The following is a 72089-nucleotide window of genomic DNA, read 5'->3' as shown; positions in this document are numbered from 1 at the left end:
TGTAACCAAAAGGGACATAACACGAAAGAATGCAAAGAAAAGAGAAAGTGCAATTTGTGTGGGAGTGCTAACCATTTGTTCTATAAGTGTCCACACAGGGCCAAAAGCTATGCTGGGGCTGCTGGTGTAGGGAGCAGTGAGGAGGGAGCAGTGATGAGGAGGACAGCAGTGATGGAGTGGTCAGCATGACAGCAATCCCTGAGATTAACTACAAAACCACTCGAGTCAGTATGACAGCAATCCCTGAGATTAACTACAACACCACTCGAGTCAGCATGACAGCAATCCATGAGATTAACTACAAAACCACTCGAGTCAGTATGACAGCAATCCCTGAGATTAACTACAAAACCACTCGAGTCAGTCAGCATGTGTGTGTGTGTGTTTGTGTGTTGGGGAATGTTAAAGCCAAAATAACTCATTTCTGTACAAAGTTCAAGGCTGCAGACAGTGAAATTAGCCTAACAGTTGGAATTGTTTTTTTCCCTTGTACTATATATATACAGTACTGTGCAAAAGTTTTAAGCAGGTGTGAAAAAAATGCTGTAAAGTAAGAATGCTTTCAAAAATAGACATGTTAATAGATTATATTTATCAATTAACTAAATGCAAAGTGAGTGAACAGAAGAAAAATCTAAATCAAATCCATATTTGGTATGACCACCCTTTCCCTTCAAAACAGCATCAATTATTCTAGGTACACTTGCACAAAGTCAGGGATTTTGTAGGCATATAGTCTATGATCAAGTGTATGATTAAACAATTATACCAAACAGGAGCTAATGATCATCAATTCAATATGTAGGTTGAAACACAATCATTAACTGAAACAGAAACAGCTGTGTAGGAGGAATAAAACTGGGTGAGGAACAGCCAAACTCAGCTAACAAGGTGAGGTTGCTGAAGACAGTTTACTGTCAAAAGTCATACACCATGGCAAGACTGAGCACACAGCAACAAGACACAAGGTAGTTATACTGCATCAGCAAGGTCTCTCCCAGGCAGAAATTTCAAGGCAGACAGGTGTTTCCAGATGTGCTGTCCAAGCTCTTTTGAAGAAGCACAAAGAAACGGGCAACGCTGAAGACCGTAGACGCAGTGGTCGGCCAAGGAAACTTACTGCAGCAGATGAAAGACACATCATGCTTACTTCCCTTCGCAATCGGAAGAGGTCCATCAGTGCCATCAGCTCAGAATTGGCAGAAAACAGTGGGACCCTGGTACACCCATCTACTGTCCGGAGAAGTCTGGTCAGAAGTGGCCTTCATGGAAGACTTGCGGCCAAAATGCCATACCTCCAACGTGGAAACAAGGCCAAGCGACTCAACTATGCACGAAAACACAGGAACTGGGGTGCAGAAAAATGGCAGCAGGTGCTCTGGACTGATGAGTCAAAATTTGAAATATTTGGCTGTAGCAGAAGGCAGTTTGTTCGCCGAAGGGCTGGAGAGCGGTACACGAATGAGTGTCTGCAGGCAACAGTGAAGCATGGTGGAGGTTCCTTGCAAGTTTGGGCCTGCATTTCTGCAAATGGAGTTGGGGATTTGGTCAGAATTAATGGTCTCCTCAATGCTGAGAAGTGCAGGCAGATACTTATCCATCATGCAATATCATCAGGGAGGCAACTGATTGGCCCCAAATTTATTCTGCAGCATGACAACGACCCCAAACATACAGCGAAAGTCATTAAGAACTATCTTCAGCGTAAAGAAGAACAAGGAGTCCTGGAAGTGATGGTATGGCCCCCACAGAGCCCTGATCTCAACATCATCGAGTCTGTCTGGGATTACATGAAGACAGAGAAGCAACTGAGACTGCCTAAATCCACAGAAGAACTGTGGTTAGTTCTCCAAGATGTTTGGGCCAACCTACCTGCCGAGTTCCTTCAAAAACTGTGTGCAAGTGTACCTAGAAGAATTGATGCTGTGTTGAAGGCAAAGGGTGGTCACACCAAATATTGATTTGATGTAGATTTTTCTTCTGTTCACTCACTTTGCATTTTGTTAATTGATAAATATAAACTATTAACATGTCTATTTTTGAAAGCATTCTTACTTTAAAGCATTTTTTCACACCTGCCTAAAACTTTTGCACAGTACTGTATATTGAAGTGATTGATGTCTATGGGCAGACCTACTCTGTCAATTTGCTTGAATTGTACTTCTCCTGAGATCTCAGAATAAACACAGCTTGATTGAAATCTCCACTTCTGACCTCGTCTTTAATCCCTACAGGTGCTATATTCAATAAAGATGCAATATTATTAAAGATATAAGGATGCAAACAGAGGTGATGTCACAATCCATGGAACACAATTACATCAATAGGAATTTGCCTTAGATCTACTTTAAACAAAAACAAATGGTTGTCATGCCATCAAAAACCTAAACCTACAGTAAGCCTCATGGTGATATCTTTATGACATCATTGTGACATCATATGAGACAACATTCTATGCATCCTAGCTACAACATTGTAATGTTAATCATCCACAACAGTTTCGTTTCACTTGAAGGTCACTTTTATATTTATTTTGTAACATCTCATATTATTATTACTATTATTTATACTAAGAATTATTATTTTAAACGTATTTTATTGATAGAAAACGCATTGTTGTGAGAGAAATCTCGTCCCTGGACTGTTGAGTTTTTCTATTTTCTCAATGGATTCCAAAGGAGACAGCTCTCCACACTATGTGGCAAAGGGACCGTTATCTGCCCTCCATTCAGTGCTGGTCAGGACAGTAATTGAGGTATGTTCAGTGCTGGTTAGGACAGTAATTGAGGTATGTTCAGTGCTGGTTAGGACAGTAATTGAGGTATGTTCAGTGCTGGTTAGGACAGTAATTGAGGTATGTTCAGTGCTGGGTAGGACAGTAATTGAGGTATGTTCAGTGCTGGTTAGGACAGTAATTGAGGTATGTTCAGTGCTGGTTAGGACAGTAATTGAGGTATGTTCAATGCTGGTCAGGACAGTAATTGAGGTATGTTCAGTGCTGGTTAGGATAGTAATTGAGGTATGTTCAGTGCTGGTTAGGACAGTAATTGAGGTATGTTCTGTGCTGGTTAGGACAGTAATTGAGGTATGTTCAGTGCTGGTTAGGATAGTAATTGAGGTATGTTCAGTGCTGGTTAGGACAGTAATTGAGGAATGTTCAGTACTGGTTAGGACAGTAACTGAGGTATGTTCAGTGCTGGTTAGGACAGTAATTGAGGTATGTTCAGTGCTGGTTAGGACAGTAATTGAGGTATGTTCAGTGCTGGTTAGGACAGTAATTGAGGTATGTTCAGTGCTGGTTAGGATAATAATTGAGGTATGTTCAGTGCTGGTTAGGGCAGTAATTGAGGTATGTTCAGTGCTGGTTAGGACAGTAATTGAGGTATGTTCAGTGCTGGTTAGGACAGTAATTGAGGTATGTTCAGTGCTGGTTAGGACAGTAATTGAGGTATGTTCAGTGGTGTAGTACTTCTTTAGTTAAGGGGGGGGGGGATTGAAGTATGGACAGAGGTAGTAGGAGGGTTTGGAAAGCTATAGAAAGTTGTACTGATGTACTAATACTGATGGATTTTATAATTGTTTGCTTAATTCTATTATAATTCATTATATTACATTGCCATTGTTTTATTGTTACTGCAATCATTGTTTTTATATGGTAATTGATTTTACCGTCATTTGTTTTTGAACTCAACTGTAATAATTAATAATCATTTATTAAAATGATAGAGCGCTTTTCAACGAATCACAAAGTTGTACAATAGCAAACAGCACTTAAAAGTCGTGTTTTAAGTCAGAATAAAAACAAAAGCACAACAAAACAAACACAAGCATTAAAAACAACAGACAATAAGAAACATTTAAAAAGCCAGAAGGGATGTTAAAGTATTAATAGAAGGAGCCTTGTAAATTGTTGCATTAAGTGCTTTGAAACACTATACTATCAAATGATCTATAAAAGTAAACCTTATTGGCTGGTTTCCCAGACCCCAATTAGCACTAATCCGGGACTACTCAATGTTAGTTTAGGTTGGGAAGTCCAAGATTAGTGATAGTCGGGGTTTGTGAAACCAGCCCTATGTTTCATAGCCATTTTTCAGTAAATGTTTTCCATTACCAGTACCTGATTGCCTGATTAGTTACCTATTCAAATGTAAAAGTAACCTGAAATATCCAACATTGTACTAGCCAAAACCAACTAGGCTAAGGTTGTCTCTAGGATTCCATTGAAGGATAAGCTTCGCTCTTGAGCTGGAGTTAGAAAGGGTTGGAACTGATCCACTGTTGACATATGGTAATATCTGTTATAACGTCATACTTTCTGTTGCTCATCCTAACAAAGTCTCTTGTAGTGCAGCGAAAATGATTGTACTTCCTGGGCCAATTGTATTTCAGCGTAAAAAGGCCTAACGTAAGACCTCTAAATAAGTCCGCTGCACAAAGCAAAACCTTGCAGGTCTCACGTAAGACTGGGCTTAAGCTGCTGTTGCTAAGTAACGAAGACCAGTCTTGGTTTTTTGAGGTTGAATTGAAAAATAAACATGGCTGCTGGTGTAACTCGTATTGGAAATTACTTAAAATTAAGGGAAAAAAGGAAAACACTGCTGGCTAAATTGATATATTTTTGGGGGGAAATGTCTTGTTTGCAATGCAATTGTGGCAAGTGAAGAAATTGAATAGAGGATGCACGTTATTAGCAACAGGTACATTAAAAATGAGTCACTATACTGTAGTCTATTCTTTGGCAACCACATGTTGAAACAGATGCTGTATGACAGACTCAGATAGCAGTTCAGCTTGTTCCCTCCATTTAAGCCTGCTGAGGAGGAGGTTTACATAATTACTTCAATTTAAGTCCAGGTTGAAAATAAGACTTTTTGTGCAACAGGTCTTATTTATTTTGGTCTTAAATATTTATTAAGTTGAAGCCCAGAAAGTGGTCTTAAAATATTTTAATAGCTTTTGTGCAACCGGGCCCCTTCTCCTAATCTTACAAAGCTAAGTGATGGTTCGATTCTGCGTGAGACACGCAGAGTCTCTGTGACCTGGAACACTCCTTATGTTACTGGTTTGTAAAACTGCTGTCTATAAGAGCAAGATTTATCAAGAGTTTTATTCCTACTTCTATTAACCTAAATAAATAATATAAAGAGAGAGAGAGAGAGAGAGAGAGAGAGAGAGAGAGAGAGATTTTTTGATTGCTTTGTATTCTTAATGTTATTTATGTATTCTTTTTAATGAGCTGTGAGGAAAAGCTAACTAACTTCAATGGTGATTTTCTGATTGTGTACAACACTGATTCTCTGATTGTGTACAGCACTGATTCTCTGATTGTGTCCAGCGCTGATTCTCTGATTGTGTACAGCACTGATTCTCTGATTGTGTACAGCACTGATTCTCTGATTGTGTACAGCCCTGATTCTCTGATTGTGACCAGCGCTGATTCTCTGATTGTGTACAGCACTGATTCTCTGATTGTGTACAGCGCTGATTCTCTGATTGTGCACAGCGCTGATTCTCTGATTGTGTCCAGCGCTGATTCTCTGATTGTGTCCAGCGCTGATTCTCTGATTGTGTACAGCACAGATTCTCTGATTGTGTACAGCGCTGATTCTCTGATTGTGTACAGCACTGATTCTCTGATTGTGTACAGCGCTGATTCTCTGATTTGCACAGCGCTGATTCTCTGATTGTGTCCAGCGCTGATTCTCTGATTGTGTCCAGCCCTGATTCTCTGATTGTGTACAGCACAGATTCTCTGATTGTGTACAGCGCTGATTCTCTGATTGTGTACAGCGCTGATTCTCTGATTGTGTACAGCGCTGATTCTCTGATTGTGTACAGCGCTGATTCTGATTGTGCACAGCGCTGATTCTCTGATTGTGTACAGCGCTGATTCTCTGATTGTGTACAGCGCTGATTCTCTGATTGTGTCCAGCGCTGATTCTCTGATTGTGTACAGCACTGATTCTCTGATTGTGCACAGCGCTGATTCTCTGATTGTGTCCAGCGCTGATTCTCTGATTGTGTCCAACGCTGATTCTCTGATTGTGTCCAGCGCTGATTCTCTGATTGTGTACAGCACAGATTCTCTGATTGTGTACAGCGCTGATTCTCTGATTGTGTACAGCACTGATTTTCTGATTGTGTACAGCCCTGATTCTCTGATTGTGTACAGCCCTGATTCTCTGTGTCCAGCACTGATTCTCTGATTGTGTACAGCGCTGATTCTCTGATTGTGTACAGCGCTGATTCTGATTGTGCACAGCGCTGATTCTCTGATTGTGTACAGCGCTGATTCTCTGATTGTGTACAGCGCTGATTCTCTGATTGTGTCCAGCGCTGATTCTCTGATTGTGTACAGCACTGATTCTCTGAGTGTGTACAGCGCTGATTCTCTGATTGTGTACAGCGCTGATTCTCTAATTGTGCACAGCGCTGATTCTCTGATTGTGCACAGCGCTGATTCTCTGATTGTGTACAGCGCTGATTCTATGATTGTGTACAGCGCTGATTCTCTGATTGTGTCCAGCGCTGATTCTGATTGTGTACAGCACTGATTCTCTGATTGTGTACAGCGCTGATTCTCTAATTGTGCACAGCGCTGATTCTCTGATTGCTGCTGATCACTGCTGAAGCAACCTCAGATTTGAGAAGGTTTACAATGCTCTGTTCTCTGTTTTGTTTTAGTTTGTTGGGACCCTGCCTGCTGAATGGAGACCAGGACCTGATTTCTTTGGGTTTCCCTGGGAACCTGTGATGGTTACCTTCCTGATGGGATACATTTCCTTCCTTGTGGTGCTATGGAGGACTGTGCTCGCAGTGAGTAAAGAAACTGAATTCAGTTTGACAGAAGGGGTTCTCATGGTGATTCCTCATTTAACTAATGATACGATTCCAAAAAAAAAAAGGATTCAGACAACTACTGAAAATATCCCCAAGTGGTCTTGCTAATTTTTTTATTGGGTTAAAATCCAAGATGAGACACTGAGCAAGTTACTTTACCTCGATTGCTTCAGTAAAAGTTGAAATGATTGTATATTGTACTCTAAATTGTACTGTAATTCTTTAAATGTGCATATTTTGTAACAACTGTAAGTTGCCCTGGGTAAGGGGGAATTGTTATGTAAAATAACTCATTGTAAATTGCTTTGGTAACAAAATAGATTATTATAATTATTCAATTAACATATATGAATGTATCAGCAAAGACCGTATTTCTTACAAAAACAGTTGACAGAAAAATGAGTCATATTTTCCTTTATGTATTTATTTCAGATGAAAAGGCCAATGTACCAACGTAAGTGTTATTACAATAGTGTGAAGCAATAGGATTCAGTGTTCTTTCTTCTGTTTTTTTTTTTTTTTAAATAAACAATTGTATGTATTTATCTAATGGAAAAACAATGTACATTTTAAAATGATTTATTTAATGTCTATGTCTTGCTTGCTGTACTGAAATGGCTGTCAGCAAGTTATATTTTCTTGTTATTTCTGGTTTATTTTAGTGACAGAAATACAGCTTCACCAAAAAATTAGACAGCTGTCAGATGAAATTTGCCAAGCTGCTGGTCATTTATCAGATTTAAAACACACGGTAAGCACAGGATGGACTTTGTAAAGTGAAGGGCAGTAAGAGAAAAAGATTCACAATAATTAAACTGGTTAACCCTTTGAGGCACAGTAGCTTACATTTTTGTGATATAACTTAAAAAAATACGGCAAACTGTTGTAATTTCAGAAATGTTCAATGCTTTCCGACTCTAAACATTATTTCACAAAAGAAACAAAACTCTGAAAAAAAGCGAACCTGTAACAGATATTGGATGATTTTGCATACATGCAAGAAAACACAGATTCTGCTAAACTTAGCAACTGTGAGGTCACTTATTTTGTCTGTTTCCAATTTTGTCCACTAGAGGGCACCACCAACACATACTAAACAATGGTTACAGCAAGAAATCACACTACATTTTCAGGAAAAAAAAAATGAATCTGTAGTTTCATAATTAAACCACTGCGGCTCAAAGAGCTAAAACCTCAATTATCCGAGCAATCCGCTGGTAACCCGTCTAGCTGTCTGCAGTGCCTTTTTCTGACCAGCAAGAATGTGTGTGTGTTTAAAGGTAATGGATTTGGGTTTCTACATTTTGTTAGAAAGAGTTGGGAAAGTGCAACACTCAACTCACTGTGTCTGCTCACATATTCTAAACGGCTCACACATTTTAACAGTGGGTGCGTTAAGTAAGTGAGCCGCTCAGAAAGAACACTGATCTGATTTGAAATTGACTTAATGCTCTGCTACACGAAAGCGCTGAGCGATGTTTAAAATGGCGAATAACAATTCTTTACTCGTTTGTATTTCTGAGGTTATGGTAGATGAAATAGCCCTGAGTTTGGCGCTCTGTTTGGACTAAACCTCATATCTGGCTATCTGGTGTTTAATACCAACATTGCAGGACTGATCCAAAAACGAACAATAATCCCATAGAGAAAGAAAATATATTTTCAATATATCTGTAAATATATATGGATCATTGTAACAGGGCGAGGAGCCCTGTACATTTAAATGTGTTTTCATTTTCGTTATTGTGTATTGTCATGTTGTATTATGGTTTTGTATAGGTATTTATTTATTTAAAAAGATGGCGTGTTTGCGTGCGTGCATGTGTGTACATTCTGGCAGAGGCGAGGTTTGGCAACTCCTCTGCCTGTAATTCAAAAACTCGTGCAGAATGCAGCTATGGGATAATCAGCTGATTGGTAGCTGGTTAATCCCCCGGCTGAGTATATAAAAACCTGCAGCTCGCTGCGCTGGGGTGGGTGTTCAGAGTGAGAGCTATATTTAAAAGGAAGAACGGATAAGGATCAGTGAAGGCAGTTGCTCAGCCTGACCTTAGCGTTTGTTTGCGTTCAAGATTTATTTTTGTTGAAACCTTTTCTTTTGTGTTTTTTGTTTAAATATTTATTTTTATTATTGTTTGAATAAATGGCGCTGCAGTGTCTTTTGCCCTGCAGTACTACTGCCTCGGTTCTGTGTCCTGCATTCTGGCCTGACGTCACCACTCGCCAGCCTGTCACAATCATATATGTTTCATATATGTATATATATATATATATATATATATATATGTATTTGATATATTTAAATATGTTTCATATATGGAAAATGTAGGAACAATGTATGCATTGTAAAGCTATATATTTTAAATATATTAAATATATTTCCTTTCCGTATGGGATATTAATGGCACCAGTAATAATAATTATAAAACAGTTCTACATTTTGAAAAATGAAATAAAATGATAAAAATTTGAAAACAGCCATTTGTTCCATCTTATGTATTAACTTTATGAAGTCATACCAATTCATCATCGGTGACTTCAGTGTCAATTAGTCAACTCTTCCTATCACCTCCACTTGTTTCCTGCAGGTGTCCGTTCCATCCACTCACTCTGATCTCTGATGAGAAATGCTCAGGAGCGCCCTGAGCGGCTCAGTGACAGCAGAACTGAGCAAACCGTTAAAGTGATTATTTTACTGAGCTGCTTTGAGGAGCTCACCTACATCACACACTCACTGTTCATGTGTTGCCTGCATGACCAACACCACTCAGTGTACCCTGCCAAAGTGACCAAGTCAAAAAAAATACCCAAACAAACGTGAATGAGTCTGAATGAAAATAAACCTAAACCAAGAACTCTACTAATGAACTGTATTGTTCTGATTAGATTCAGGAACATGGCAAACATCTGAAAGGAACTGAAGAGGCAACACAGTCTTCTACACGTGAAAACAAGAACCTGCAGGTAGGACATGAAGAATAATGGACAGCTCATTAGACGCCAGTGCACACATACCTGTTATTACCATGTTATTACTGCGTAATAGTATGGTAATAACCCAAATTAATTGGATAAATGCCAGTTTCATTGGAACTACCAAGTATTATTACTATTGCTGGAATAAGTATGTAATTAAAGGGGAACGTTTTTGTGTTTGTGTTACATGTTCCCATATGTTTAAGTTGGTTGTGTGTATTGTTTTTATTCATTTCTTCTGATATCCTGACCATTATTGAATTGCAGTCTCTGGTGCTCTGTTCGGAAGAACTCTTCAGAAAAACTTTAGAACTACATTTCCCATCACCCCCCTCATCCATACATGAGCATGAGAATGAAGATCTTCTGAAGGGTACATGTGAAGTCATCTTGGAAATAGAGCAAAGTGGACTGCAATTGAATAGTGCAGAAAAGTGGTCAGGATGTCAAAAAATAAAAACAATACACACACACCTTACTTAAACAGTTGTAGCAACATGTGGGAACACGTAACACACACACACACACACACACACACACACGAAAAACCTTGAGTTCCCCCTGAAATGCTGTGGAATTGGAGCACTGTTTGAATCTTTCTGTTTTGTCCTTCACCTAAAAGGGCATGTGTGAATATCTACAGCGTGTGAACGAATCCGCAGAGGAACAGCTCAGAGCCTCACAGTCTGCCCTAGAGCAACACAAGACAAAGCGGGCCAATCAAGAACAACTGGTAAGTTTGATCAGTTAACAAGTTTACTGCCTAGCAATGTAGTTTCTATTCACTTACTCCGATATTAACATAAAGATGACACCTTGTTTCTTAGTTTCACTGTATCCTCTTTTATTTTGAATAGATTTCTGAGATTCAAACATCCATTCAGAGCTGCGAGAAGATCTTTGAATCATGGAATGCAGAACCATTGAAGGTATGACTGGTGTTATTCTGTTGCCCAGTTAAAACCCAAGGAATTGTGCACAGAAAAAAGCAAAATTATGCAAAATTATCCAAAATTAAATGTATGTTTTTTGTATTTTTTTTTCAAATTAAATTAAACGCAACTCTATGTAAGCCTTCTTTAGAAATATATGCAGACATGTTGTGTGTATATATATATATATATATATATATATATATATATATATATATATATATATATATATATATATATATATATATGCATAATAGCACATATAGTACATTGTATCACAGTATCTACTGTGGTGCTCTATCATTCCTTGGACAAAAATGAAAAAAGTGACCCAGCAGGACTGCATACAGGTGGTAGAGTACAAATAGCCGAGCGGCGCTCAAGTGTGGAGGGTTTCAGTCGACAGAGTAATCCTTGTCTAATCACTGCACACCAGAGACTCCTGTGGTGACTGGGCACCTGTGAGTCGGCTGTTTTTCAACCAGAACTGCATTTCCTTCGACCCGATAGATAAGGTTGACTTCACGGTGAAAGAAAGAGTGAAAGAAAGCGGATGGCCTGACAGCCTGAAGCACGTTTCGGTGGACGCATGTGCTTGTCTTCGCCTCTCACTTGGAGTCAATGGGAGCTGCAGTGGTTAGACATGGTCTCCATCGCTCAATGTTCCCTTAATTGAACATGAGTGACATAACACTTACTGGAAAAGCAACAAAAAACACATTAAAGGCATTAAATCTCCAACGCTACACTCATATTGCATATATCTAAGTTGGTTTGATGTTATCTATAACAAGATCATTTGGTATACTAGCTATTTAAAAGATTTGATCTAGTTTTGTATCCGTATGTAAACTATACCATTTCTTGGATATGAAACCAATTTAGGAAGCAGGAGTTTTGGAAAAGGACAGTCTTGAAGAGGCTGAATTCCGGGCTAAGCTGCAGTGGACTCTGGAAGAGAATGAAAGATTAAACCACGAGAAGGAAGAGGCAAGTAGAACTCTTGTATTCTGTACAAGAGAACACACCTGTATATGTGTAGAGCACTGGACTGCTCTGTGCTGGAACACAATGTTTAACACTGAAGGATTCTTGTTTTCTAGCTACTGAAAGAGGTGAAAGACGGGGAGAAACAACGCAGTAAGCTTACTGAGGAAATGAAAATGCTCCAAAAGATTTCCAAAGATATGGCAGATTCCATAGCCTGCAAAGACTGTGACATTGAGGTACACCACTGCTTAATATAATATATAAAAACAAAAGACTACTTCTTAAGTGACCTGCTGACAAAGCTGAAAAAGACAAACTCGTCAAATCACACTCGAGTGCTCCGCCAGTCAGCAGCCAGACTAAAAGGGGCAGTATTGCTGGAAAGAGAGAATGTTCCTGTATACGTAGTTCAGAAACAAAAAGTACATCCTCCAAATTTCACTTCTTTGAAAATCGAAATCGCCGTAAATTCAGGCCGATACTGTAACTTATTTATTAAATGTTACTAATTTATTTCACTTAAAATAGAGCATTGCCACTCCTTTCTGTTCACTAGTTATAGTATTTTTTTTTATTTTTATCTCAAATTGTTTTAATTCAATGTAAATGACTCATTTATGAAAACTGTGTACCACTTTGACTGCTTACAATCTACAGGCTTTATATGACCAGATAAGCAAGCTGGGAGGTCTGAAGGCAGATGCTCAGTGTGAGACTGTGACGATTCAGGAAGGAAATGTCAATGGTGAGACTCCAGGTGCAGTGTAATCCCCGAGCAATGCAGCAGATAACTTAATATTTAAGGGGGTGGGGGCTAGAGTAGTGGTGCTAAACTGGCCCTTAAGATCTAGTCCATCTAGTCCAGTGCAAGGATTTTACTCCATACTCTCTATTCTAATTCTAATTCACTGAACCTGTTGATTAATATTTAATCCGTATTAGTTGCTTTTAAACCACCTAAAAGTGCTAAATACGGTTTGTGTCCACACTACCGAGCGTTTAATGCCGTCCTCGAGAACCAGACTTGAGACTACCTCAGGAGGTGGTTTACAGTCCGGTTCTAAATAAGGTCGCATCAGTTAGTGCGTATTATCATATGTCTGGACGTTGTAATACCGATCTACGTATTGTGTATCCTCCAATATCCCAGAATCCTCAGTTTACGTGTGGCGCATGGCTATTGCAAATATTTACATTTCTTAAATGATTTCGCGCAAGAAGTTCACAACGTGACGTTGAAAGCAGTTTGTTTATGAAAGATGGGTAATAATTTCATAGAAGACGGTCGTGGGTCCTGCATGATACAGCAACATTTTTTTTTAACTTTTGAGGAACTGAGTTAATGTAGTGTGAGAGACAGATCATTTGAAATGTGTATAATTAAAGTATTAAGTTATAAACATATAATGATATGGAGATAGACTGGAGAAATGTTTCATTTCAGTGTAGGCTATAACTAAAAATACCTCTTTGCATTTTTTTTTTTTTTTTTGCGTTATGGAAAAAACGATGCCTCGATGGTAAAAAAATAAATAAAGTGAAATAAGTGAAATAGTCTTAAGATGTTTCATGCAAACAGGCACTGCCTTAGGGGAACTGGGTGTAAACTCCGGTGTGAGGTGGCGAGCTGTTGCTGTTAACATCAGAACATTGTAGGAAGCAGGTTTTAGGTCAAATAAACGTTAATTAACTTGTAAAATAAACGTTATTTAAATAAATTACATATAATAGGACCTACTGCCATATGTGACTGCATTTTTTCAGGAAAGTCAGAAGCACAATTTGTTCTACTAGCATAGAATCCACATTTTCTTGTTTGCAAACACTAGCTAGTGCATGGTGGGATAGTGTATTAAGTCCTATTAGCCACTGCACTGCTAGAAATGAAACCACACTATTTTAATAATGTGTGAATGCATTAATACTGACTAAAGAGAAAGAGGTATTTCACTGTGGGCACTCTGAGCTAGACTAATCAGAACGGTTTTGAGTTGGGTTCTCGAGATCGGTTTTGTAGTGTGGACCTGATTAGAATAAAGAGCAGGACTGGTATGGATGTCGAGGGCCAGAGCTGAGTACCACCAAACTGGAGTTTGAACAAACACATTTACTCTTTCAGAGAATAAAATGAAGAAGACAGGTAAACAGATCAACATCGTTTCACAGGTAAGTCTAATTCATTCAAATTCATTCTAGTCCATTTGAATTAACTGGCTTTTGTAATTAAATAGCTATCCTTTTTTAAGCATTTGAAGGTGATTATTTTTTATGCTGCTTTTATTAAATTGCTCTGCAATTTTGCACTATTAATAGTTTCTTAGCAGACGTTCTTATCCAGGGAGACTTACAATTATTACAAGATATCACATCATTTTTTACATATAATTAGGCATTTCTACAATTTTCTTTTTTAACTGGAGCAATCTGGTTAAAGTACCTTTCTCAAGGTTACAGCAGCAGTGTGTCCCCCACCTGGAATTAAACCCTCCAGTCAGATTCCACAGTCCTAACCACTACTCCACACTGCTGCCCACTATTGAGATACATTATACATGTGCTGGGCAAAAACGAAATAAACTACACTAAGCATGCATTAAATAGGGTGGTAAAGATGTGTTTTCTGAATGTGTACGATGTACTCTCCATTCATTTAAATCTAGATCCAAATCACACCAGAGGCAGAAGAACGAGACAGAAATCTGGCCAAACTAGCAGATGAAGAGAAAGGCAGACGTGAGATGGAAGGTACATGTCCTGTTCGCTTTCTTGCTTCTCTAATAATGAACTCCCTCCCAGTTATTACATTAGAATTACACTGGGGATCTGTGTTACAGAGAAAAGAAGAAACCTGGAGCACAGAAACCTCAAGACTGCCCAACACAAACTGGAGATACTGAGGGATCTGTATGAGCAAACATGGAACACTCTCCGACAGTGAGTATTCATGCTGCTGGGAGGGGCTACAGAGGAGACTCAACTGCCATTTTATGGACATCTGAAGTTGTAAAGCACTAAAGGAGACTTGTCAATGACAAATGTTTCAGCTCCAAGTCGATTTCAAGAGAGTCTTAAGAGTTGAACTTCACCTTGTTAAAGGGGAAATAAAGTTGTTTTGTGTGTGTTACTGTACATGTTCTCATATGTTGCTACAACTGTTAAAGTAAGATGTGTGTATTGTTTTTTGACATCCTGACCAATTTTTGACACTATTAAATTGTAGTCTACAGTGCTCTGTTTCCAAGATGGCTTCACATGTACCCTTCAGAAGAACTTCAGAACTACATTTCCCATCACTCCCCATCACACATACAGCAGACGATGAAGGGTACATGTGTCTTGGGAACAGGGCACTGTAGACTGCAATTTAATAGTGTCAAAAAGTGGTCAGGTTGTCAAAAAAAAAAAATACTGTGGAGTATTGGGGGTGTTACCGCATATACTCTGCAGGTCAAAGGACAGAGGGCTTAGTAAGGTTGTGAGGGCGGGGTTTCAGTTAATAATATGACGGTTTGTAATGGAGCTGGTGACACATGTGGGATGTTAATAAAGTCATAAAGAAAGAGTTCAACAAATAAATACCTCTGGCGTGAACAGTTTACAAATACACACACCTTACTTACAGAGCTGTGGGGAACTTGATTTCCACTTTAATGAATTCAACTGTTTTGAGTGGTTAATAGCTGTGGATAACAAGTCTAAAATCTTTCAGAAAACTCCTTCAGGAAGAGCACAGGCATGGAGAAAAGGAGGAGAGACTGTTTGAAGGCAATGGAAATCCAGTACAGGCAAACAAGGAACTAAAGATTTACAAGGAAAGATTGCACAAAATCCAGGAGAAATTAAAGAATACACAGTATTCCTATGCATACCAGGTAGGGCAGAATATCAGATCTGAGCAGCTGTGGACTGCTATTAACCTTCCTGCTGCCTATCCCATGATTTCAACTTGCTGCACAGGTTGGTCAAAATCTGCCGATCCCCCCTGTGCAGAATAGTGTGGAATGCTCTATGCATTTGCAAACTTTATTTAGCTTTTTAGTTTGCCTTTCTGCTGTTTTCAAAGAAATGAATGTTATAGTTTGTTTGGCAATCCGTCATGCCCTCCAACTAAATATTGGTTGTTTCAGCAGTATACGTATACCCTTTAATGGAAAAAATCTGTATACAGCACATGGGATTGCACTGCACACAGCACTGTATATACCTATATATCTTGCAATGAGAAAGCACCACGTTTGAAATTGCAATACACAAATGATGTTGTACAGTTTACGTGCAGTCATTGTTATGGAAAGTAGAATCATCTTTGTGTACAGTATTACTATACTGCATGTTAAAATATAGTACTATGTGTTAATCATTGAACCTGTAAGAAATACAGATATACTGTAAACATGTATCATGTCAACAACAGAAACTATTGTTTTGAAAACTGTCCAAAATGTTTAGCTGGGGGCTAAGAATGAAAAATCTGAATTAGAGAGAATCTTTATGTGTTACATGTCCCCATACGTTGCTACTGTTTAAGTAAAGTGTGTGTATTTTTAATTTGTTTTACATCCTGACCACCTTTTACATTATTAAATTTCAGTCTACATGCTCTGTTTCCAAGATGGCTTCACATGTACCTTACAGAAGAACGTCAGAACTACATTTCCCATCACCCCCATCATTCATACATGAGCAAGAGGATGATGGGAACTATAGTTCTGACATTCTTCTGAAGGGTACTTGTGAAGCCATCTTGGAAACGAAGCACAGTGTAGTGCAATTTAATAGTGTAAAAAAGTGGTCAGGATGTCGAAAAAATAAAAACACACAACTTACTTAAACAATTGTAGCAGAATATGGGAACAAGTAACACACACACACACACACACACACACTACTTGAGATCCCCTTTGAATTGCAAAGTTCACATCTATGTTTTCGATGCCCTGACAGAAATGAATCTTCTCTCTTATAGAATCTGTCTTGTGAGAAGGCAGTGCATGAGAAATGGGTAAGTGTTTTGTGACTCCTCCATTTCACAGAACAGTGCTGATCTCTTTAAGCAGAGTTGCTTCCTAATGCTACCCTCTATCCCTCTCTGTATTGTCACAGCTTCAGAAACGAGCTGCTGAACGGGCTCTGCAAGTGCAGAAGGATGAAAATGCAAACCTTCGACAAAAGTGCGTCCGCCCTGAATTACATTTTGTATCATTTTACATTGTCCATTAAGGTTCAGTGGCTGAAATAGTTTCCTATTTTTCAGACTAGTCGAGGCTCACATCAGGCTTGGGAATGTGCAAAGAGCTTCAGCAATTCGATTGACCCCCACCCACCGAGTGACACAGAGACTCCCCCAGCACAGCAGTGAGAGCTGGTTTTATTATTGCATTAATATGTACACATACTGCCTGTTGATTAAGAACTGTTGTATATCTTTTTCATTGCACACTACCGGTGGAAATGCCATGCATATTATGAATTGAATGGTTAAGTGGTGTGCACAATGTCTTTAATTCTATAAGTCAGGCCATGTTTTCATTCATTATTTCATACATGTATTTTATAAAGATTTGAGAATACAGTAAATGATCTCAAAATGTATCCCATCATCATGTGTCAGAGGAATGCAAAGCTAATCTGGGTGCCCCACATAATATGTAAATTTATTAGAATTCAACAGCTACAGTATATACAGAGCTTGAGGTCATCGTTCCTTTTGGTTCTTGGCAGATTATAGTTAAGGAGAATCTTTTTTTTTTCCCCCTCAGAGTGACTGCTTTTATTACTCTTTGGAATATAGAATTATTGAATGTTATCACTGCTAATCTTACAAGTTTACAAACTTCAGAAAGGTCTTTAAATCAATAAAAAGATATGTTCAGTTAAGCCTAAGGAGGTACTGAGCTGCTCTGATTGTCTGTAAGGAACTATTTTATCTGCTTAAAGAGTTAACTAGTTCACTTTTATTGCTTTAATGGATTTGAGTTCTATTCTTTGCCCAGGAGCCTGTGTCCAACCTCTGACTGCAAGTGAAACTCCATTGGATGATCCGGTAAAGTCAAGAGATTATTAGATACTTATGGGAATGACTTTGTGTGGTTACTCTTTCATTCTGTCAGTCTTTATTAACTTGTTCTTCTGATAAGGCTTTGAACAAACTGTCTATTATTCAATCTAGAAATTGCTGCACATCTTTCTGGAAATGAAGTTGCTTTGTTTGCAAGGGGATGCATGTTTTTGTGAACTGCAGTTATTGATGCTGATGAGTGCTTTGTGTTTCAGAAGAATGCAGCAGCTGGAATCCCAGCATCAAGTCCAGGCACACTGATGGCAGGATCTTCCTGTTCTGCTTCTTCTAAGAAGAGATCTGCCCCCCGACCAATAAATGCATCTGCTTTTTCATCTGTGAGTGGAACTGCTGCTCAACCAATGAAGGAAGCTGCATTTCCTCCAAATGGACCTGCCATTCAACCAATGAATAGACCTACTGGTCAACCAATGAATGAATTCCTCTCAATGAATAGACCTTTCCATCCACCAATGGATCAATCTGAAATTCAACCAATGAATAGACCTTATCCACCACTAGACAGACACACCTATCCACCAATGAATAGACCTCCTTATCCACCACTAGACAGACACACCTATCCACCAATGAATAGACCTCCTTATCCACCACTAGACAGACACACCTATCCACCAATGAATAGACCTCCTTATCCACCACTAGACAGACACACCTATCCACCAATGAATAGACCTCCTTATCCACCACTAGACAGACACACCTATCCACCAATGAATAGACCTCCTTATCCACCACTAGACAGACACACCAATCCACCAATGAATAGACCTCCTTATCCACCACTAGACAGACACACCTATCCACCAATGAATAGACCTCCTTATCCACCACTAGACAGACACACCTATCCACCAATGAATATACCTCCTTATCCACCAATAGACACACACCTATCCACCAATGAATAGACCTCCTTATCCACCACTAGACAGACACACCTATCCACCAATGAATAGACCTCCTTATCCACCACTAGACAGACACCTATCCACCAATGAATAGACCTCCTTATCCACCACTAGACAGACACCTATACACCAATGAATAGACCTCCTTATCCACCACTAGACAGACACACCTATCCACCAATGAATAGACCTCCCCCTCCAACAGTAAATAGATCCACCTAACTAACCACTCAACCAGTGACTAGAATGCCCCCCTCCTTCAATGAACAGACCCACACCTCCATCTTTCTCTAATGAAGCTCTACAAGGACAGATCTCCGCACCAAAGAGCAGCTCTTCCACAGCACCAGGCAACAGGCAGATCTACTCCCCCAATGTGTTACTGAAGACACGGCAGCAGCTCCAGTGACTGCTCCAATTCCTCCACTTACTTTCATTTCCACCCATGAATTACTCTGCAGATCTTCAGGCTCTGTATTCAACCAAGCACACTCAAGAGCTTTGCAGTAGAGTCTGACATGTTTACCAATTGTAATAATCTTGTTTAAATGAATAAATATACCATACCACTTCCTGTGTCAGACTGTGCAAACCCTTCAGCAAATATTGCCTTTCAAATTTCACAGTAATCCTAACCACATGCCTGTGTCATAAATGATGGTAGTATAGTAGTAATAAGGAGTGACAGCTGGTGTGAATGAGTGGTTATGAAGGACTTTTGATGTATAATTCTATAAATTATATTATGATTATGATGTATAATGTATAAAGTTATAGAATATAAAGAAAGACATTCCATGTTCAGAAAAAGTAACTGCGTAAACCTGTTCCCTAACTGTGTGTGTAAAGCATAAGGGCTGGCTTTTGAAAGTCAAATTTCATCACATTTGGAAGTATTTGTGTAATACATTTCTATGTTTCCTTCAAATTATTCAATAATGTTCTGTAAGTGTCAGTATTTGGTTTTTACGACTGTTATAATAATAATATTGATCATTTTAAAGAACATATGGTATATGTTATTTCCATTTGACTTTCCAAACATTATCCATCTTGTACTGATGGGAAGCTCGTCAATCACAGTTAGGAGCATAACAAGTAGAAGGGAGTCAACATCATCAGTGAGGTGAGGTACAAACCGAGCCCATTTATTTATTCGGTTTGTAGTAGGAATGAGACCATACATAGTCAGGTCACATGGCTCCTTTCTCTAACATACATATTAGAAGATTTGATTTTAGCTTTAGCAACTAAACCAGGAGGTACTGTATTAGAGTCTCCCGAAGGCACCTGGCTCTCCCTGCACGCGTCTCCCAACAGTATAAAAATGTATTAAGGAGTGACGATGTCATCAGACTACAGGATAGATGAACAGACAGTTCACAATTTAAAAAGAAGAAATATTTGTTTATTTCATACACATAACTCTAACTATTTATCGGCTAATCTGAAAAATCAATGAAAAACAATTATTTCAAAGAATTAGATAAAACAATGGTGGAGTGATTCAAAAACAAATAAACAGTACTGTACACTGGTGACTTGAAGTCCGGTATATTTAGTATTCCAAGTTATCGGTTTTCTTTTTCCAGCTCTTTACCTCCCTTTAAACATTAATTAACAGTTATTAAGTCAATAAATGGTATATTTGATAAGTGAAATGTTATTTAAATTAGCAGAAGAAAACGAACGCAATGAAATTCAGCAATGATTAGACTGAGCCCGAATGAAATGCAGGTCCGGAATCAGGCAAGATCAATGCATGTCCTTTTTAACTCAATCAAAACATAGAAGGGTAAATTGAACCAATGTCCTTTGGTAATTAAATATTGATTAAGAAAGTAAATCAGCTCAAATTATGTTTATAGGGACATCACAGGGTTATCAAAAATAAAAAAAGCAAAATGCGGAACACTAAGTATACTAGATGTGTTTTTCTATGTGTTTCTGTTTAATCCAGATCATCCTCCCCCATATTACTCTGAATAATGGAGAGTTGACTAGAATTGCTGCTTAACAATCCAAAGCAGAGACTACTAACCTGCACAGGGGCGCTGAGAGTTTGCACAGATCCTGTACTGGACACTGTCTCTGGATCCAAGTTCAAATCTGGAAGGGGATTCAAAAGAGATTTTGTGATGACAGGAACAATAGATTTGTTGTGTGTTTTAATAAAGGCCAACACATGCGGGACATCAGTAATTACTTACAATTTTAAATAGTTTTGGTTTATATTTAATTTAACAATTCCTGCTTTGAAACTTCATGTTGTATTTGATTGTTTTTGTATAATTTGTTATATTGTTATTCAAACATAAACTAAACAGAAACCAAAACTATCTAAAATAGTAATCCAGCTGTACCACCTTAAATAAGTCATGACAGTAGACAAATGTCCTGAAAGTTTCCCCGCATGTAAATCAAGTCATTGTTTCATGGGGCTTCATCACCAGGCTGGATTCAGAACTTCCACCCTGAGACTGCTGATAGTTCACACATTACCCTTGCTTGTAGAACAGCAGGCTTGATAGAGAAATAGAATAATAATAATAACATGATGATGTGAGCAGCAGGCACCTGGCTCCAGCTGGTATCCTTCGTTGTGGAAACTGCCCTCCAGCTGCACACAGGGAAGAGTCTGCAGAGCCGGGAAAAAAAATATCACAATGGATTCCAGCATCGCTGTTCATTAATGGAGTGGAAACATTCAAGTGTACCATTCGAGGCTTGTGGTTTATTGGGAAATCTGTCCTGAGTGAAATAAAAGCTGTATAGCACAACCTATTGTTCAGTATCCTCTTTATACAAATCTTTACATACAACATGTAAATATGGTACTTAAAATATTAACATAACACTACTTGTTAATTACTACCTGTCAAAATGTAACTTCTAAAAACAAAATCCATTTCATAAACAACAATCAATAATTTGACTATAAAGGTAACTAGCCTTGGGCTGCATTCTTATCCAATGTATGCTGATGTTTGAAAACGTGGCAGGAAATATTACCCCACTTCCCTGCTCACTGAGTGAACACTCCATGCCAGCCAAAGAAAGAAAGGAATGAATTATTTCATAGCAGCTAGCCTTATATGTACTGTATATATATATATATATATATATATATATATATTGTAAAATGATTGCACCTCACACGGGTTCGTTGCCCCTTTAAAAATTTGACCCAGCACACAAGAAATGGATTTTTAAGCGCTGGTGCGCTATTTTTAATAAACACCAAAACAAAATACAAAACAAACACCTAGCTCTTTACGAGCACTAACTACACAAACAGGAACCTAACTACAAACAGGACAGCTAAGCTGTTTCCCTGTACAACAAAGCAAAACAAAATAAACACAGTTTTCACACGCAACCTTTCACAGTTTCTCAGTACCGTCTTCTCTGTACGCCTGCACACCCTCGCAAGCGGGCTCTACCCACAGCAGCCCCGAACAGACTGGCTGTCTTTCATTTAAACCCTGCACCTGGCTCTAATTTACAATTAACCAGGTGCGGGTGATAATTAAACTAATAAAACAATTAAACAATGAACCGAATACAATTAACTTAAACAGATGTGCATTCCGCACATGTTTTTTTTCTTCAGGGAGGCTTTAACCCCCTCCCTGCTGTCTTACAATACATTATATATATATATATATATATATATATATATATATATACAGTACTGTGCAAAAGTTTTAGGCAGGTGTGAAAAAATGCTTTAAAGTAAGAATGCTTTCAAAAATAGATATGTTAATAGTTTATATTTATCAATTAACAAAATGCAAAGTGAGTGAACAGAAGAAAAATCTACATCAAATCAATATTTGGTGTGACCACCCTTTGCCTTCAAAACAGCATCAATTCTTCTAGGTACACTTGCACACAGTTTTTGAAGGAACTCGGCAGGTAGGTTGGCCCAAACATCTTGGAGAACTAACCACAGTTCTTCTGTGGATTTAGGCAGCCTCAGTTGCTTCTCTCTCTTCATGTAATCCCAGACAGACTCGATGATGTTGAGATCAGGGCTCTGTGGGGGCCATACCATCACTTCCAGGACTCCTTGTTCTTTTTTACGCTGAAGATAGTTCTTAATGACTTTCGCTGTATGTTTGGGGTCGTTGTCATGCTGCAGAATAAATTTGAGGCCAATCAGATGCCTCCCTGATGGTATTGCATGATGGATAATTATCTGCCTGTACTTCTCAGCATTGAGGAGACCATTAATTCTGACCAAATCCCCAACTCCATTTGCAGAAATGCAGCCCCAAACTTGCAAGGAACCTCCACCATGCTTCACTGTTGCCTGCAGACACTCATTCGTGTACCACTCTCCAGCCCTTCGGCGAACAAACTGCCTTCTGCTACAGCCAGATATTTCAAATTTTGACTCATCAGTCCAGAGCACCTGCTGCCATTTTTCTGCACCCCAGTTCCTGTGTTTTCATGCATAGTTGAGTCACTTGGCCTTGTTTCCACGTCAGAGGTATGGCTTTTTGGCCGCAAGTCTTCCATGAAGGCCACTTCTGACCAGACTTCTCCGGACAGTAGATGGGTGTACCAGGGTCCCACTGTTTTCTGCCAATTCTGAGCTGATGGCACTGCTGTACATCTTCTGATTGCGAAGGGAAGTAAGCATGATGTGTCTTTCATCTGCTGCAGTAAGTTTCCTTGGCTGACCACTGCGTCTACGGTCCTCAACGTTGCCCGTTTCTTTGTGCTTCTTCAAAAGAGCTTGGACAGCACATCTGGAAACCCCTGTCTGCCTTGAAATTTCTGCCTGGGAGAGACCTTGCTGATGCAGTATAACTACCTTGTGTCTTGTTGCTGTGCTTAGTCTTGCCATGGTATATGACTTTTGACAGTAAACTGTCTTCAGCAACCTCACCTTGTTAGCTCCTTTTGGTTAGCTGTTTCTGTTTCAGTTAATGATTGTGTTCAACCTACATATTGAATTGATGATCATTAGCACCTGTTTGGTATAATTGTTTAATCATACACCTGACTATATGCCTACAAAATCCCTGACTTTGTGCAAGTGTACCTAAAAGAATTGATGCTGTTTTGAAGGCAAAGGGTGGTCACACCAAATATGGATTTAATTTAGATTTTTCTTCTGTTCACTCACTTTGCATTTAGTTAATTGATAAATATAATCTATTAACATGTCTATTTTTGAAAGCATTCTTACTTTACAGCATTTTTTCACACCTGCCTAAAACTTTTGCACAGTACTGTATATATATATATATATATATATATATTAGTTTACATAATGTGACAGTAGGTATGTAAGTCTCTAGATGAAAAGAGCTCTGGCCTTTGGGATAGAGCATACCAAAGATACTCTATGCCAGTAGTACTGATTGTGTAGACTCCTATTGTATTAAGTGCCGTTCTACACTTGTGTGGATGGTTAGCAAAAACTTTAACTAAGAGCAAGTACAAAATACAGGACATTATTCAATTTAGGGACAGTTCAAGTAAGGGCAGATAATAATACGGCGGTACTTACATCAGGGTTAGTTATGAGTGCAGTGAAAACAGGCACCAAGTAAGGTAGATATATTTCACAGTAAAGACAAATTGAAGAGCAGGATTAAAAACAGATATAACAAGGAGCAATAGTGGGGAGCAGCAAGGTCAGGAGCAGATACGATAAAGCCAGTTAAAGCGCATTTAAGGCAGGGTGTCACATTGTCCAAAAGGTTAGAGTTGAAGTTTTACAAGTGCTGTCTGAATAGGAGTGTCTTGATGATTAGTTTCCTGGCATCAGGGACCCCTTACTGTATCCATGCATTGCCAATCTGAGTAGAGTGCTGTGTGCTCTGTGAACACACCCCGTCACTGTGAATCTACTCTTCCACTCACCGCTAGAATCTCACCCGGGACATCCTGACTGCAACACATACTATCATTGTTTATTCATTTCTAAGCAGACGCCCTTATCCAGGGTGACTTACATTTGTTACAATTATATCACATTATGTTTTACATACAATTCACCATTTATACAGCTGGGTTTTACTGGAGCGATCTAGGTAAAGTACCTTGCTCAAGGGTACAGCAGCAGTGTCTCCCAACTGGGATTGAAGAGTCCAGAGCCCTAACCACTACTCCACACTGCTGCCCAGCAAATAACAAAAATAAATTAATCCACAGAGTTCCATTCCATTCCCTTAATCCCTTACACATGCAGTCTCATTCCTGGGGATGCCTGCTGCCATGCACAAAGGGATTAGATATTTGCCAAGGTTTCTTCAATAAAAGTTGTTTAATAAACTATATAGCAGGGGTCTCCAACCCTGGTCTTGGAGAGCCCCGATCCAGCAGGTTTTATAGATAACCAATAAATCATCAATTTATAAACACCTGGAACAATTTTGTTGTGATCAATTAAGCAGGTGATTTGTGAAATGAACAATTAGAGGGTCATGTTGAGCCGCAGCCTAACCCAGCAGACACAGGGTGCAAGGCAGGACTACACCCTGGATGGGACGCCAGTCCATCACAGGGCACCACACACACACACACTCACACAGAGGTGCGATTTAGAGTGAACAGCATGTCTTTGGACTGTGGGAGGAAACCGAGGTACCTGGAGAAAACCCACGTGAACACGGGGAGAGAATATGCAAACTCCAAACAGACAGACCCCTAGGCTGGAATTGAACCCAGGACCCTGGCGCTGTGAGGCAGAAACACTAACCACCACGCCACCGTGCCGCCCCCAGTGTTTTGAAATTGGTGATTTAGGGTGACCTACAAAACATACTGGATAGGGGCTCTCCATGACCAGGATTGGAGACCACTGCTATATAGGGCAGCAGTGTGGAGTAGTGGTTAGGGCTCTGGACTCTTGACCGGAGGGTTGTGGGTTCAATCCCCAGTGGGGACACTGCTGCTGTACCCATGAGCAAGGTACTTTACCTAGATTGCTCCAGTAAAAACCCAACTGTAAAATGGGTAATTGTATGTAAAAATAATGTGATATCTTGTAACAATTGTAAGTCGCCCTGGATAAGGGCGTCTGCTAAGAAATAAATAATAATAATAATAATATAGCATAGGAGTGTCTTTGCAGGAGCTTTGGGTGGGCAACTCCAGAGGGGCCGTCACATTGGCCCTGACATCGCCCTGCAGTGACCCCTGCTGGCCAGGAACTCAAGAGCAGAGGTCAGTGAGGCGGCTCCCCGACATCCACTCTCAAGTTCCTTAGTGAATAAGGGAGCTGGTTTGGCTGGAGGAATCGGAGGACACCCACAGAAACACAACTGGGAAGAAAATTGAGGGATAAAAAAAACTAAAAATAATCAGACACTCAATATTTAAAAAATAGCACCAGCAATTCAATAGTGTAATTTATAGTTGTAGTTGTGTGAAACCAATTAGACACTCACCTTTCATGCAACTCAAATTCTACCTGCAGCTCTTCATTGGACTGTAAAACAGACAGGACATCTACATTACAGGGGCACTGGCTATTCTGTAAACATAAAGGAAGACAGGCTTATTGTATGAATGTACATTCAAGCACACTGGTATACTGACAGACTGCTAATCATTGGTCTTTCTTATTAATACAATGAATGCACCTGTTTTTGGGAGCACAGCAGTTGCTGTATCCGGAGATAGCCTTTTATTGAAGACGTGATCGTTGTTTTGTTTTTGTAATGTAAACTACTCAGCCTGGCCAGGCCGTACCTCTTCTTTGAGAGTAAAGGTGCACTTCTCAGATTGTCCTGGAGTCAACCCTCCCACGTCACACAGAACAGAGGCGTGGCAGTCATCTTTGAGGGCGTCTTCGTCACACAGGCTGAGCTCCAGCACATTCTAATGGGAGGAGAGGATGAGGATGCTTTGTTTCCTTCAGTACAAACACAGTGAAGTGTAATAAAGCACAGTGGAAGCATACTGGAAAGCATAGGTAAGCACCGGAATGAATAGCAAGGCACAGTGAGGTATATCATTGAACATGGAAAAACACAGCAAACTATAGTACATGCAGAACATAACCAAGGGAAAAGTACACATGTATATTGGTGCTACATAGAATTAAAATAAAATAGTGCAAGTATGTCATAATATAATGACAGTTATCTCATAACAACAAAAGTAAAAACTACTTGAAAGATACTTGCAGTATCTCAAAATAACAACATAATTATCTCATGAAAACGGAAGCCTTTACTTCCGTTTTTGTGAGATAACTGTGCCATTATTTCAAGAAATACATATTAAAGTCTATATTACAATTGTTTTGAAGACCTTGTCTCAGTGCTGCAACGCAAGCACATGTGTCCTCTGAAGCGAGTTCTGGCACCCGACCTCCTTTTTTCAAACGGCAAGCCAACAGTGAAGTCAACCAGAGCTATTGCGTCGGAGGAAACGCAGTTCTGCAGACAACTCAGCTAACTCGCAGGCGCCCGGCCACCACAGGAGTCGCTAGTGCGCTTTGAGGCAAGGATTACCCAGCCGACTCAAACCCTCCCTACCCGAGCCGCACTTGGATAATTGTGCACCGCCCCCAGGGAACTCCCCAGAGTTGTTTTTTTAAGCTATATTTCAGTCCTCAACCGCAAGAGGCTGAGAGCCACCTCACGAAACAATCACCCCACTGTGTTATATTAATCATCTCAATTAGGCATTCTATTACTACAAAGTATGTGCATTGACAGGTTGATTAACAGAGCGGACGTCGTATTAACAGATGTAGTTGAATAAAATGCGGTTTCCTTTTGCATTGATCTGGTTTATAGACAGTTTCTCAGAAACAGAAAGTTTTAACAGTTTGTTTATTGTGTCAACTGTGCTGTGCTCCTCTTGTGCTCGGTATATTAATTCTGCGACTATTACATGTTGATGGACTCTCTACATCTTTGAAACCACTGTAACATATTTACTAGTCCCTTGTCATGCGTCACAATACAGAGTTGAGATTTTAAAGCATATCTTTCCTATCTTCAGCCATTTCTAGAGCTCCAACCTTTAATGAGTTAAGGAGTAAGGATAGTCAACCCACAAACTATATGTGTTCCTGGTAAATTAAAGCATTTAAATACATTTATTTACACATTCTCAGAAATATTTTTAAATAAACTGTATAACTAACACAGAGATGCATGATTAAATAATTGTAAACCGCTACACGTACACCTCTCTGTTAATCAACCTGCCAATACGTGTACTTAGTGGTAACAGAATGACTAACTGAGATGGGATGATTGTTAATGATTGCACAATCAGTTGCTGAATGAGTAGGCTATATCAGCATCTTGTGGCTGGAGGACTGAAATACAGTTTAAAAAACCAAATCGCGAAAAACGCATGACTCTAGTAATAACGACACTCCCCCAATTATGCACCAATATGCTTCTGTAGAAAAGGTGAAACTGCAAAAATACCAGAATTAACTTTTATAAGGGGTGATGCAGAAAGAGACGTCTTTGAAAACTACAGACAGGCAAACTAAAAGGCAAACTAAACTTTGCAAATGCACAGAGCACTGCACGACTATTGAGACGGGATTGGCAAATTTTGCCCAACATGTGCTGCAAGTCGAAATTGCAGGATAAGCAGCTGAAAGGTTAAAAACAAACTAAGCACTAAAACAACATCCTGCTGCAACATGGACCGAAGCAGCAGACACCCCAGACCATGTCTTCCGATAGCGCCTCTGCAGCGGAGTCCGCGGCTCACCTTGACTCCGCTGCAGAGGCGCTATCGGAAGACATGGTCCCAGACAGGGTCCCTGCTGTTAGGCACAGTGTGAGTGCGCTGGGGCTGGCGGGAGGCTGTGGGGAGGTAAGCCTGCACATAGCAATCCGACTTCAACACTGTGGAGCAACAAACAGCATGCAAGACAGCTTGGAATGTCCTTGTACAATGTGTTAAGCAAACCCACTCACCAGCATTTACAACAAAAACATTGGTAAAGTAGTAGGACAGAACGTGTACAAAAAGGATTGCGCAAGCTGGGGTCCACCACAGGGCGAGGTGAAACACAGCACCGATACTGCTGTACAAAAGAGCCTTTGTTTGGAGCGTATCAGGCTTATGTCTTACGACATCTACAGCCCAGACCCCATGCACGCTACAGTACTTTAAAAGCAAAATGTCTAACTTAACACACATTTTAAATATATTACAAATCTATTACACATGTATGCAAAACACATTACTGAATACTATTGGGAAGCAATTCTTTTTTTTTTGCATGTGTTACATGTTCTCATATGTTGCTGCAGCTGTTTAAGTAAGGTGTGTGCACACTATTAAATTGCAGTCTGCAGTGCTCTGTTTGTTTCCAAGATGGCTTCAGAAGACCTTGACTGCAATTTAATAGTGTACAAAAATAAAATAAAAACAAAACACAAACCTTACTTAGACAGTTGTCACATATGGGAGCATGTACCACACACACAAAAACAACTTGAATTCCCTTTTAAACCCAATCATTGAGTCAAGTAACTTACTAAGGAGCTTGTGTAAAACAAAACCCAGAAGACCCTATAACTTCCCAGGACCAGGGTTGGCTACCCTAGAGTTAGATATTTAAATATTGGAAGTTGCTCTGTGAACGCTCATGTAAATCATCTGTAGACTGTTGTGTGCATGATCACTGTGTATCAAAGAACCAGGCTTCTGTACATGGACACAATTCAAAGCTGAGCGTGATGTACACAGCCAAGAAATAATAAACTTTTAAGTAATAAGAATGCGTTACTTGTGATGAACACTTTTTCCATCAGAACCATTTCATGAAACCTATGAAGGCAGGAATTAAATGTTAGCTTGCGTGGTTCAGGGGGTGTGGGGCTGGGGGCTTCTAATTTTCTGATATCCTGTTAATTAGTATATATTTTATATTTAAGCCCTGATCACTTGCACCTTTGCTGTCTAGTGTTTTTCTTTTTCTAGTAAACGCTCAGGCCCCGTCATTTCGTGCTCCACCGCTAATCTCTACACTTCATTGCCTCGCTCACTGCAGGTCATTTCTCTCACAGCGCTGCCAAGATATTATCAATCATTTTCCTACCTGCTCACGAGATCTTTCTTTTCACTCAGCTTCTCTTTTCGGCTTCAAGAGCTCCAACGTTACTCTTTCCTGTTCCACCCGGTCTCCACCTCAGCAACAGCGCCGTCCAAACCGCAGCTTCATTACTCAACCTGCAACTTTATCAGAAAGACTGGTCCTCCGCTAAACGTTCAAGGTCCTTCGACAAGACATCGACATTCCCTTACTTTAGCTCTATTATTAAATCCACCACGAAGCTTTGTCTGCGGAATCTCTCGTTACTCCTCCCCGCTCCCACACAGCCAGCTCAATTTACCATCAAAAGATCCTGCCCTGGACCTCCATCAGCTACGTTCAACGTTTGAAAGACGTATCCAGCCCATTACAAACTCCATTTCAACCAGTGGCGGTGTCATGGCAAAATCTGCCTCTTCCCCCCTCTCCCCCGCCCGAGTCATGTGACATATTAACGTACGAGTCACGTGGCGATTAGGTTTCGTGATGCGAAGAGAGGACAGGGTGAAACATCTCGGCGTTTTACTTACTGAACATTACGGTTGCTTTTTTATTGGCATTTATTCGTATTATATTTATTTTTTGTATTTATCAATGTTTTTTTTGTATCATAAATGGTTGTATTTTATTTGCTTGCTCTTCACGTGATTACATAAGAGCATTTGCAGTAAATATAAAATACATTAAATATTGTTTAATTATATGCTAAGAAATAAATAATAATAATAAAGTAGAACAGCTTAAATGATCACAACTGTAACGCAAACGTTATATTAAAATTGTAACTTTTCAAATAAAAAATGTTTATAACAAACAATAAGTTAGAAGTAGAGTCTAGTAATAATTTCTACACATTTGTGGGAAGTCATGTTGATGTTTATAGTCTTGCTGTACTTATGGCTCACAATCAGGGAGTTGTCATGATTACACATACAGTTGCAGACAAAATTATTGACACCCTTAACTAAAGATCATTCTAGACGCTTTTTTAATTTATTTTTTTTATTTGAATTGTCAAATGTTACCATTAAGGTCGCGTATAAGCCTTGTTTTGTGTTTAGATGACTTTGTATAGTTATTTCATACACTGTTTCTTTAAATCCTTGGCTGTTAATGGTGGATTTCTGCGAGCTGTTCGAACAATTCTTTATGCTATAGTCGTAATTTTCCTGGAACGTCCACTTCTTTCCATCCTTTCAGTTGAATTAGTCTTCAAATACTTCCTGATTATTGTGGATTTTTGTATTAAGATTTTTTCCCCCACAACGCTCTTCATCGATTCCCCTGCTGCTGTAGTAGTTACTGTAACAAGTGCTTTTCTCACATCTGGATCCAACTCCTTTGTTTTGACCATGCTGTGCTAAGTGCACAAACGACTTTGCTTCAGTTTCTGTGCATGTTTTACAACTAATGTTTATATATATATATATATATATATATATATATATATATATATATATATATATATATATATATATATAAAATATTGCTAAATTGATAAATAGTGGTTTCTAATTTCTCTTAAAATGAAGTAATACACCCTCATGGTATGTGTTGCCGCTTCCTACAGTGTTTGTCAGATCATTGGCATCATCCTGGAATGGAGCCTGTCATTTCTCAAAGCAGGTCTGCAGATTGGTTGTTGTTCCTTTGTTATCAGTAATACTGTATATGCATTTGTTAAATAACCGTGTAACAAATTATTATTATTTTTTTTTGGTTCCTGGGTAGTAAGAGTTATTTCCTAATTGCTTATGCCTCACAAGTATAGAAAATGGCTATTATTCCCCACAAACTTTGCTTTTGTGACCAGGACAGTGATATTTTGAAATTTACCTATTTTCCAGAACATTCCAGAAAGATTCAGTGCTGAGTAAACTTGGAGTAACTTCTAGAACTTTCTAGAACTTTCCAGTAATATAAATAGTAGTATAAATACAGGGGCCTTAAGCCCACCAGTTCAGTTTAGTTCCAGCTGCCTAAGTGGATACATATCTGGATACTACCCCAACCAAAAAGACCTCAACGACTTGATTAGAGATCTTGGTCTCACCAAGTCCAATGCCGAGCTTTTGACGTCTAGGCTCAAGCAGCGGAACTTGTTGGATGAAAGTGTGTACGTCGCAGATCAGAGGAAGCGTCACCAACCTTTTTCCAGCTTCTTCACCCATCAAGATGGGCTCTGCTTCTGCCACAATGTGACCAGTCTGTTCGAGGCAATCGGAATCGCCTGTAACCAGAATGAGTGGCGCCTCTTCATTGATAGCTCATCCAGCAGCCTCAAAGCCGTGCTGCTCCATAATGGTAACAAGTACCCGTCTCTTCCGCTGGCTCACTCGGTGCACCTCAAAGAGGATTACAACAGCATCAAGACCTTGCTGGACGCCTTGAAGTATGATGAGTACGGCTGGGAGGTCATACTTGGCAGACGCCCTCTGGATGCAAGCACAGTGCTGACATGTCATTTCCTAAAATTATATTAAGCAAGGTTTGGGGTAAATATAGAAAGAAAAAAGGGAGTGTATATTTGAGCACTAGTACAACAAGACCATGTACGGAATTAAAATGAATGGACTATAGAATAGTCTTTTTTTTGTAACAATTTAATTGGTTTAAAAGCAAACAAGATTATCCATAAACTAATGTTAACAGAAAATAAATATAAAAAGAGAATTTCGACAAAAGCTGCCGGGAAGCACTGTCGCTGCTGATTGCTTGTTTCTACGCGCTTTGAAAAGGGAGTTTCCTCTTCCAGAATATCACTTACAATGTGCGCCATCAAAAATAAAAATAAAGTTTCTAAAGAAAATGATTTGAGAAAGCTAAAACACCACACGAACATTTGTCATGTGACACTTTCTGTATTGGCTTGCTCGCTCGCAATGGGCTGCTGGCCCGTGGCGGTGCAGCACTGAGCGCTGGTGTAACATGTTACAGGTCTTACACACCAGCGCCAGGAGGCACTGAGCGCTTTTCACCTCCAGCGACAGCGTGTTACTGACGCTGGCACGCGTATCGGACAGTGTGTCACTGACGCTGGCATGCATATCGGACAGTGTGTCACTGACGCTGGCATGCGTATCGGACAGTGCGTCACTGACGCTGGCATGCGTATCGGACAGTGCGTCACTGACGCTGGCATGCGTATCGGACAGTGCGTCACTGACGCTGGCATGCATATCGGACAGTGCGTCACTGACGCTGGCATGCGTATCGGACAGTGCGTCACTGACGCTGGCATGCGTATCGGACAGTGCGTCACTGACGCTGGCATGCGTATCGGACAGTGCGTCACTGACGCTGGCATGCGTATCGGACAGTGCGTCACTGACTCTGGCATGCGTATCGGACAGTGTGTCACTGACGCTGGCATGCGTATCGGACAGTGTGTCACTGACGCTGGCATGCGTATCGGACAGTGTGTCACTGACGCTGGCATGCGTATCGGACAGTGTGTCACTGACGCTGGCATGCGTATCGGACAGTGCGTCACTGACGCTGGCATGCGTATCGGACAGTGTGTCACTGACGCTGGCATGCGTATCGGACAGTGTGTCACTGATGCTGGCATGCGTATCAGGTGGTTGCGCTGCATGCTGTGGCTCTAGCCTGTCTGGCGAGGTAGGCAAAGTGATGATCAAAACTCAGATATGCTTTCATTGCACACGAACATCTCGGCCGGTTTTGTCTATACAGCTGTTTATTGCACAGAATGGGAAATGAATGGTCTGTTCGGTGGTTTTTCTCAATAGTGTGATGTTTTTTCCCACTTAGGTGTATTCTGTGTATTATTTTCATATTCTGTGCAGTTTAGGAACGCCGTGCTCCGTGCGGTTTTGTCTATACAGCTGTTTATTGCACAAAATGGGCAGTTAAAGGTCGGTTCGGTGGGTTTTTTTTTCAATAGTGTTATGTTGTATTATGTGTATAATTTTCGTCGTCTTTGCACCTTCGGAACCCAGTGTTCCGGGAGCTTTTGGGTGATAAAAAGAGGGTTCTGGCCCGGAACGGGTAAATGACAGCTAGTTATTAATCGGTTTTTAAAATATTCTCCTCATATGTCTCTAAATTTTTTATGCTGTTTTTTAAAGCAATTGAATTCATTAAACTACCGTTCTGGGCCGTTCTATGTCGTTCCGGTGTTTACCCCATCACCATTATCATATCTCAGTATCCCCGGGTTCAATATTGTCTAAAGAGATTTCTATTTTTTAGCCAGTGTCATCTGTCATTTGGTAATTTTAAAAATAACTTAATAAAATAAATAACACATGCCTCGACTACAGGCATGTTTTCAATGTAGTTGGAAAGTAGTATAAGGTCGTTAATTCTGTGGATTTTATAAGCAACGTTCTGTGTTTTCGTTGATCTGCGCTGTATGCTGAGGCTCGAGCCTGACTTTTTATAAAAAGTCGACCACGAAGGGACTCGAACCCTCAATCTTCTGATTCGAAGTCAGACGCCTTATCCATTAGGCCACGCGGTCTTTCACGCTTACCATGTGATGCGGTCAATTGGTTTTTCATTACCAAGCATTGCACTGTACACTATATATGGTTTGCATGTCCATCACCCTGGTAATAAGCTTCAGATATGAATCCATTTTGATCTGTACAGCACACATCACATTTTAGTCTACAGAAACATGTGCAGTGATTTAAATTATCATATCTCAGTATCCCTGCTTGATCCGGTGTTCAATATTGTCTAAAGAGATTTTTATTTTTTAGCCAGTGTCGTCTGTCATTTGGTAATTTTAAAAATAACTTTATGAAATAAATAACACATGCTTCCACTAGAGGCATGTTTTCAATGTCGTTGGAAAGTAGTATAAGGTTGTTAATTCTGTGGATTTTATAAGCAACGTTCTGTGTTTTCGTTGATCTTTTTATAAAAAGTCGACCACGAAGGGACTCGAACCCACAATCTTCTGATTCAAAGTCAGACGCCTTATCCATTAGGCCACACGGTCTTTCACGCTTACAATGTGATAGTTAACTCTACATTTTAGCGGTCAGTTGGTTTTTCATTACCAAGCATTGCACTGTACATTATATATGTAGTGTACAGTGCAATGCTTGGTAATGCTTGTTTTATTTAACAGTTTCATCTCTCGATGTGTGTGTGTGTGTGTGTGTGTGTGTGTGTGTGTGTGTGTCTTTCACCGCTAAAATGGGTGGTTTTAAAATAATCCATTTATACTTAAAGTTGAACTGTTGAGATGGTCTGTTTTCACATACGTTGATTACACCACGTAAAAATTATTATTTTTTGGTTCCTGGGTAGTACATGTTATTTCCTAATTGCTTATGCCTAGTGAGTAGTTTTTTGAGATTTACGATTATACTGTAAATCACTTTCACGAATCAGCCCCCAAATGTAGTCTCCCATCATGTCTAAAGGGCTATAATAGGACTGGAAAACACCACATTAATATTAAGAATAAAGAGAGAAAAAGTTCAAATTTAATATTAAAAATTAACAAATGATAATAACTATTCAATTAACAAAAAACAATACTCAAGCAATAGCCCTAGCTCCAGCAGTTCTATCAATCCTAATCCTAGCTGTAGCAGTTGCACTAACCCTAACCCTAACCCTAGCTCCAGCAGTTACACCAACCCTAACCCTGACCGTCCAGCAACTGGTGTTTCCATATCTCTCAATATTCCAGCAAAATGAGAATTAACACAAGGATAATATCCAGTTCAGTATGTAGAGCAATGTAGAACTTATCAAGCCTGGACAACAAGTAGACAATGATATAACAGTAATTCAAAATGTTGTGAGAGTGGGGGAACTTGGTCAGCAGTGGCAATTCTCCCCCATTCTCACTGCAAACTTAAGCATTTACTTAAATTCTGGGTCTTGTCATGTAGCTCAAAGGTGATTCTGGTCATGTAGCACAATTCTAACTATGGTCATGTAGTTTAATTCTGGGTCTCGTCATGTAGCTCAGTTCTAACTATGGTCATGTAGCTTAATTCTGTCTCTGGTCATGCATCTCAATGCTGACTCTGGTCATGTAGCTCAATGGTGACTGGTTATATAGCACTATTGTGTCTCTGGTCATGTAACTCAATGGTGACCCAGGGAAGAGCACTTATTCTTGGATCCCTCATGCACGTCTCAATTTCCACACTCGGTTCTTCCATAATTTTCGATTTTCCATTGAAATCCTCCAGAATATTTGCAAGGAGAATGGCCAGAATATTAGGAACAGCAAACAGGGCTATACCAGGACTGACAAAAATTACAAAATTGTTAAGACTAAAGAGAGAAAAAGTACATATTTAATATTAAATATAAATAATGTAAAATATCTCTTCAATGAACAAAAATGCAACACACATGATAGTAACAAGGTTCTTAACAACACAGGAATAACAGAATTGTTTGATTTTGTTGTTTCACTAAATTTAAAGGGATTTTCTCTACAATGGTAAAAATAGCTAATTTTGTCAAAAAGTATAAAATTGGAAAGTAATAACGTAAAATGCATTAAATGATCTCCCTAAACATTATGCTAACTTCAAATTACATTGCAATAGTCAAAAGGGTCTGGAAACCAATACCAACCCATGGGTGTGCCACTGGTGGCACAGAGTCAACCATAGTGTGCCACTGGTGGCACAGAGTCATCCTCAACAGGGTCTTCTTTCCCCGCTGATTCTGCCAAGCCCGTTCCCTTGGCTGTGGTTTCGCTAGATAGTAGGTAGGGACAGTGGGAATCTCGTTCATCCATTCATGTGCATCACTAATTAGATGACGAGGCATTTGGCTATTAATTGCTCGCTTACCGGGTGGTAAGTTACCATTCTGAGTTCAGTGGCTCATCCACATGTCATACTAAAAGACTTGCATGTTGTTTTAATCATTACGAGATTCCCACGACTTTATTATTCGGGTACAGGTTTAATTGTACAACAATGACTAATTACAATTTTTCAATTACCAGTCAAACGTTTGAGTGGTAATTGAAAAATTGTATACCGCACTGTTCCCACAGAACATTGCCAATATGTCGAGCGAGTACAGGAGAGTTCTACGGCTGAGCAATTTTGCTAGAGAGATCCTTCTATTTTCAGGTATCCCCATTTCAGCCAGGACGATGTTATTAATGGACGGCCATTTCCCTCTTGCTCCCATTGGAAATCCAAAGAACTTGATCTCAGTGGAATTGGATAGATTCTGAATCTGCCTTTTGAATACTGAGTAGTACTGTACTTTCTCTTTGGCAGCATTTTCCAGGGTGTCGGCAGCACATTCAAATCTTACTGTGACATCTATGACCAGAGATCTTGTTGATTTTGTGAATGTAAGGTCTGGCTTCCTCAGTTCTCCTTCTGTATTCCTTAGGTTAGCCTCCTTATACACTTTCCATCCCAAGGCTGATGCTTCATCTGCTAGTATGTTGCAGATCTTGTTGTGGTGGGCGATCCTGGCCCCTGGACAGATGGACATTGCCCCAGGATATGCGAGCAAGATTCCAGACTAGCTGAACATTTCCTACAAAATGACTGTGCGCCCACCCGGCCTCTGTTCAAGGATTCCCTGGTAGGGTACACATTGGCTCTGAGTTGCATTGCGGCTATGAAATGTTTTTGTTGGACTCCGTGTTGATTCCGTAACCAGTTGTTGCTAATGGGGTCGTTCCAGAACAGTTGTATACCCATACCTTGCACCGGGAGTCCGCACCATGTCAGGAATTCGTCCTGTCTCCATCTAGTGGGCAAAAGATATTTGGGCTTTTGTGCGGTTGTTCCTTGCACCCCGTCACCTCCAAGGGGTTCAGCCAACCTTGTTGGGTTTCGCAGGTTCGGAGTACTTTCCACTGCCCCCCTGCTCCTGTCCACAACTTCTGCAGTTTCTCTTGGGCCTCTTCTGTCGTTGCCAAGCTGCGGATCACCCTGTCGCTGGAGTCGGCAATTCGCTGCAACCTTCTAATCTGTATCGAAGGTATTAAGCTCGCCAATCTTAAAACACCCAACCCTCCATCTTAAAACACCCAACCCTCCGTACCCGTCATCGTATCAGGTGACTTCAATTGTGCTCTAAGGGACGTAGACCTGAGCAGGCCACGCAACGACCACTCTAGTAGAGTTTTGTCCTCCGTAATATCTGATTTCTCCCTGTGTGATGCAGGTAAGGACCTGGTGCCTCCCTTTACCTGGGTGAGCTCATCTGGGACCTCCTTCTCCCGTATAGATCTCGTCCTGCATACCAGCTCCCTTACGAAGACGGCAGTAGACACCCAGGCCGTCTTCTTCTCTGACCATAGGCTCCTGCAGGTAACATTGCAGGTCCCTCAGACCTCCCAGATGGGGTCAGGGGTCAGGAAATTAAACACCTCCTTACTCGACGACCCCTCCATAGCTGCAGCCTATAAGAGCAGGCTTGTTGAGTGGACCACTTTGCGTGACCTATTCAACTCCCCTATAGAGTGGTGGGAGATGGTCAAAATGAGAACTAAGGGTTATTTCATAGCAGCAGGCAAGAGGAAAGCAAAAGAAAGGAGGGCCAAATATAAACACCTGAATGCTGCCCTCCAGCGTCTGAGCCTGCTTCAGCTTCGGGGGTTCCCTGTAAGCGACGAGATAGCCCAGACCAAGCTAGATCTTTCAGTGCTTTGTAGGGAGGAACAACAAAAGGTCATGCACAATGCAAAAGTTCAAAAAATGGAGGAAGACGAAAAGTGTACCCGCTTCTTCTTCCAGAAAACGAGGGAGAAGCGGCACTTGATGTCCTCCATGCTCGACAGCAGTGGGAGGATAGTAGAGGATAGTGAGGGAGTGAAAAAAGTGGTAGAGAACTTCTATAGGGACCTATATAACATCAAAGCTACAGATGACACCCTGATAGAGTGGTTCCTGAGCCAGTTGGAGCCTGACTCAGTGCGGGACGAGGAGGAGGAGGAGGAGAAGGACCCAGAACTCACGCTGGAGGAGCTCACCCAGGTGGTTAAGACCATGAACACCGGTAAGACGCCAGGTCCAGATGGCATCCCGGGTGAGTATTACCATCTTTTTTGGGACACGCTAAAAGTCCATTTAGCGGAGGTCTACAGAGCGGTCTACAGGGAGAAGCGGTTGGGCCCTTCTACGCGGGAGAGTGTAATTACTCTCCTTTATAAGAAAGGGGAAGTTAAAGATCTACGGAATTGGCGCCCAATCAGCCTCCTTTGCGTGGATTACAAGATCCTAGCCAAAGCTCTGATGCTCCGGCTACAAGTACACCTCCCTTTGGTCATTGGCCCAGACCAGGCTTGTGGTGTCCCAGGGAGGTCCATCACCGATATTTTAATGTTAACAAGGGACATTCTGGCTTATTCTAGAGAACGGAACCATCCCCTCTGCCTGTTCAACCTTGACCAGGAGAAGGCGTTCGATAGGGTAAGCCATGCATATATGTACAAAGTGATGGACCAGATGAAATTCGCTCCTGGACTTAGGGAGTGGGTTAAAACTATCTATACAAACATTAGTACCCGAGTCTTGGTGAACAGACACCTGACTGGTAAAATATCTATCCAGTCAGGGGTCAGACAGGGTTGTCCACTATCCCCACTGCTATATGTTGTGTGCATTGAACCCCTCCTGCAGGCAATTCGTAGGGATACCAATATAACTGGTTTCCAGCTGCCTGGATCCAACGGGGTCCAGGTCAAAACAACAGCATATATGGACGATGTGTCACTATTTTGCACCAACACATCGTCGGTACCTCGGATTAGTAATATCCTTGAGAAGTACTGCACGGCGACTGGGGCAGTGATTAATAAGTCCAAGAGCAAAGTCTACGTGTCTAAAAATTGGCAGGTAGATAGGGAACTGTCATACATGTACCCTGTCAAAAAGGACAAAATCAAGATTCTGGGCCTCATTTTCGAGAACAATAGCTCGGGGGCCCAGAGGTGGACGGCGGCCATTAACCAGGTCCGTAAAAAGATTGGCGGATGGAGCACAAGATCCTTAACAATGACGGGTAGAGTATTAATAACCAAGTCTATACTGTTCCCCATCCTCTCTGTAGGAAAAATCTTTACCCTAGACAGGACCACCAAAAATGTGGTGGACCACATTATCCACAGCTTTATCTGGGGCAGCAAGATGGAGAGGGTAAAGCGAGCCACCTTGAGTAAAGCCGACAAGAAGGGAGGTAAGGGGGTCCCGCACGTTGTGCAGCTCACCCGAGTGCAGGGGCTCACGCAAACTATCAAGAACATCCAGGCCCTGGACAGGAAGGTATGTTACATGAATCATTTCTATTTTGCCACCTGTCTCAGGGCCTTGGGCCTCTGCACTATTGATAACACCGTGCCGTACTCCTGGGACCCCCCATTGTATTATAGAAACCTAAGGGACACTATATATAAATTGGGCTTAGATAAAGCAAAATTGGCCTCCTGGGAATACAAGGCTGTAACTAAATATCTTGCCGGTTCCCAGGAAATTGAAAAAGTAGCTACTTTCTCCCTCGCCCAAAGCCAAAAAATCTGGGAGAATGTGTCTCACAGCTGCCTCAGTAATGTCCAGAAGGATATAGCATGGAACACCGTCCACAGTGCACTCCCCACTCGAGCGTTCATGTTCAGGAGGGGACTAGCCCAAGTAGAAACATGCCCCTATGCAAAGTGCCGCAAGAGAGAAACACCAGCCCATATCTTCTGGGAGTGTGATGTGGCTGGCAGTGTCTGTCTCTCTGTCTCTGTCTTCCTAAACAGGTTTGCTGACACAGCCAAGATGACCGCTGAGACTGTGCTCTATGGTCCTGCGGGAGGAATCGCTACCCGCACAGCTAAGTGCGTTTGGCGTGTCATCAATGTTGTCAAGCAGATCCTGTGGGAGGGCCGTAAAGTCTGTGTCTATCACAAGCAGGAGCTAGACTCTACCACCACGACCAGAAGGGCACAAACTCTTATCAAGGACTTTGTAATTCTGGACATCCGGACCCTCGGGAAGGACAAGGCCTGCGTGGGGTGGAGGATCGCCGGACTTCAGGACGTGAAGATAGAATGAAGGAAAAAACTGGAACCGCTAGCTCCTAGGAGCGGGATTACGGGGCACCGCTAAGCCTTTTATTTATTTTGTCATGCCAGCATTCCGCCCTTTTTAGCTGGCATGACCGTTTTTGAACGGTGCCCTGGTTTTATGTAGTCTTTTTGTTTCAGTTTTATGGATTTCACTATGTAACACAATGTTGGTTCCTGGGTAGTAAGTGTTATTTCCTAATTGCTTATGCCTCAAAAGTATAGAAAATGGCTATTATTCACCACAAACTTTGCTTTTGTGACCAGGACAGTGATATTTTGAAATTTACCTATTTCCAATGAGAAAACGGGCGAATTTGTGTCTTTTCGTTCACATAAAGTCAGAAAAAAACAACATATGAATCCAAATTAACATGTATTTATACTAAAGTAATACAAAAATGACTACAAAAGATTTAGAAGTGAATAGTTTTTCGAGATTTACGATTATATTGTAAATCACTTTCACGAATCAGCCCCCAAATGTAGTCTCCCATCATGTTCTCGTTATACTGTCCTTGGTAGCCGCGTTCAAAGTCCAGTTATTCCTGGTGGAAGCGCTCGCCTTGCTTCTCCGAGTACGCTCCCATGTTCTCCTTGAATTTATCAAGATGAGCATCAAGGATATGGACTTTGAGGGACATCCTACAGCACATTGTGCCGTAGTTCTTCACCAGAGTCTCATCCAGCTCCACATAGTTTTCGGTCTTGTGATTGCCCAGGAAGCCCCGAACCACTGCGACAAAGCTGTTCCAAGCCGCTTTCTCCTTACTAGTGAGCTTCTTGGGGAATTCATTGCACTCCAGGATCTTCTTTATCTGTGGTCCGACGAAGACACCGGCTTTGACCTTTGCCTCAGACAGCTTAGGGAAGAAGTCTTGAAGGTACTTGAAGGCTGCCGACTCCTTATCTAGAGCTTTGACAAATTGTTTCAGAAGGCCCAATTTGATGTGCAGTGGTGGCATCAGCACCTTCCGGGGGTCCACCAGTGGCTCCCACTTGTTCCTCCCCACAGAGAACTCGGTCCGCTGTGGCCACTCCCGCCTGTGGTAGTGCGCCTTGGTGTCCCTGCTGTCCCAAAAGCAAAGATAGCAGGGAAACTTGGTAAAACCACCTTGGAGACCCATCAGGAATGCCACCATTTTGAAGTCTCCTATGACCTTGATGCCATCTCAGAAAAATGCAGATATGTATCCACTTAGGCAGCTGGAACTAAACTGAACTGGTGGGCTTAAGGCCCCTGTATTTATACTACTATTTATATTACTGGAAAGTTCTAGAAAGTTCTAGAAGATACTCCAAGTTTACTCAGCACTGAATCTATCTGGAATGTTCTGGAAAATAGGTAAATTTCAAAATATCACTGTCCTGGTCACAAAAGCAAAGTTCGTGGGGAATAATAGCCATTTTCCAAACTATTGAGGCATAAGCAATTAGGAAATAACAGTTACTACCGAGGAACAAAAAAAAAAATATATTTGTTACACAGTGTTTTTATTTGATTTATTTTGAATGGTTTATTTGATTTTGTTTTGTTTTGTTTATGTATCTAAAAGATTTTTAATGTTAACAATTAAAAGTTACATTTTAAGTGTTTTAAAATTTTAGAATTTTAACTCACTGTTTTATACACTGTCCCTTTTCCCCTGTCCCTGTTTTATTTCTATAGTTTTATTGTTTTGTTTTATGTTCACTTTTGAACTTTTTTAGAGAGCACTCCCCGGCCCTCACAAGCACTGGTTTTTTATAGATGGTTCTTTTTTCCCAGTCACTTTTAAAGCAGCACAGGTTTTTTTCATGTTGATTTTAATCTGTGTCTGTTTTAACCATGTACAAAGCACGATTGTCTTGGTGTTTTTAAATGTATTTTAAATGCTTTTAAAACAAAATGTATGTCTGTATGCATGAATGTCATCTTTAAAAGAAATGTGAAATGAATGAAATGAATGGGTGTAAATGGAGAAAAATGATAAAATCTCAATAAAAGAGTATTTTACTAATGATTTCCGTGGAGAGGAGCATTTATGAGTTCAATTCAATTTTTGGCTAGCCCTGCCCCTCGGGGTGGGGCTCGACATGGGTTTAAAAGCAGAACGAGCACAGCGGCGGCGGCGGCTGTGTTAATAATTGGAGCCTGGCACCTTTTTTTTCTTTTTGTTTTTTTTCCTTGTTTCCATTTTTCCCCTCAATCCAAGAAGCAAGTACCCCGGCAGCTCCGACGGGCAGCCGCGTCCGGGGCGTTTGGGCAAAACCATTGTGGGCATCGCTTCTCGGCCTCTTGGCTCAGATCATATGTATGTGGCCTGACCGCAGCATAGGATCTGAGTTGCGATCGCTTGGTAAACGGGAGTAGTATTGTCTACTGGTTTGGTATAGTAAACGGTGACAGGATTGCCTGTTGGTAAACGGTGACAAGGCTGCTTGTTGTTTTTTTTCTTTTGGAATAGGTGCTGGTGAAACTAGAGAGCGGAGGAAGGACTTAGTGAAAGCAGCCTTGAGACAGCAGGTAAGGAGGACCCTTTGGGGGCTCCTTATCTGTTCTTTCTTTTAGTTTTTTTTTATTTGTATGTTTTTGTTGTGATATTTAAGTTATATTTTGTGAGATGTCAACCTCGCGGTTGTCGGGCCGGCGCTTTAACTGCGTTCGGGTTGCGGTGAGAAGGCTTTATAGAGAAGGGGATGAGAAAGTGGAGTTGGACAGGTTGGAGTTTTCTAGGGCTGTGTTACAGAAGGTGCTAGGTTTCAAGCCAACAGACTTGAATTGTATAATTACTTTTAGCAGGGGTAGTGCCTGGGATGTGAGTTTTATGACGGAGGCATTGCTTAAATGGTGTTGTGATGGTTTTTCTAGGATGGGGCAGCATGAGTTGTTAAAAAAGTTTTAAGTAAGTACTCTGACTGATTTATCCAGGAGAACGGTGGTAGTAAGGATGTGCTCTGAGGCTGTTACAGAGGAGGACGTGTGCACGTGGTTGAGGAGGTACTGCTCTGTAGAGGGGGCAGCCTCGAAGGTCTCTGACCTTGATGGCAAGATCTCCCTGCAGGAGGTTGCTGCTGCCATGGGGTCCTTCAAAGATGGGAGGACTCCTGGTGGGGACGGCCTTCCGAGAGAGTTTTATATGGCGTTTTGGGAGATGATTGTTCCTGATATTTTGGATGTTTTTAATGAAATTATTGTTAAAGAGACGATGCTCTTGTCTTTTAGGCAGGGGATCATTACCCTGGTTTTTAAAAAAAAAAATGTGAAGGAGGATTTGAAGAACTGGAGGCCTTTGACCCTCTTAAATGTTGACTATGTTGACTAAGTTGACTAAGTGTTTTGCAAAGATTTTAACTCTTAGAATGGGATCAGTGATTGCTGATGTTGTTCACTTAGACTAGACCTGTGGTGTTCCAGGGCGGAAGATCACGGACAGTCTGATCCTACTGAGAGATTCAGTCCTTTTTGCGCAGGACCGTAAGGTGTCGGTATGTCTGTTGAATTTGGAAAAGGCATATGACAGAATCTCTCATGAGTTTATGCTCAGAGTGTTGGAGAAAATGGGGTTTACAAATAAAATTGTTAAGTGGGTAAGTCTTCTCTATAGTGATATAGGAAGTAGGATCAGCATAAATGGGAAGCTATCCGGTCAAATTGATGTTAAGTGTGGAGTAAGACAGGGCTGTCCGCTGTCCCCATTGCTTTTTATTTGTTGTATGGAACCTTTGGCGCAGGCCCTCCGCAAGGACAAGGTGATCAGGGGGCTTGCTATCCCTGGGGGCGGAGGAGCTGAGGTAAAGGTTCTATTATATGTGGATGATGTGAATGTGTTGTGTGTGAATGAACGTGCAATTAAGAGAGCTTTGTTTCAGTGTGAATGTTTTTGTACGGCCTCTGGGTCCAAACTGAACCGGGGGAAGTCAAAATGCATGTATTTTGGAGAGTGGGAGAGTGTGCCTGAGGTTGGGTTATGTGTGAAAACTGATTTTATTAAAGTTTTAGGTGTGAAAATTGGTGCCACAGGATCTGGTCACAGCAATTGGGTGGACGTCACGAAGAGGGTCGGGCAGAAGCTGGGTCTCTGGGGGCTGAGGTCCTTGTCTCTGGAGGGGAAGGTGCTGGTGGTGAAGGCTGTGATCCTTCCTCTGCTGCTATATGTGGGGGTGGTCTTTCCACCCACTAGGTCTGTGATTGCCTGTTTGAAGAGACAGATTTTTCTTTTTTTCTGGGGGTCCAAGTGGGAGCGGCTGAAGAGGGAGGTAGTATGCAGGGGAGTAGAGAAGGGGGGTAAAGGGCTACCTGACCTGTAATTGTTTTTATTTATACACAGTTTTAGTAGACACTTGGAAATGGTATTAAGCAATAGATGTAAAGGGGCGCTGTTTGTTAGATTTTTTCTGGGTTCATACTTAATATTTCTAGGAATATTAAAGATTCCATTGACTGTGCCCACTGCATTTGATAAGCCATTCATTTATGCTGTGTTTAAAAAGTTTTTAAAGAAGAGACAGCTGGAGAATATTGATAAAGATTTGTTTTTAAAACCTAAAAAATGTTTTGATTTTGTTCAGGGGAGGGAGGATACGTGCCCTTTGAGAGAATCCCTAGGAGACCCTGGTAAGGCGTGGAGGAATGCTGCCCATCCTGTCCTGATGAACCGACATAAAGACCTGGCCTGGCAAGTAGTTCACGAAATATTACCGGTGAGAGCGGTCATGTACGCTCGAGGCATGGGGAAGTCCCCTAGATGCCCTTTTCAGGGCTGTGGGGCTGAAGAGACATCGCGTCACCTGCTGTGGGAGTGTGAGGCTGCCAGACGGCTGTGGAAGAAGGCAACCCCCTTGTTGGCTGTGTTGATGGAGGAGATCCCTGTGGGGGAGCAGCTGGTTCGGTACGGGCCAAAGAAGAAACAGAAAGGATCATGGCAGCTCTAGTGTGCGGTGAACTGTTTTAAAGAGGCTCTCTATAGAGCTAGGAACTTGCTTGTTTTATCAAAGGAGCTGAGTTGTCATGAGACCTACGAAATGGGCCTAAGGCTGTGCAAGACTGGGCCTCTCGCTCACTTTCTGGATGAACTAGACTATCTACTCTCCTCCCTCCCCTCTCTGTCTACCCCGACTGTCCTGTTGGGTGACTTCAACATCCATCTCTCCAACCCCAGCCACTCTGCTGGATTCCTCCCTCTCCTTCACTCCTTTGACTTCAGTCTCTCTCCATCCCCTCCTACCCACAAAGCTGGCTTTCAACTGGACCTCACCTTCTCCAGGGCCTGCTGCCCCTCCACCCTCTCTGTCACCCCCCTGGACCTCTCTGATCACTATTTAATCTATTTTTCTCTGTCTCTCCCCCCTCTCCCTGCTCCTCCTACCCCCACTGTCACCTCTCGCCGTAACCTCCGCTCTCTCTCCCCCTCTGTCCTTGCCTCCACTGCTCTCTCTCACCTCCCTCCTATCGACTCCTTTTCACAACTCTCAGTAGACTCTGCTACCTCCACCCTCTTCTCCTCACTCACCTCCTCCCTCGACTCCCTCTGTCCCCTCACCTCCCGACCTGCTCACCCCTCACCTCCCGACCTGCTCGCCCCTCCCCTCCCCATCCCTGGCTCTCCTCTGCGCTCTGCTCGGCAAGAATCACACTGCGATCTGCTGAAAAGAAATGGAAGAGAACCAAACTCCCTGCTGCCCTAGACCTTTACCGCACTCTCCTCTCCTCCTTCTCCTCTACTCTCTCCTCTGCTAAATGTGCTTATTTCCAATCTGTAATCCAAGCCTCCACTAGCAACCCACGTAAACTATTCTCTACCTTCTCCTCCCTCTTAAACCCACCCCCCCTCCTCCTCCCTCCTCTATCTCCCCTGATGACTTTGCCTCCTTCTTCTCATCTAAAATCTCAGATATCTGCAAACTCTTTAACACCTCTCCCTCCCCCGCACCCCCTCCTGCTCCAACCCCTACACCCACTACATCCCCTACTAACTCGCCCTCCTTCTCCACCTTCTTGCCCCTCTCAGACTCTGACCTCTCCTCCCTGCTCCAGGGTCACAAACCCACCACGTGTGCCTTGGACCCCCTCCCCACTCACCTCTTTCAAGCTGCTGCTCCTGCTCTACTCCCCTTCATCTCCTCCCTCCTCAACACCTCTCTACTTTCTGGTATCTTTCCCAGTGCCTTCAAAAAAGCCTCTATCACTCCCCTCCTCAAAAAACCTACCCTCGACCCCACCTCCCTCCAGAGCTACCATCCTGTCTCCCTCCTACCCTTCCTCTCCAAAATCCTCAAGCAGACTGTACACCGCCAGCTCTCTGCTTTCCTGTCCAACCACTCTCTGCTTGACCCTCTCCAATCTGGCTTCCGCTCTGCTCACTCCACTGAAACCGCCCTCCTGTTTGTCACCAACTCACTTAAGTCTGCCCGAGCTGCCTCTCTCTCCTCTGTCCTAATTCTCCTCGACCTCTCTGCTGCCTTTGACACTGTTGATCACTCTATTCTACTGTCATCTCTTGCTGACCTGGGGATCTCTGGCACTGCTTTGGCCTGGTTCTCCTCCTACCTCTCCAACTGCATTTACCAGGTAACCTGGCGTGGAGCAACCTCCCCACCTCACCCTCCCTTAACTGGAGTCCCCCAAGGGTCAGTCTTGGGTCCTCTCCTGTTCTCTCTCTACACCCGCTCCCTGGGCCCCCTCATCGCATCCTATGGTTTCTCATACCATTTCTATGCTGATGATGCTCAGATTTTCCTCTCCTTCCCCACCTCTGACTCCACCATCTCCTCCTGTATCTCTACCTGTCTGTCTGCTATTTCCTCCTGGATGCACTCGCATCACCTCAAACTCAACCTCTCTAAATCTGAACTCCTTTTCTTTCCCTCCTCCTCCCCCTCCTCTGATCTCTCTATCTCTGTTCCTCTGGAATCTACCACACTCTCTCCCTCTTCCTCCGCTAAGAACCTTGGAGTCACCCTGGACCCCTGCCTCTCTTATTCCCAGCACATCTCCACTCTGGCATGCACTTGCCGATTCTTCCTGAGCAACATCCGAAGAATCCGACCCTTCCTCACCAACTATGCTACCCAGCTCCTGGTCCAGGCCCTGGTACTCTCCCGCCTAGACTACTGCAACTCCCTCCTGGCTGGCCTCCCTGTGTCTGCCACCCGTCCGCTCCAGCTCATCCAGAACTCTGCTGCCCGCCTGGTGTTCTCTCTGCCTCGCTTCGCCCACGCTACTCCACTACTCTGCTCGCTCCACTGGCTCCCGATCACCGCTCGCATCCAGTTCAAGACTCTTGTACTAGCCTACAGATGCCTTGACCAGACTGCACCCAGCTACCTCCAGACCCTCATCTCTCCCTACACCCCAACTTAACCTCTCCGCTCCGCCTGCACTAGAAGACTGGCTCTACCTCCGCTACGCTCCCCTGCCTCCAGAGCCCGCTCTTTGTCCACCCTTGCTCTGCAGTGGTGGAGCGACCTTCCTACAGATGTCAGGACTGCCCAGTCCCTGACCACATTCCGGCGCCTCCTTAAGACTCACCTCTTCAAACAGCACCTGTAGAACTGGGACACTATCACCCTTCATTTAAATGTGCTTTATTTTGCGCTTATCTGCCCCCTATTTTACAGCATTTAATCCTGTACTTCAGAATACTGTAATCTGCCAAGTGTTTAACCTGTAGTATTTTGTATTTAATCATATCTTGATGTAACTAACTATTTAATCATATCCTGATGTAACTATCACTATTTAATCATATCCTGATGTAACTATCACTATTATCTGCTGTATTATTGAATTGTGGTTTGTCACACTTGAACAAGAAATATTGAATTTCTTGCTATTATTGTATTACTTGTATTGTAACACTTGAAATGTATTTGACTACGGTTGTAAGTCGCCCTGGATAAGGGCGTCTGCTAAGAAATAAATAATAATAATAATAATAATAATAATAATAATGAACACCGGTAAGATGCCAGGTCCAGATGGCATCCCAGGTGAGTATTACCATCTTTTTTGGAACACGCTAAAAGTCCATTTGGCGGAGGTCTACTATGTCACTATTTTGCACCAACACATCGTCGGTACCTTGGATTAGTAATATCCTTGAGAAGTACTGTACAGCGACCGGGGCAGTGATTAACCCTTTGCAGTCCATTTATTAAGTGCGCGTCAGGCACGTCAGGTCCAATTTATTTTCACACGCGCAGTTAATTTTAGACGCGCTGTTTAAAATGTATTTTTTTCCACAGTCAAACGGGTTTAAATGGCCCTGCATATCAACAAAGCACTCACTAGGCTTTTCCAGCCCCGCCCCACCCTTTCGTTCGCTATCGCTTTCATCTATGTAAGAAATAAATAATAATAAAAATAATAGTACATTCCGATCAATCATCTCCAGATCACTCGTTTTATCACCAAACTCCTAAATATTGCGATCAAAGTGATTATTTTATTACTATAACATCTGAAAAAAGCTCTGCAAATGTCCATGATTGTCTCTGTGCGCTGACGCACTCAGCCAGCTTGTTTACTATGACCGCCCCTTATCTGATACCAGGGCCATATGTATGACTATTCATGAGATACGCCTTTTTTTCTTTTTTTTTTTTTGTCTCGGCTCCTGTCGCTACCACTCGGCAATTGAATGGTTTTCTCGGCTTTTTCCAGAGAAAAAACGACTAGAAACCCGTTTTTTGCGTTCCTGTAATGATGTCGGACCCAGTCCGACAATGGACCTGAAAGGGTTAATAAGCCCAAGAGCGAAGTCTACGTGTCTACAAATTGGCAGGTAGATAGGGAACTGTCGGACATGTACCCTGTCAAAAAGGACAAAATCAAGATTCTGGGCCTCATTTTCGAGAACAATAGCTCGGGGGCCCAGAGCTGGACGGCGGCCATTAACCAGGTCCGTAAAAAGATTGGCGGATGGAGCACAAGATCCTTAACAATGACAGGTAGAGTATTAATAACCAAGTCTATACTGTTCCCCATCCTCTCTTATGTAGGAAAAATCTTTCCCCCAGACAGGACCACCAAAAAAGTGGCGGACCGCATTATCCACTGCTTTATGTGGGGCAGCAAGATGGAGAGGGTAAAGCGAGCCACCTTGAGTAAAGCCGACAAAAAGGGAGGTAAGGGGGTCCCGGACGTTGTGCAGCTCACCCGAGTGCAGGGGCTCACGCAAACTATCAAGAACATCCAGGCCCTGGACAGGAAGGTATGTTACATGAATCGTTTCTATTTTGCCACCTGTCTCAGGGCCTTGGGCCTCTGCACTATTGACAACAACGTGCCTTACTCCTGGGACCCTCCATTGTATTATAGAACCTTAAGGGACACTATATATAAATTGGGCTTAGATAAAGCAAAATTGGCCTCCTGGGAATACAAGGCTGTAACTAAATATCTTGCCGGTTCCCAGGAAATTGAAAAAGTAGCTACTTTCTCCCTCGCCCAAAGCCAAAAAAAATGGGAGAATGTGTCTCACAGCTGCCTCAGTAATGTCCAGAAGGATATAGCATGGAACACCGTCCACAGTTCACTCCCCACTCGAGCATTCATGTTCAGGAGGGGACTAGCCCAAGTAGAAACATGCCCCTATGCAAAGTGCCGCAAGAGAGAAACACCAGCCCATATCTTCTGGGAGTGTGATGTGGCTGGTAGTGTCTTGCTCTCTGTCTCTGTCTTCCTAAACAGGTTTGCTGACATGGCCAAGATGACCGCTGAGACTGTGCTCTATGGTCCTGTGGGAGGAATCGCTACCAGCACAGCTAAGTGCGTTTGGCGTGTCATCAATGTTGTCAAGCAGATCCTGTGGGAGGGCCGTAACGTCTGTGTCTATCACAAGCAGGAGCTAGACACTATCACCACGACCAGAAGGGCACAAACTCTTATCAAGGACTTTGTAATTCTGGACATCCGGACCCTCGGGAAGGACAAGGCCTGCGTGGGGTGGAGGATCGCCGGACTTCAGGACGTGAAGATGGAATGAAGGAAAAAACTGGAACCGCTAGCTCCTAGGAGCGGGACTACGGGGCACCGCTAAGCCTTTTATTTATTTTGTCATGCCAGCATTCCGGCCTTTTTAGCTGGCATGACCGTTTTTGAACGGTGCCCTGGTTTTATGCAGTCTTTTTGTTTCAGTTTTATGGATTTCACTATGTAACACAATGTTGGTTCCTGGGTAGTAAGTGTTATTTCCTAATTGCTTATGCCTCAAAAGTATAGAAAATGGCTATTATTCACCACAAACTTTGCTTTTGTGACCAGGACAGTGATATTTTGAAATTTACCTATTTCCAATGAGAAAACGGGCAAATTTGTGTCTTTTCGTTCACATAAAGTCAGAAAAAAACAACATATGAATCCAAATTAACATGTATTTATACTAAAGTAATACAAAAATGACTACAAAAGATTTAGAAGTGAGTAGTTTTTCGAGATTTACGATTATATTGTAAATCACTTTCACGAATCAGCCCCCAAATGTAGTCTCCCATCATGTTCTCGTTATACTGTCCTTGGTAGCGGCGTTCAAAGTCCAGTATATCCTGGTGGAAGTGCTCGCCTTGCTCCTCCGAGTACGCTCCCATGTTCTTGAATTTATCAAGATGAGCATCAAGGATATGGACTTTGAGGGACATCCTACAGCCCATTGTGCCGTAGTTGTTCAGCAGAGTCTTAACCAGCTCCACATAGTTTTTGGCCTTGTGATTGCCCAGGAAGCCCCGAACCAACACTGTTCCAAGCCGCTTTCTCTTTACTAGTGAGCTTCTTGGGGAATTCATTGCACTCCAGGATCTTCTTTATCTGTGGTCCGACGAAGACACCGGCTTTGACCTTTGCCTCAGACAGCTTAGGGAAGAAGTCTTGAAGGTACTTGAAGGCTGCCGACTCCTTATCTAGAGCTTTGACAAATTGTTTCAGAAGGCCCAATTTGATGTGCAGTGGTGGCATCAGCACCTTCCGGGGGTCCACCAGTGGCTCCCACTTGTTCCTCCCCACAGAGAACTCGGTCCGCTGTGTTCACTCCCGCCTGTGGTAGTGCGCCTTGGTGTCCCTGCTGTCCCAAAAGCAAAGATAGCAGGGAAACTTGGTAAAACCACCTTGGAGACCCATCAGGAATGCCACCATTTTGAAGTCTCCTATGACCTTGATGCCATCTCAGAAAAATGCAGATATGTATCCACTTAGGCAGCTGGAACTAAACTGAACTGGTGGGCTTAAGGCCCCTGTATTTATACTACTATTTATATTACTGGAAAGTTCTAGAAAGTTCTAGAAGATACTCCAAGTTTACTCAGCACTGAATCTATCTGGAATGTTCTGGAAAATAGGTAAATTTCAAAATATCACTGTCCTGGTCACAAAAGCAAAGTTCGTGGGGAATAATAGCCATTTTCTATACTATTGAGGCATAAGCAATTAGGAAATAACAGTTACTACCGAGGAACCAAAAAAAAAAAAAAATTGTTACACTGTGTTTTTATTTGATTTATTTTGAATGGTTTATTTGATTTTGTTTTGTTTTGTTTATGTATCTAAAAGATTTTTAATGTTAACAATTAAAAGTTACATTTTAAGTGTTTTAAAATTTTAGAATTTTAACTCACTGTTTTATACACTGTCCCTTTTCCCCTGTCCCTGTTTTATTTCTATAGTTTTATTGTTTTGTTTTATGTTCACTTTTGAACTTTTTTAGAGAGCACTACCCGGCCCTCACAAGCACTGGTTTTTTATAGATGGTTCTTTTTTTCCAGTCACTTTTAAAGCAGCACAGGTTTTTTTCATGTTGATTTTAATCTGTGTCTGTTTTAACCATGTACAAGCACGATTGTCTTGGTGTTTTTAAATGTATTTTAAATGCTTTTAAAACAAAATGTATGTCTGTATGCATGAATGTCATCTTTAAAAGAAATGTGAAATGAATGAAATGAATGGGTGTACATAGAGAAAAATGATAAAATCTCAATAAAAGAGTATTTTACTAAAGATTTCCGTGGAGAGGAGCATTTATGAGTTCAATTCAATTTTTGGCTAGCCCTGCCCCTCGGGGTGGGGCTCGACATGGGTTTAAAAGCAGAACGAGCACAGCGGCGGCGGCGGCGACTGTGTTAATAATTGGAGCCTGGCACCTTTTTTTTCTTTTTCTTTTCCCCATTTTTCCCCTCAGTCCAAGAAGCAAGTACCCCGGCAGCTCCGGCGGGCGGCCGCACCCGGTGCGTTTGGGCAAAACCATTGTGGGCATCGCTTCTCGGCCTCTTGGCTCAGATCTTTGTATGTGGCCTGACCGCAGCTTTGATTTTCAAGGGGAAGAGAAGGCAAAGGAATGGCGGAGAATGAAGAAGGAAGGAGTGCCAGAAATGTTGAGGAAGGATTTCGTCAAGCAAGTGCTGAGAAGGATAAAGGTGGACCTCGACAAAGTGTTCTGTCTGCAGGACTTTCAGGCAAGAGGAATTTTTTATTTAACTTTTAAATCAGAAGAATATTGTAGGGATGTTTGGCAATGTTTTAGGACTGATGAAAAGCAGCCTTTCTTGGATTTTGTTTTTGAAGCGCTTTTTAGGCAAGAGGTTAGGGTGGTGAATGTGCTTATGTACAACCCGTTTGTGCCTGCAGAAGATGTGTCTACTTTTTTGGGACAATATGTTAATGTGGTCAGGCCGCCAGAGAAATCTTTGGACGAGTTCGGGATGTGGAACGAGACTTGGAGAGTGTGGGTGAGGTTCCGCCCTAGTGAAAAGGGGTATGAGGGGGTGAGGCATCCGCCTTCCTCCTTCTCAATAGGATCGAATAGAGGCTATTTGTTTTATTTTGGACAGCCTGAAGTTTGCAGGAAATGCAATGAGATGGGGCACAAGGCTGAAGATTGTAAGGACTGTTTTTGAAGAAACTGTAACCAAAAGGGACATAACACGAAAGAATGCAAAGAAAAGAGATTTGTGTGGGAGTGCTAACCATTTGTTCTATAAGTGTCCACACAGGGCCAAAAGCTATGCTGGGGCTGCTGGTGTAGGGAGCAGTGAGGAGGGCAGCAGTGATGAGGAGGACAGCAGTGATGGAGTGGTCAGCATGACAGCAATCCCTGAGATTAACTACAAAACCACTCGAGTCAGTATGACAGCAATCCCTGAGATTAACTACAAAACCACTCGAGTCAGTATGACAGCGATCCCTGAGATTAACTACAAAACCACTCGAGTCAGTCAGCATGACAGCAATCCCTGAGATTAACTACAAAACCACTTGAGTCAGTATGACAGCGATCCCTGAGATTAACTACAAAACCACTCGAATCAGTCAGCATGACAGCAATCCCTGAGATTAACTAAAACACCACTCGAGTCAGTCAGCATGTGTGTGTGTTTGTTTGAGTGTGGGGAATGTTAAAGCCAAAACAACTCATTTCTGTACAAAGTCCAAGGCTGCAGACGGTGAAATTAGCATAACAATTGGAATTGTTTTTTTCCCTTGTACTATATACAGTGCCTTGCGAAAGTATTCGGCCCCCTTTAACTTTGCAACCTTTTGCCACATTTCAGGCTTCAAACATAAAGATATGAAACTGTAATTTTTTGTGAAGAATCAACAACAAGTGGGACACAATCATGAAGTGGAACGAAATTTATTGGATATTTCAAACTTTTTTAACAAATAAAAAACTGAAAAATTGGGCGTGCAAAATTATTCAGCCCCCTTAAGTTAATACTTTGTAGCGCCACCTTTTGCTGTGATTACAGCTGTAAGTCGCTTGGGGTATGTCTCTATCAGTTTTGCACATCGAGAGACTGAAATTTTTATCCATTCCTCCTTGCAAAACAGCTCGAGCTCAGTGAGGTTGGATGGAGAGCATTTGTGAACAGCAGTTTTCAGTTCTTTCCACAGATTCTCGATTGGATTCAGGTCTGGACTTTGACTTGGCCATTCTAACACCTGGATATGTTTATTTGTGAACCATTCCATTGTAGATTTTGCTTTATGTTTTGGATCATTGTCTTGTTGGAAGACAAATCTCCGTCCCAGTCTCAGGTCTTTTGCAGACTCCATCAGGTTTTCTTCCAGAATGGTCCTGTATTTGGCTCCATCCATCTTCCCATCAATTGTAACCATCTTCCCTGTCCCTGCTGAAGAAAAGCAGGCCCAAACCATGATGCTGCCACCACCATGTTTGACAGTGGGGATGGTGTGTTCAGGGTGATGAGCTGTGTTGCTTTTACGCCAAACATAACGTTTTGCATTGTTGCCAAAAAGTTCGATTTTGGTTTCATCTGACCAGAGCACCTTCTTCCACATGTTTGGTGTGTCTCCCAGGTGGCTTGTGGCAAACTGTAAACGACACTTTTTATGGATATCTTTAAGAAATGGCTTTCTTCTTGCCACTCTTCCATAAAGGCCAGATTTGTGCAGTATACGACTGATTGTTGTCCTATGGACAGAGTCTCCCACCTCAGCTGTAGATCTCTGCAGTTCATCCAGAGTAATCATGGGCCTCTTGGCTGCATCTCTGATCAGTCTTCTCCTTGTATGAGCTGAAAGTTTAGAGGGACGGCCAGGTCTTGGTAGATTTGCAGTGGTCTGATACTCCTTCCATTTCAATATTATCGCTTGCACAGTGCTCCTTGGGATGTTTAAAGCTTGGGAAATCTTTTTGTATCCAAATCCGGCTTTAAACTTCTCCACAACAGTATCTCGAACCTGCTTGGTGTGTTCCTTGTTCTTCATGATGCTCTCTGCGCTTTAAACGGACCTCTGAGACTATCACAGTGCAGGTGCATTTATACGGAGACTTGATTACACACAGGTGGATTCTATTTATCATCATTAGTCATTTAGGTCAACATTGGAGCATTCAGAGATCCCCACTGAACTTCTGGAGAGAGTTTGCTGCACTGAAAGTAAAGGGGCTGAATAATTTTGCACGCCCAATTTTTCAGTTTTTTATTTGTTAAAAAAGTTTGAAATATCCAATAAATTTCGTTCCACTTCATGATTGTGTCCCACTTGTTGTTGATTCTTCACAAAAAATTACAGTTTCATATCTTTATGTTTGAAGCCTGAAATGTGGCAAAAGGTCGCAAAGTTCAAGGGGGCCGAATACTTTCGCAAGGCACTGTATATATATATTGAAGTGCTTGATGTCTATGGGCAGACCTACTCTGTCAATCTGCTTGAATTGTACTTCTCCTGAGATCTCAGAATAAACACAGCTTGATTGAAATCTCCACTTCTGACCTCGTCTTTAATCCCTACAGGTGCTATATTCAATAAAGATGCAATATTATTAAAAATATAAGGATGCAAACAGAGGTGATGTCACAATCCATGGAACACAATTACATCAATAGGAATTTGCCTTAGATCTACTTTAAACAAAAACAAATGGTTGTCATGCCATCAAAAACCTAAACGTACAGTAAGACTCATGGTGATATCTTTATGACATCATTGTGACATCATATGAGACAACATTCTATGCATCCTAGCTACAACATTGTAATGTTAATCATCCGCAACAGTTTCGTTTCACTTGAAGGTCACTTTTATATTTATTTTGTAGAATCTCATATTATTATTACTATTATTTATACTAAGAATTATTATTTTAAACGTATTTTATTGATAGAAAACGCATTGTTGTGAGAGAAATCTCATCCCTGGACTGTTGAGTTTTTCTATTTTCTCAATGGATTCCAAAGGAGACAGCTCTCCACACTATGTGGCAAAGGGACCGTTATCTGCCCTCCATTCAGTGCTGGTCAGGACAGTAATTGAGGTATGTTCAGTGCTGGTTAGGACAGTAATTGAGGTATGTTCAGTGCAGGTTAGGACAGTAATTGAGGAATGTTCAGTACTGGTTAGGACAGTAACTGAGGTATGTTCAGTGCTGGTTAGGACAGTAATTGAGGTATGTTCAGTGCTGGTTAGGACAGTAATTGAGGTAAGTTCTGTACTGGTCAGGACCGTAATTGAGGTATGTTCAGTACTGGTTAGGACAGTAATTGAGGAATGTTCAGTACTGGTTAGGACAGTAATTGAGGTATGTTCAGTGCTGGTTAGGACAGTAATTGAGGTATGTTCAGTACTGGTTAGGACAGTAATTGAGGTATGTTCAGTGCTGGTTAGGACAGTAATTGAGGTATGTTCAGTGCTGGTCAGGACAGTAATTGAGATATGTTCAGTGCTGGTTAGGACAGTAATTGAGGTATGTTCAGTGCTGGTCAGGACAGTAATTGAGGTATGTTCAGTGCTGGTTAGGACAGTAATTGAGGTATGTTCAATGCTGTAGTACTTCTTTAGTTAAGGGGGGGATTTAAGTATGGACAGAGGTAGTAGGAGGGTTTGGAAAGCTATAGAAAGTTGTACTGATGTACTAATACTGATGGATTTTATAATTGTTTGCTTAATTCTATTATAATTCATTGTATTACATTGCCATTGTTTTATTGTTACTGCAATCATTGTTTTTATATGGTAATTGATTTTTACCGTCATTTGTTTTTTAACTCAACTGTAATAATTAATAATCATTTATTAAAATGATAGAGCGCTTTTCAACGAATCACAAAGTTGTACAATAGCAAACAGCACTTAAAAGTCGCGTTTTAAGTCAGAATAAAAACAAAAGCACAACAAAACAAACACAAGCATTAAAAACAACAGACAATAAGAAACATTTAAAAAGCCAGAAGGGATGTTAAAGTATTAATAGAAGGAGCCTTGTAAATTGTTGCATTAAGTGCTTTGAAACACTATACTATCAAAGGATCTATAAAAGTAAACCTTATTGGCTGGTTTCCCAGACCCCAATTAGCACTAACCCGGGACTACTCAATGTTAGTTTAGGTTGGGAAGTCCAAGATTAGTGCTAGTCTGGGTTTGTGAAACCAGCCCTATGTTTCATAGCCATTTTTCAGTAAATGTTTTCCATTACCAGTACCTGATTACCTGATTTAGTTACCTATTCAAATGTAAAAGTAACCTGAAATATCCAACATTGTACTAGCCAAAACCAACTAGGCTAAGCTTGTATCTAGGATTCCATTGAAGGATAAGCTTGGCTCTTGAGCTGGAGTTAGAAAGGGTTGGAACTGATCCACTGTTGACATATGGTAATATCTGTTATATCGTCATACTTTCTGTTGCTCATCCTAACAAAGTCTCTTGTAGTGCAGCGAAAATGATTGTACTTCCTGGGCCAATTGTATTTTAGCGTAAAAACACCAAACGTAAGACCTCTAAATAAGTCCGCTGCACAAAGCAAAACCTTGCAGGTCTCACGTAAGACTGGGCTTAAGCTGCTGTTGCTAAGTAACGAAGACCAGTCTTGTTTTTTTGAGGTTGAATTCACTATGCTGTAGTCTCTCCTTTGGCAACCACATGTTGAAACAGATGCTGTATGACAGACTCAGATAGCAGTTCAGCTTGTTCCCTCCATTTAAGCCTGCTGAGGAGGAGGTTTACATAATTACTTCAATTTAAGTCCAGGTTGAAAATAAGACTTTTTGTGCAACAGGTCTTATTTATTTTGGTCTTAAATATTTATTAAGTTGAAGCCCAGAAAGTGGTCTTAAAATATTTTAATAGCTTTTGTGCAACCGGGCCCCTTCTCCTAATCTTACAAAGCTAAGTGATGGTTCGATTCTGCGTGAGGCACGCAGGGTCTCTGTGACCTGGAACACTCCTTATGTTACTGGTTTGTAAAACTGCTGTCTAAAAGAGCAAGATTTATTAAGAGTTTTATTCCTACTTCTATTAACCTAAATAAATAATATAAAGAGAGAGAGAGTTATATATAAAGAGAGAGAGAGAGATTTTTTGATTGCTTTGTATTCTTAATGTTATTTATGTATTCTTTTTAATGAGCTGTGAGGAAAAGCTAACTAACTTCAATGGTGATTCTCTGATTGTGTACAACACTGATTCTCTGATTGTGTACAGTCCTGATTCTCTGATTGTGTACAGCGCTGATTCTCTGATTGTGTACAGTGTTGATTCTCTGTGTACAACACTGATTCTCTGATTGTGTAGAGCATTGATTCCGATTGTGTCCAGCTCTGATTCTGATTGTGTACAGCCCTGATTCTCTGATTGTGTACAGCGCTGATTCTCTGAGTGTGTCCAGCGCGGATTCTCTGATTGTGTACAGCGCTGATTCTCTGAGTGTGTACAGCCCTGATTCTCTGATTGTGTACAGCCCTGATTCTCTGATTGTGTACAGCGCTGATTCTCTGAGTGTGTACAGCGCTGATTCTCTGATTGTGTACAGCGCTGATTCTCTGATTGTGTCCAGCGCTAATTCTCTGATTGTGAACAGTGCTGATTCTCTGATTGTGTACAGCGCTGATTCTCTGATTGTGTCCAGCGCTGATTCTGATTGTGTACAGCGCTGATTCTCTGATTGTGTACAGCGCTGATTCTGATTGTGTCCAGCGCTGATTCTCTGATTGTGCACAGCGCTGATTCTCTGATTGTGTACAGTGCTGATTCTCTGATTGTGTACAGCGCTGATTCTCTGATTGTGTCCAGCGCTGATTCTCTGATTGTGTACAGCGCTGATTCTCTGATTGTGTACAGCGCTGATTCTGATTGTGTCCAGCGCTGATTCTCTGATTGTGCACAGCGCTGATTCTCTGATTGTGTACAGCGCTGATTCTCTGATTGTGCACAGCGCTGATTCTCTGATTGTGTACAGCGCTGATTCTCTGATTGCTGCTGATCACTGCTGAAGCAGCCTCAGATTTGAGAAGGTTTACAATGCTCTGTTCTCTGTTTTGTTTTAGTTTGTTGGGACCCTGCCTGCTGAATGGAGACCAGGACCTGATTTCTTTGGGTTTCCCTGGGAACCTGTGATGGTTACCTTCCTGATGGGATACATTTCCTTCCTTGTGGTGCTATGGAGGACTGTGCTCGCAGTGAGTAAAGAAACTGAATTCAGTTTGACAGAAGGGGTTCTCATGGTGATTCCGCATTTAACTAATGATACGATTCCAAAAAAAAAAGGATTCAGACAACTACTGAAAATATCCCCAAGTGGTCTTGCTAATTTTTGTTTTGGGTTAAAATCCATGATGAGACACTGAGCAAGTTACTTTACCTCGATTGCTTCAGTAAAAGTTGAAATGATTGTATATTGTACTCTAAATTGTACTGTAATTCTTTAAATGTGCATATTTTGTAACGACTGTAAGTTGCCCTGGGTAAGAGGGAATCGTCATGTAAAATAACTCATTGTAAATTGCTTTAGTAACAAAATAGATTATTATAATTATTCAATTAACATATAGGAATGTATCAGCAAAGACCGTATTTCTTACAAAAACAGCTGACAGAAAAATGAGTCATATTTTCCTTTATGTATTTATTTCAGATCAAAAGGCCAATGTACCAACGTAAGTGTTATTACAATAGTGTGAAGCAATAGGATTCAGGGTTCTTTGTTCTGTTTTTTTTTTTTTTTTTTTAAATAAACAATTGTATGTATTTATCTAATGGAAAAACAATGTACATTTTAAAATGATTTATTTAATGTCTATGTCTTGCTTGCTGTACTGAAATGGCTGTCAGCAAGTTATATTTTCTTGTTATTTCTGGTTTATTTTAGTGACAGTAACACAGCTTCACCAAAAAATTACACAGCTGTCAGATGAAATTTGCCAAGCTGCTGATCATTTATCAGATTTAAAACACACGGTAAGCACAGGATGGACTTTGTAAAGTGAAGGGCAGTAAGAGAAAAAGATTCACAATAATTAAACTGGTTAACCCTTTGAGGCACATTAGCTTACATTTTTGTGATATAACTTAAAAAAAAATACAGCAAACTGTTGTAATTTCAGAAATGTTCAATGCTTCCCTACTCTAAACATTATTTCACATAAGAAACAAAACTCTGAAAAAAAGCGAACCTGTAACAGATATTGGATGATTTTGCATACATGCAAGAAAACACAGATTCTGCTAAACTTAGCAACTGTGAGGTCACTTATTTTGTCTGTTTCCAATTTTGTCCACTAGAGGGCACCACCAACACATACTAAACAATGGTTACAGCAAGAAATCACACTACATTTTCAGGAAAAGAAATGAAGAATCTGTAGTTTCATAATTAAACCACTGCTGCTCAAAGAGCTAAAACCTCCATTATCCAAACACCTCTCTTATCCGAGCAATCCGCTGGTAACCCGTCTAGCTGTCTGCAGTGCCTTTTTCTGACCAGCAAGAATGTGTGTGTGTGTGTTTAAAGGTAATGGATTTGGGTTTATACATTTTGTTAGAAAGAGTTGGGAAAGTGCAACACTCAACTCACTGTGTCTGCTCACATATTCTAAACGGCTCACACATTTTAACAGTGGGTGTGTTAAGTAAGTGAGCCGCTCAGAAAGAACACTGATCTGATTTGAAATTGACTTAATGCTCTGCTACACGAAAGCGCTGAGCGATGTTTAAAAGCTATGGTAGATGAAATAGCCTTGAGTTTGGCGCTCTGTTTGGACTAAACCTCATATCTGGCTATCTGGTGTTTAATACCAACATTGCAGGACTGATCCAAAAACGAACAATAATCCCATACAGAAAGAAAATACATTTTCAATATATCTGTAAATATATATAGATCATTGTAACAGGGTGAGGAGCCCTGTACATTTAAATGTGTTTTCATTTTCGTTATTGTGTATTGTCATGTTGTATTATGATTTTGTATAGGTATTTATTTATTTAAAAAGATGGCGTGTGTGCGTGCGTGCACGTGTGTACATTTTGGCAGAGGCGAGGTTTGGCAACTCAAAAACTCGTGCAGAATGCAGCTATGGGATAATCAGCTGATTGGTAGCTGGTTAATCCCCTGGCTGAGTATATAAAAACCTGCAGCTCGCTGCGCTGGGGTGGGTGTTCAGAGTGAGAGCTATATTTAAAAGGAAGAACGGATAAGGATCAGTGAAGGCAGTTGCTCAGCCTGACCTTAGCGTTTGTTTGCGTTCGAGATTTATTTTTGTTGAAACCTTTTCTTTTGTGTTTTTTGTTTAAATATTTATTTTTATTATTGTTTGAATAAATGGCGCCGCAGTGTCTTTTGCCCTGCAGTACTCCTGCCTCGGTTCTGTGTCCTGCATTCTGGCCTGACGTCACCACTCGCCAGCCTGTCACAATCATATATGTTTCATATATGGAAAATGTAGGAACAATGTATGCATTGTAAAGCTATATATTTTAAATATATTAAATATATTTCCTTTCCGTATGGGATATTAATGGCACCAGTAATAATAATTATAAAACAGCTCTAAATTTTGAAAAATGAAATAAAATGATAAAAATTTGAAAACAGCCATTTGTTCCATCTTATGTATTAACATTATGAAGTCATACCAATTCATCATCGGTGACTTCAGTGTCAATTAGTCAACTCTTCCTATCGCCTCCACTTGTTTCCTGCAGGTGTCCGTTCCATCCACTCACTCTGATCTCTGATGAGAAATGCTCAGGAGCGCCCTGAGCGGCTCAGTGACAGCAGAACTGAGCAAACCGTTAAAGTGATTATTTTACTGAGCTGCTTTGAGGAGCTCACCTACATCACACACTCACTGTTCATGTGTTGCCTGCATGACCAACACCACTCAGTTTACCCTGCCAAAGTGACCAAGTCAAAAAAAATACCCAAACAAACGTGAATGAGTCTGAATGAAAATAAACCTAAACCAAGAACTCTACTAATGAACTGTATTGTTCTGATTAGATTCAGGAACATGGCAAACATCTGAAAGAAACTGAAGAGGCAACACAGTCTTCTACACGTGAAAACAAGAACCTGCAGGTAGGACATGAAGAATAATGGACAGCTCATTAGACACCAGTGCACACATACCTGTCATTACCATGTTATTACTGCGTAATAGTATGGTAATAACCCAAATTAATTGGATAAATGCCAGTTTCACTGGAACTACCAAGTATTATTACTATTGCTGGAATAAGTATGTAATTAAAGGGGAACGTTTTTGTGTTTGTGTTACATGTTCCCATATGTTTAAGTTGGTTGTGTGTATTGTTTTTATTCATTTCTTCTGATATCCTGACCACTATTGAATTGCAGTCTCTGGTGCTCTGTTCGGAAGAACTCTTCAGAAAAACTTTAGAACTACATTTCCCATCACCCCCCTCATCCATACATGAGCATGAGAATGAAGATCTTCTGAAGGGTACATGTGAAGTCATCTTGGAAATAGAGCAAAGTGGACTGCAATTGAATAGTGCAGAAAAGTGGTCAGGATGTCAAAAAATAAAAACAATACACACACACCTTACTTAAACAGTTGTAGCAACATGTGGGAACACGTAACACACACACACACACACACACACACACACGAAAAACCTTGAGTTCCCCCTGAAATGCTGTGGAATTGGAGCACTGTTTGAATCTTTCTGTTTTGTCCTTCACCTAAAAGGGCATGTGTGAATATCTACAGCGTGTGAACGAATCCGCAGAGGAACAGCTCAGAGCCTCACAGTCTGCCCTAGAGCAACACAAGACAAAGCGGGCCAATCAAGAACAACTGGTAAGTTTGATCAGTTAACAAGTTTACTGCCTAGCAATGTAGTTTCTATTCACTTACTCCGATATTAACATAAAGATGACACCTTGTTTCTTAGTTTCACTGTATCCTCTTTTATTTTGAATAGATTTCTGAGATTCAAACATCCATTCAGAGCTGCGAGAAGATCTTTGAATCATGGAATGCAGAACCATTGAAGGTATGACTGGTGTTATTCTGTTGCCCAGTTAAAACCCAAGGAATTGTGCACAGAAAAAAGCAAAATTATCCAAAATTAAATGTATGTTTTTTGTTTTCAAATTAAATTAAACGCAACTCTATGTGAGCCTTCTTTAGAAATATATGCAGGCATGTTGTGTGTGTGTGTATGTATATATATATATATATATATATATATATATATATATATATATATATATATATATATATATATATATATATATATATATATGCATAATAGCACATATAGTACATTGTATCACAGTATCTACTGTGGTGCTCTATCATTCCTTGGACAAAAATGAAAAAAGTGACCCAGCAGGACTGCATACAGGTGGTAGAGTACAATTGGCCGAGCGGTGCTCAAGTGTGGAGGGTTTCAGTCGACAGAGTAATCCTTGTCTCATCACTACACACCAGAGACTCCTGTGGTGACTGGGCACCTGCGAGCCGGCTGTTTTTCAACCAGAACTGCATTTCCTTCGACCCGATAGATAAGGTTGACTTCACGGTGAAAGAAAGAGTGAAAGAAAGCGGATGGCCTGACAGCCTGAAGCACGTTTCGGTGGACGCATGTGCTTGTCTTCGCCTCTCACTTGGAGTCAATGGGAGCTGCAGTGGTTAGACATGGTCTCCATCGCTCAATGTTCCCTTAATTGAACAAGAGTGACATAACACTTACTGGAAAAGCAACAAAAACACATTAAAGGCATTAAATCTCCAACGCTACACTCATATTGCATATATCTAAGTTGGTTTGATGTCATCTATAACAAGATAATTTGGTATACTAGCTATTTAAAAGATTTGATCTAGTTTTGTATCCGTATGAAAACTATACCATTTCTTGGATATGAAACCAATTTAGGAAGCAGGAGTTTTGGAAAAGGACAGTCTTGAAGAGGCTGAATTCCGGGCTAAGCTGCAGTGGACTCTGGAAGAGAATGAAAGATTAAACCACGAGAAGGAAGAGGCAAGTAGAACTCTTGTATTCTGTACAAGAGAACACACCTGTATATGTGTAGAGCACTGCACTGCTCTGTGCTGGAACACAATGTTTAACACTGAAGGATTCTTGTTTTCTAGCTACTGAAAGAGGTGAAAGACGGGGAGAAACAACGCAGTAAGCTTACTGAGGAAATGAAAATGCTCCAAATGATTTCCAAAGATATGGCAGATTCCATAGCCTGCAAAGACTGTGACATTGAGGTACACCACTGCTTAATATAATATATAAAAACAAAAGACTACTTCTTAAGTGACCTGCTGACAAAGCTGAAAAAGACAAACTCGTCAAATCACACTCGAGTGCTCCGCCAGTCAGCAGCCAGACTAAAAGGGGCGGTATTGCTGGAAAGAGAGAATGTTCCTGTATACGTAGTTCAGAAACAAAAAGTACATCCTCCAAATTTCTCTTCTTTGAAAATCGAAAGCGCCGTAAATTCAGGCCGATACTGTAACTTATTTATTAAATGTTACTTATTTATTTCACTTAAAATAGAGCATTGCCACTCCTTTCTGTTCACTAGTTATAGTATTTTTTATTTATTTTTTTTATCTCAAATGGTTTTAATTCAAAATGTAAATGACTCATTTATGAAAACTGTGTACGACTTTGACTGCTTACAATCTACAGGCTTTATATGAGCAGATAAGCAAGCTGGGAGGTCTGAAGGCAGATGCTCAGTGTGAGACTGTGACGATTCAGGAAGGAAATGTCAATGGTGAGACTCCAGGTGCAGTGTAATCCCCGAGCAATGCAGCAGATAACTGAATATTTAAGGGGGTGGGGGCTAGAGTAGTGGTGCTAAACTGGCCCTTAAGATCTAGTCCATCTAGTCCAGTGCAAGGATTTTACTCCATACTCTCTATTCTAATTCTAATTCACTGAACCTGTTGATTAATATTTAATCCGTATTAGTTGCTTTTAAACCACCTAAAAGTGCTAAATACGGTTTGTGTCCACACTACAGAGCGTTTAATGCTGTCCTCGAGAACCAGACTTGAGACTACCTCAGGAGGTGGTTTACAGTCCGGTTCTAAATAAGGTCGCATCAGTTAGTGCGTATTATCATATGTCTGGACGTTGTAATACCGATCTACGTATTGTGTATCCTCCAATATCCCAGAATCCTCAGTTTACGTGTGGCGCATGGCTATTGCAAATATTTACATTTCTTAAATGATTTCGCGCAAGAAGTTCACAACGTGACGTTGAAAGCAGTTTGTTTATGAAAGATGGGTAATAATTTCATAGAAGACGGTCGTGGGTCCTGCATGATACAGCAATATTTTTTTTATCTTTTGAGGAACTGAGTTAATGTAGTGTGAGAGACAGATCATTTGAAATGTGTATAATTAAAGTATTAAGTTATAAACATATAATGATATGGAGATAGACTGGAGAAATGTTTCATTTCCGTGTAGGCTATAACTAAAAATACCTCTTTGCATTTTTTTTTTTTTTTGCGTTATGGAAAAAACGATGCCTCGATGGTAAAAAATAAATAAAGTGAAATAAGTGAAATAGTCTTAAGATGTTTCATGCAAACAAGCACTGCCTTAGGGGAACTGGGTGTAAACTCCGGTGTGAGGTGGCGAGCTGTTGCTGTTAACATCAGAACATTGTAGGAAGCAGGTTTTAGGTCAAATAAACGTTAATTAACTTGTAAAATAAACGTTATTTAAATAAATTACATATAATAGGACCTACTGCCATATGTGACTGCATTTTTTCAGGAAAGTCAGAAGCACAATTTGTTCTACTAGCATAGAATCCACATTTTCTTGTTTGCAAACACTAGCTAGTGCATGGTGGGATAGTGTATTAAGTCCTATTAGCCACTGCACTGCTAGAAATGAAACCACACTATTTTAATAATGTGTGAATGCATTAATACTGACTAAAGAGAAAGAGGTATTTCAGTGTGGGCACTTTGAGCTAGACTAATCAGAACGGTTTTGAGTTGGGTTCTCGAGATCGGTTTTGTAGTGTGGACCTGATTAGAATAAAGAGCAGGACTGGTATGGATGTCGAGGGCCAGAGCTGAGTACCACCAAACTGGAGTTTGAACAAACATATTTACTCTTTCAGAGAATCAAATGAAGAAGACAGGTAAACAGATCAACATCGTTTCACAGGTAAGTCTAATTCATTCAAATTCATTCTAGTCCATTTGAATTAACTGGCTTTTGTAATTAAATAGCTATCCTTTTTTTAAGCATTTGAAGGTGATTATTTTTTATGCTGCTTTTATTAAATTGCTCTGCAATTTTGCACTATTAATAGTTTCTTAGCAGACGTTCTTATCCAGGGAGACTTGCAATTATTACAAGATATCACATCATTTTTTACATACAATTAGGCATTTCTACAATTTTCTTTTTTAACTGAAGCAATCTGGTTAAAGTACCTTTCTCAAGGTTACAGCAGCAGTGTGTCCCCCACCTGGAATTAAACCCTCCAGTCAGATTCCACAGTCCTAACCACTACTCCACACTGCTGCCCACTATTGAGATACATTATACATGTGCTGGGCAAAAATGAAATAAACTACACTAAGCATGCATTAAATAGGGTGGTAAAGATGTGTTTTCTGAATGTGTACGATGTACCTCTCCATTCATTTAAATCTAGATCCAACTGACAGCAAAGGCAGAAGAACGAGACAGAAATCTGGCCAAACTAGCAGATGAAGAGAAAGCCAGACGTGAGATGGAAGGTACATGTCCTGTTCGCTTTCTTGCTTCTCTAATAATGAACTCCCTCCCAGTTATTACATTAGAATTACACTGGGGATCTGTGTTACAGAGAAAAGAAGAAACCTGGAGCACAGAAACCTCAAGACTGCCCAACACAAACTGGAGATACTGAGGGATCTGTATGAGCAAACATGGAACACTCTCCGACAGTGAGTATTCATGCTGCTGGGAGGGGCTACAGAGGAGACTCAACTGCCATTTTATGGACATCTGAAGTTGTGAAGCACTAAAGGAGACTTGAGATCAATGACAAATGTTTCAGCTCCAAGTCGATTTCAAGAGAGTCTTAAGAGTTGAACTTCACCTTGTTAAAGGGGAAATAAAGTTGTTTTGTGTGTGTTACTGTACATGTTCTCATATGTTGCTACAACTGTTAAAGTAAGATGTGTGTATTGTTTTTTGACATCCTGACCAATTTTTGACACTATTAAATTGTAGTCTACAGTGCTCTGTTTCCAAGATGGCTTCACATGTACCCTTAAGAAGAACTTCAGAACTACATTTCCCATCACCCCCCATCACACATACAGCAGACGATGAAGGGTACATGTGTCTTGGAAACAGGGCACTGTAGACTGCAATTTAATAGTGTCAAAAAGTGGTCAGGTTGTCGAAAAAAAATACTGTGGAGTATTGGGGGTGTTACCGCATATACTCTGCAGGTCAAAGGACAGAGGGCTTAGTAAGGTTGTGAGGGCGGGGTTTCAGTTAGTAATATGACGGTTTGTAATGGAGCTGGTGACACATGTGGGATGTTAATAAAGTCATAAAGAAAGAGTTCAACAAATAAATACCTCTGGCGTGAACAGTTTACAAATACACACACCTTACTTACAGAGCTGTGGGGAACTTGATTTCCCCTTTAATGAATTCAACTGTTTTGAGTGGTTAATAGCTGTGGATGACAAGTCTAAAATCTTTCAGAAAACTCCTTCAGGAAGAGCACAGGCATGGAGAAAAGGAGGAGAGACTGTTTGAAGGCAATGGAAATCCAGTACAGGCAAACAAGGAACTAAAGATTTACAAGGAAAGATTGCACAAAATCCAGGAGAAACTAAAGAATACACAGTATTCCTATGCATACCAGGTAGGGCAAAATATCAGATCTGAGCAGCTGTGGACTGCTATTAACCTTCCTGCTGCCTATCCCATGATTTCAACTTGCTGCACAGGTTGGTCAAAATCTGCCAATCCCCCCTGTGCAGAATAGTGTGGAATGCTCTGTGCATTTGCAAACTTTATTTAGCTTTTTAGTTGGCCTTTCTGCTGTTTTCAAAGAAATTAATGTTATAGTTTGTTTGGCAATCCGTCATGCCCTCCAACTAAATATTGGTTGTTTCAGCAGTATACGTATACCCTTTAATGGAAAAAATCTGTATACAGCACATGGGATTGCACTGCACACAGCACTGTATATACCTATATATCTTGCAATGAGAAAGCACCACGTTTGAAATTGCAATACACAAATGATGTTGTACAGTTTACGTGCAGTCATTGTTATGGAAAGTAGAATCATCTTTGTGTACAGTATTACTATACTGCATGTTAAAATATAGCACTATGTGTTAATCATTGAACCTGTAAGAAATACAGATATACTGTAAACATGTATCATGTCAACAACAGAAACTATTGTTTTGAAAACTGTCCAAAATGTTTACCTGGGGGCTAAGAATGAAAAATCTGAATTAGAGAGAATCTTTATGTGTTACATGTCCCCATACGTTGCTGCTGTTTAAGCAAAGTGTGTGTATTTTTAATTTGTTTTACATCCTGACCACCTTTTATATTATTACATTTCCGTCTACATGCTCTGTTTCCAAGATGGCTTCACATGTACCTTTCAGAAGAACGTCAGAACTACATTTCCCATCACCCCCATCATTCATACATGAGCAAGAGGATGATGGGAACTATAGTTCTGACATTCTTCTGAAGGGTACTTGTGAAGCCATCTTGGAAACGAAGCACAGTGTAGTGCAATTTAATAGTGTAAAAAAGTGGTCAGGATGTCGAAAAAATAAAAACACACAACTTACTTAAACAATTGTAGCAGAATATGTGAACAAGTAACACACACACACACACACACACACACACACACACACAAAAACTACTTGAGATCCCCTTTGAATTGCAAAGTTCACATCTGTGTTTTCGATGCCCTGACAGAAATGAATCTTCTCTCTTATAGAATCTGTCTTGTGAGAAGGCAGTGCATGAGAAATGGGCAAGTGTTTTGTGACTCCTCCATTTCACAGAACAGTGCTGATCTCTTTAAGCAGAGTTGCTTCCTAATGCTACCCTCTATCCCTCTCTGTATTGTCACAGCTTCAGAAACGAGCTGCTGAACGGGCTCTGCAAGTGCAGAAGGATGAAAATGCAAACCTTCGACAAAAGTGCGTCCGCCCTGAATTACATTTTGTATCATTTTACATTGTCCATTAAGGTTCAGTGGCTGAAATAGTTTCCTATTTTTCAGACTAGTCGAGGCTCACATCAGGCTTGGGAATGTGCAAAGAGCTTCTGCAATTCGATTGACCCCCACCCACCGAGTGACACAGAGCCTCCCCCAGCACAGCAGTGAGAGCTGGTTTTATTATTGCATTAATATGTACACATACTGCCTGTTGATTAAGAACTGCTATATATCTTTTTCATTGCACACTACCGGTGGAAATGCCATGCATATTATGAATTGAATGGTTAAGTGGTGTGCACAATGTCTTTAATTCTATAAGTCAGGCCATGTTTTCATTCATTATTTCATACATGTATTTTATAAAAATTTAAGAATACAGTAAATGATCTCAAAATGTATCCCATCATCATGTGTCAGAGGAATGCAAAGCTAATCTGGGTGCCCCACATAATATGTAAATTTATTAGAATTCAACAGCTACAGTATATACAGAGCTTGAGGTCATCGTTCCTTTTGGTTCTTGGCAGATTATAGTTAAGGAGAATCTTTTTTTTTTCCCCCTCAGAGTGACTGCTTTTATTACTCTTTGGAATATAGAATTATTGAATGTTATCACTGCTAATCTTACAAGTTTACAAACTTCAGAAAGGTCTTTAAATCAATAAAAAGATATGTTCAGTTAAGCCTAAGGAGGTACTGAGCTGCTCTGATTGTCTGTAAGGAACTATTTTATCTGCTTAAAGAGTTAACTAGTTCACTTTTATTGCTTTAATGGATTTGAATTCTATTCTTTGCCCAGGAGCCTGTGTCCAACCTCTGACTGCAAGTGAAACTCCATTGGATGATCCGGTAAAGTCAAGAGATTATTAGATACTTATGGGAATGACTTTGTGTGGTTACTCTTTCATTCTGTCAGTCTTTATTAACTTGTTCTTCTGATAAGGCTTTGAACAAACTGTCTATTATTCAATCTAGAAATTGCTGCACATCTTTCTGGAAATGAAGTTGCTTTGTTTGCAAGGGGATGCATGTTTTTGTGAACTGCAGTTATTGATGCTGATGAGTGCTTTGTGTTTCAGAAGAATGCAGCAGCTGGAATCCCATCATCAAGTCCAGGCACACTGATGGCAGGATCTTCCTGTTCTGCTTCTTCTAAGAAGAGATCTGCCCCCCGACCAATAAATGCATCTGCTTTTTCATCTGTGAGTGGAACTGCTGCTCAACCAATGAAGGAAGCTGCATTTCCTCCAAATAGACCTGCCATTCAACCAATGAATAGACCTACTGGTCAACCAATGAATGAATTCCTATCAATGAATAGACCTTTCCATCCACCAATGGATCAATCTGAAATTCAACCAATGAATAGACCTCCTTATCCACCACTAGACAGACTCACCTATCCACCAATGAATAGACCTCCTTATCCACCACTAGACAGACACACCTATCCACCAATGAATAGACCTCCTTATCCACCACTAGACAAACACACCTATCCACCAATGAATAGACCTCCTTATCCACCACTAGACAGACACACCTATCCACCAATGAATAGACCTCCTTATCCACCACTAGACAGACACACCTATCCATCAATGAATAGACCTCCTTATCCACCACTAGACAGACACACCTATCCACCAATGAATAGACCTCCTTATCCACCACTAGACAAACACACCTATCCACCAATGAATAGACCTCCTTATCCACCACTAGACAGACACACCTATCCACCAATGAATAGACCTCCTTATCCACCACTAGACAGACACACCTATCCACCAATGAATAGACCTCCTTATCCACCACTAGACAGACACACCTATCCACCAATGAATAGACCTCCTTATCCACCACTAGACAGACACACCAATCCACCAATGAATAGACCTCCTTATCCACCACTAGACAGACACACCTATCCACCAATGAATAGACCTCCTTATCCACCACTAGACAGACACACCTATCCACCAATGAATATACCTCCTTATCCACCAATAGACACACACCTATCCACCAATGAATAGACCTCCTTATCCACCACTAGACAGACACACCTATCCACCAATGAATAGACCTCCTTATCCACCACTAGACAGTCACACCTATCCACCAATGAATAGACCTCCTTATCCACCACTAGACAGACACACCTATCCACCAATGAATAGACCTCCTTATCCACCACTAGACAGACACACCTATCCACCAATGAATAGACCTCCCCCTCCAACAGTAAATAGATCCACCTAACTACCCACTCAACCAGTGACTAGAATGCCCCCCTCCTTCAATGAACAGACCCACACCTCCATCTTTCTCTAATGAAGCTCTACAAGG

The 72089-nt window shown here is 41.0% G+C and overlaps 2 non-coding genes across 2 annotated transcripts; both read right to left on the bottom strand.

Moving 5' to 3' along the window:
* Window positions 1-34185: 34185 nt before the first annotated feature.
* Window positions 34186-34258, bottom strand: trnar-ucg (transfer RNA arginine (anticodon UCG)). Its single transcript has one exon. It is a non-coding gene; the product is annotated as a tRNA-Arg (tRNA).
* Window positions 34259-34671: 413 nt separating this feature from the next.
* Window positions 34672-34744, bottom strand: trnaq-uug (transfer RNA glutamine (anticodon UUG)). The gene has a single exon. It is a non-coding gene; the product is annotated as a tRNA-Gln (tRNA).
* Between the last annotated feature and the right edge of the window lie 37345 nt (window positions 34745-72089).

Source organism: Acipenser ruthenus, chromosome 45 (assembly GCF_902713425.1).
Source record: "Acipenser ruthenus chromosome 45, fAciRut3.2 maternal haplotype, whole genome shotgun sequence".
Taxonomy (NCBI): Eukaryota; Metazoa; Chordata; class Actinopteri; order Acipenseriformes; family Acipenseridae; genus Acipenser; species Acipenser ruthenus.
The sequence above is the reverse complement of the archived record's forward strand: the minus strand, read 5'-3'. Positions and strand labels throughout refer to the sequence as shown.